Source organism: Dipodomys merriami, unplaced genomic scaffold, assembly GCF_024711535.1.
Source record: "Dipodomys merriami isolate MVZ:Mamm:240054 unplaced genomic scaffold, mDipMer1.0.p SCAF_323, whole genome shotgun sequence".
Classification (NCBI taxonomy): domain Eukaryota; kingdom Metazoa; phylum Chordata; class Mammalia; order Rodentia; family Heteromyidae; genus Dipodomys; species Dipodomys merriami.
The window spans coordinates 571,952-644,040 of record NW_027204749.1 but is presented as its reverse complement, the minus strand read 5'-3'; the positions used below and the strand labels follow the sequence as shown (position 1 = coordinate 644,040).

At 37.5% G+C, this 72,089-nt stretch overlaps 1 protein-coding gene across 1 annotated transcript; it reads right to left on the bottom strand.

The window, feature by feature from the left end:
* Positions 1-17,935: 17,935 nt before the first annotated feature.
* Positions 17,936-56,593, bottom strand: LOC138841619 (zinc finger protein 182-like). The gene is made up of 8 exons (XM_070042395.1): positions 56,444-56,593; positions 55,800-56,131; positions 55,490-55,670; positions 40,516-40,617; positions 34,620-34,802; positions 23,333-23,455; positions 22,228-22,282; positions 17,936-20,067 (listed from the first exon to the last, which is right to left on the bottom strand). Exons 1-8 carry the CDS (start codon positions 56,591-56,593, stop codon positions 17,936-17,938), a joined length of 3,258 nt encoding a protein of 1,085 aa, XP_069898496.1.
* Between the last annotated feature and the right edge of the window lie 15,496 nt (positions 56,594-72,089).

The following is a 72,089-nucleotide window of genomic DNA, read 5'->3' as shown; positions in this document are numbered from 1 at the left end:
GCAGTCTCTCATTTTAAGTGATGTAAAAGAGGAGAAATTATTCTAGTGGAGAAATTGTAACTTGTCAAGAAGAGATAAAGTGGAGAATATCGATGCTAGTAACATTTTAAACTAGGAAAATCAGTAGGAAGTGAAAGGGATAAAAGGGATCAATATGTTTCACTAAGATATTTTTGTTTTATTGTGAAAATATCCTATAGAGAGGTTACAATTACATGGGCAAGATAATGAGTACATTTCTTATCAAACATTGTTGCCTTCTCTTTGTTTCCCCTTCCCATCCCTGCCCATCTCCCTCCCCACCCGTCCACGCCCCCGCCAAAGTTGTAAAGTTCCTTTTTTGACAAAATGACTTGTACATATCATTGTTGCAATGGGTCCACCTGTATCCCTATTTAAATGATTTGTTTTTTCCCTTCCCCTCCACAAATTATACCAATATCAAATACTGTGAAAGCAGGAGTTATACCGTGGGGGAGGGACATAATCACTAAGATATTTTAAAGGAATGTTCAAGCTTCATTGACTTCAATTCCCACGAAGAATTTCTTAAGTAAAATAATACTTCTTTGACCAGATTGAGACAATATGTAGAACACTAACTAAAATTTCGTTATACATTACATCGAAAAAACATACCACTTTGAGCAAGACCCAGTACCTTAATTTCCTTCTGTAACACTCCTTGACCAACACATTCTGAACTGTAGGTAAAAACCAACGATGTCCTTTTCTGGTTGACTCAGACATATACTAGATATTGCAAAAAAGGGAAACCATGGGACCTATGTTAATTTGGGCCTTACTTCACTTAATATAATTTTTTCCAAGCCTTTCCATTTCCTAACAAATGGGGCAATGTCATTCTTTCTGATGGAGGCATAGAATTCCATTGTGTATATATATACCACATTCATCTGGGTTGGTTCCATATCTTAGCTATAGTAAATAATGCTGCAATAAACATAGTCGTGCTGGTAGCTTTAGTGTGGTCTTGTTTGTAAACATTTGGGTAATTGCCCAAAAGTGGGTCATAGAGGAGCTCTATGTGGAGTCTTTTGAGGAACCTCCATACTGCTTTCCAAAGTGGTTGAACAAGTTTACACTCCCACCAACAATGCAGTAAGGTTCCCTTCTCTCCACATCCCCCTAAGATATGTATTCAAAGATTTTTTTTTTCTTTCATGTGATTGGTTCTAACACATTTATAAGATTATTTCTTTGTTTCTATGTATGTCCTTCCCCCACAGTATAACCCCTGCTTTCATTGTATTTGATGTCAGTATAATTTGTGGAGGGGAAGGGGAAAAACAAATGGTTTAAATAGGGATACAGGTGGACCCATTGCAACAATGAAGTGTACAAGTTGTTATGTCGGAAACAAGCTTTACAACATTGGTACCGGGGAGGGTGGAGGGAGGGCGGGGAGGATTGGGTGGAGGGGCAGGGGGAGAATGGGAAGGGATGGGAAGGGAAAATAAAGAAGGCTACAATGCTTAATAAGAAATGTACTAACTACAATGAGAAGTACAAGGTCATGTCGAAAACGAGCTTTACAACGTTGGTGGGGGTGGTGGGGGTTGGGAGGGGGAAGGTTTGGGTGGGGGGGAGTAGGGGGGAGGTAGGGAAGGGATGTGAAGGGTAAACAAAGGAGGAGGCTGCAATGCTTGATAAGGAATGTACGCATTATCCTGCCCATGTAATTGTAAACCCTCTGTACAGTATGTTCACACACAAAAAAAATTAAATTAAAAAAAAGAAATGTACTATCTTGCCCATGTAATTGTAACCCCTCTGTACACTATTTTCACAATAAAATAAAATAAAATAAAAACCCAGAGCTGTAAGGCTACTATCAGTATGTCCATAGGTGAAACATTTGAGAGATCATGTATTAGAATTAATACAGTGAAGAGGCTGAATAAATTAGTAAGAACAGTGATAGATACTTTCAGTTGTGACAATAATTCCTAATCCACAAACCACAGCCCCATGTCCCTTCTGAGAACTATGCTCTGATTCCTCAGGCAAGTTCATTTCCCCTCCTAGTAGTTACCATTAACCTTCCAACAGCACCTAGTGATTGGGACTGTTTAGAGGAATGAGTACAACCAGAGTCTTGTGATCTAGGAAGTAGAACGAATCTTTGCTTAAGGCAAGGAAGCTGAAAACATGTTGTTCTTCTTTGCCTTTCTGCCTCTGCTCTGTAGGGCTTGTCAGAGTTGACAAGGTATCCTCCTTCAAGCATTGCTACCCTTCATTGCTTAACAGAAAGAAAAAAAAACAGGACCATCACACACTACTGTAATATCTCATGTAGACCTGTTCCTAGAAAGGTCGTGTACAAACACATGTGAAGTAAAGGCAGGAGTGCTAAGAAATCTAACAAGGGAGGAACAGAACAGAAACACTTCTAGGTAAACAACACAGAAACCCAAAATACAAGTGTAATATAAATGGAGTCAAAGCAGGCCCACACTTCACAATTTCACTATAATTGTTACCATGCTCATTTTACACCTGGGGAAAGTTTAATAAACTCACATGGGTTAAGAGCATTGTTTCTTAGTCATGGAAATATAAAGGCATAGTTCCCTGTTTTTCCTATTCGGGAGAAATACCCAACTTGCTGTCAGAGCTTTGTGAGCCAGTTTCTGGCACCTGGAGGCAAAAGTGCTTTGGAAGCACAAACTCTTGAACCCTGAATAAATCATCAGTCCAATACTGGAGTAACATGTGTAGGATAGACTCCTTCTTGGGTTCTGCATCCAGCTCGCAGTTCCTACCTGACATTGGTTCTGCAGCCTGAGATCCCTTCATGTTACACCTCCCAAGCTCCACTGAAGAGAAAATTTCCAGCAGCAAGGCAACTGGAAAGGAACTGGAACTTGCAGGCTGAAAATACCCACAGGGGGTGGGGAGGTACATGCTCAGAAGGATCTTTACCTTGCTTTTTAAACAGAAAAAAAGAAAAACTAAACAACAAACAAACAAACTAACTAACTCTTCACTTTCAAAGGATCTGTGCTGCAATGCAGTCTAAAATTTCCACAATGCACTGTGCCACTCTGGAAGAAGTGGGGTTCCACAAGTGCAAGACTCTAGGTCCCAGGATTGTGCTAATGCAAGGGGACTTTTCTCTCCCAACTGTGGGAACATAGGTGATGTTTTGTTTTGCTTTGTTTTGTTTTGTTTTTTTTTCATGAAAAGCACTGTGTGCCTCCTGAAACATTGTTAGACCACTCAAAAAATTGAAATATATTGGGAGCATGAGATAAGTTGGCTTTTTAATTCTTAGTTCTTTTAATATAATTGAGGGTTGTGAGATTTTCTTGTGTTAATTTTTAACAGATAAGTTCTGTTGAATATAAATTATGTCTGTTCTTTACATTTTGTAATGGCCCTCTAGTCATTATAAAAAAGTATTCACAGCCATTGAACGGATTCTTGAATAATTTTCCATACTCTAATATATACACAGCAATAAAGTTGCAGAGTTGCTTGATACATATACAGCATAATCCTTACACCAATTTAGATTTTTAAAAAATCTAAACATTTCCCAGAAATGCCCAAATCCCATCTCTGAAATCTTCAGGAGTTTTTGGCTATTTCCAAAGTTTTCCCTTTTAAAAAGTTTTTTCATTTCTTTTCGTTGTTGGTTGTGTGGCTTGAACTTGAGGTGTCAATATGACCTTTTCTCTAACAATATTTTCAGCTAAGTAGTGAACAGGATCCTTTGGGTGGGAGGAGGTCTTAGAGCATATTATATCACCATCATTGCTGTTCAAAGACATGGTGGTTTGGGGAGATCCAGGGGAATGTGGGTGGTGTGCAAGATTGAAGTGAAGAGTAGGTCTATGTGAAGCTTGATGGCTTGCCATCTGTTTTGCATGCCCTACTTTGGTTTGAATTCCTACCTCCTCTCTGATCTCAAGAGTTCCTTGCAGTAACTCTAAGTTACCTCAGAGTTGTCTGCCCATGGGGTTGGAAGGTGGCTCAGTGGTAGAGCGCTTGCCTTGCATCCCTGAGGCCCTGGGTTCGATTCCTCAGCACCACATAAGCAAAAAGAAAAAAAAAAAGAGTTGTGTGCCCAGATGTTACCCATTAGACTTTTGATTAAATCTTTATTATCTCAGGTCCTGCGTGTGGTAGCATTCAGGGGCCACTTCTAGAAATCAGGGTTGTGCCATGACCTTTGGCATTTGCCTCACAGTCAGGAATAGACAGGCATCATTGGGACAATAGTGTTCCTTTACTGATAATGCAGCTTCAACAGAGAATTCCTAAATTCCTCATGAAAAGTTCTCTCAAAATAAATGTGTAAGTTTAATCTATAAAGGCACAGTGGTACACCTATAATCCAGCAACATGTAAGGCTGAGCAGGGAGGATCATTTAAGCTCAGGAGATGAAGGCCATTCTGGGTAACAGGAAGATTGAGTCTCAAAGCAACACAAGTGCATTTCTTTATCAGAGGCTCCTGGTTTGATCCCCAGTACTAGAAAAAAAAACTAACCCAATGCATAGCATTTTTCACTAATAATACATCACTTTTAACAATGAGTGTACAATTGCTAATTTTTCTTTCTAATGATCAAATGTGAACCTTCAATTTCATGAAACTGCTAGATGAATGTAGAGGAAGTACATGCTTCATTTCGTAGCTTTGGGTAGAACCTTGGGAGGAGAAAACAATTTTCAGGCATTTCTTACCTCATTCCAATGACATCGAGGATATGTTGCCAATGTTCATTGATCTTGGTAAGCTTGTCATCATCTTGACAAGTCTCATATTGCTGCTGGCCATACCAACTGCTATCCCATTTACGTCAACTGGGACTGGATTGTACTGAGGAAGATTCTTTCCTTCATGCAGTCTTGCAAGAAAAAGTTAAATCAGGAAACACCATTATTATCCCATTTACTGTTTTCTTTTTTTTTTCAATTCCAGCCCCCAAAGGCATTTCTTCTTTACGAAAAATATATGCATGCCTCTTAATATTTTTTTGTAATTGAAAAATTCTCATCATATTGTGACTTATCTCAATTTTACAGGGAAAGGCTAAAAACTCAAGCAAGACCACCTAAGCATATTCACAAGTTTTGTTACTTGTCACTTTCTTAAGGCAACAGCCTCTCTAATTTCTCTACATTCTAACTTGAGATGCTACAGATGGATGGAATTCAGTTGGATCAACTATAGGAACAACAGTCTTGTTACTTACACCACATCTGGGGCCTAGTGACCACATAAAATTACCAAATTCCTTGAAGTTGACCTCTGCCCTTTGGTAGTAACTAGAATCCGTCACAGGTCTGAGACAGCAAGATACTTCAGGAGACACAATTCCCCTGCTCCTACCAGATTTCCCAACCCAGAGAAAACAACTGCTCTCACTATGTGAATACCTACAAGGAGTTCACACTTTTCACCTCTTTGGACTCTTTTCTTTTCCCTCAGATAGATGAAAAGTAGTTCTAAAAATTCCTCAGTTGTTATAGGAAATAGCTATGTAACTGATTCTCACCAGTGGGAAGAGGGTTCTAACTATGTCCACCTGAGAATGCCTGCTGGCTCACCTTCTGAAATGTCACAACCTCTTCTTCAATGCTGAGGTCTGTTGTCTGTAGAACTGATTTCCATCAGGTATTCACATAGCTCCTCGTTTTCATCATTTAATTGAATCCATATATTGAGTCTGTCTTCAATCTCTACTTCCCTGATAGTCATCTGCTTATAAAGATGTATTTGGCTGCTAAACATACTCAACATACCATTCCCTCCTAAGAAAGGGCTGTGAATTTCATTCATTTTAGTCAGCATCATTAAGGATTTAAATACCTGTTTTTTCTGTTATGAGCCTTGAGCATTCTCAAGGATTGGTGATGTGATACCAGTAGCAGTGCAACAAAACTAACTTTTACTCATGGCAGATCTATTACCATCACGTTATATCAAACATGACAAACAAGAAAGGCTGAATATATTAAATACCACATAAATTTCTTCTGTTTTCATTCCTTTGGATATTCAGTTATGAATGTTGATAATCTGCGAATTTAATTCTGACTCAAACCTTTCCCTTTTCCAAAACTATTCAAAAACTTACATTGTTAAAACCAATTTTCCTCTCATTTGATTTATGTATAATCCCCATCATGCTATATATAATCCATTTGTAATACAGTGCACCAGGAATAATAAAGCCATAGATAGAGCATTGAAAGAAAAGAATGAAAAAGCTAAACCAATGTCCACCAATCACTTGATCCCACACTTCACATGATACAGTATAGCTTTTGTTTGGAAATCATAGAAATGTCAACCTAATCTAGTCTACTCTACACAGGGAGATGCAAAATATCCTATGTGTCTTTGCTTACAAGCAATTCTAGCAAGCAGGCTTCAGCATAGAATCATTCTCCTCATAAGTTTAAATGGGTTACTGTAATAAATTTGAGAGTATATAATGCAAAGCACCCTAGATAAAGGTACAAAGGAATTCTGAGGTCCTAAAAACCTTGAAATACATTTTGTTAAAAAGGGGACACAGGAGGTCTCTCACAGGTAGTCACACTATATGTCTCTGACCAAAAGAATATCTAGGGGCACAGCCACACTTTACCTGAAGAGATCCACTCCAATAAAACCCTAAATATGTTGACTTTTCCTACTACAAGAGGACTATTATAGCAGGCAAATAAGGAAAGCAAAACAAGATACAGTGAAGCGGAACCCTGTCGAGTTCCTGCACCACAGGGCTCAGTGTGACATGCCAGGAATTCCTAGCTTCATACAGCCCGCCACAAGGCTGCCCACTGCCTCCCACTGTTTCTGCTGCAGACCAGCATGGACTACGCTGCCCACACCAGCCCACCAAAACAAGAGCCACCAATCCTCCCAACACCAGGACTTCCCATGCTGCAGAGGAGGCCCTTCAGCTGCTGCGGATACCACCCTCCAACCTGGACCTGCAAACACCCACACCCTCTGACAGAACCTGCCAATTCCATCCTGGCAGCCATAGCACAGGCTCTGTGGTCCAGTGCACTACCAGCTACAGACCTAGTGAGTTACCCAATTGGGTCCACTCCCTGGAGGTGGCAATTCTCTGTGGGATTCCAAAGGCCTCTGATTCAAGCCCCATTCCAAAATGGGGAATCACATCAGAGGCCAATATGGACATAGGGTCTGTTCCCAAGCCTCCCATGGCTACCTGGGAAAGCCTGAGAACATAGATACACACCTGTGATAGCAGTCTAAAACCCTGAAACCCCCAAACTCCCTGCCACCAGGCCTGAGAGTAGGACTCTAGACAGTAGGCACACTCCCTCATCAAAAGGCCATCTTTTCACAACCAATACCCAAGGAAAGTGGACTATTGAAGGCAGACAGGTTCTATCAGGAAACAGTTTTGAGGACTACGTGGAGACTCAAGCTCCCACAAACAACCTGAAAAACTAACTTTTTAGGATTTTTCTTTGTTTTGTTTTGTGTTTTGTTTTTATGTTTTCTCATTTGCTGTTTGTTTTTATTTCTGTGCATTACTTTTGTGTATTCTGTTTTAGGATTTGCAATTTCACTTAAATCTTAGATTTTTCATTAGTATTTTATGGTTTTTTTTTTCACTTTCCAATTTCCTAATTTGTATTTTTTCCTCTCACTCTCCTCTTTTTATTTCCCTCCAGATTATACTACTACTCCATCAGAACTACCCTGTTTAGTTCTATACACAAAGTAAGGTCTCCTTCTATGTGTGTAAACAATAATTAAAGGAGATATCTTAGAATAAGTGACTTTATAGTAATATCTAAATAAAACTTTTTCTAATGTCAGCAAATCTCTCAAATACACTTTTATGTAAGTTTTTTTCTTATCTTCATCTAGATCCCTAAGCTATTCTCTACATAACCTTTCTTTGAATTATTTGTTCCCTCTTACACTCGGAAACAAGGTCTCTATTCTCCTACTAATATAAATACCTCTCCTCCAAGCTGTTTTTACCCCACTACTATCATTATACTCAATTTCTCTTCTAAACTTAAATTTATATATCTCCAATCTTAGTCTTTCTCTTCTCCATGTGCTCCAGTCCATTGATCCCTGTTTAGATCTGATTCAACTTACAGTTGGTTCTTTTTAGACCATAAAACTGGTTCCAGTTGATTATTTTCAGTACAAGGGACCCATCTTGTTAACACTAAGGGCAAACCCAGATTGTCTCAAAAGTTACAATTAGGGCGCTGGGAAGGTGGCTCAGTGGTAGAGCGCTTGCTTTGCATGCATGAGGCCCTGGGTTCGATTCCTCAGCACCACATAAGGAAAAAAACAAAGCTGGAAGTGGCATTGTGCCTCAATGTTAGAGCACTAGCCTTGAACTGAAGAGCTTAGGGACAGCTCCCAGGCCTAGAGTTCAGGTCCCATGACCAGACCAAAAGAAAAAAGTTACAATTAAACATAATCTCAACCCCTGAGCCACAACAGCCTTCTCCAAGGACAGAAAGAGAACTATATAGGAAAAAAACCTACACATAACTCTGAAATTTAAGATTTATACATCTACATGACACAGACACACAGTTGGCTCCAGTCCTAAAAGACTGACATATTCTCTACCAGTGGGTCCTTGTCTCCAAATGGGTAGACCTAACTGCAGAAACAAAAGAAACATTGCCAATCAACTAACCCCTACAACATCTCCACATCAACAAGCTACAGAGTAGTCCCAGAACAACCTAGAGGATAATGCTCAAGATACTTTAAAAACATGGCTGGTCTATATGCTGAATGAAAAATCGAACACCTTTCATAGGGCTATAAGAGAACATGATGAGGCCAACCAGAAGCTAATAGATGACTTCATGGCCTCCACAAATAAAAGGATAAAGTAAGTCCAGAAGAGGGAAAAAATATAATGAAAAGATAGAAACCCAGATAAAGGAGTAGAAAGAGAAGTCTGAAAGCCAATTCCAGGAGGTAAGGCAATCTATCAAGAATTAAAAGAAAACAGTAAGAGCTAATCATCATTAAGAAATATCAGCAAGAAGGAAGGGAAATAAACAGTAAAATAAAAAGCCTTAAAAGCAGAATGGAAAAGGCAGAAGAAAGACTCTCAGAGGCAAAAGATAGTTTTGATTCCATAGAGAATGAGGACACAGATATTCATAACAAAACCAAGAATCATGACAGATTACTGCAGGAAATACAGGATAAATTCAGAAAGCCTAACTAGAGATAATTAGGTATACAAGTGGGCCTGGAGAAGGAAGCCAATGATCTAGGAAATATATTCAGCAGAATCTTAGCAGAGAACTTCCCAAATATACAAAAGAACAGGCCCATTCAGATACAAGAAGCTTTTAGGACCCCAAATAGAATAGACAAGAACAGGTCATCTCACCACCATATGATAATCCATACCAGATCAATATCAACTAAGGAAAGAATTCTTACAAATGCCAGAAAGAAAAGAATAATTACATATAAATGCAACTCAATCATAATTACCTCAGACTTCTCAGCAGACACCATAAAAGCAAGGATGGCCTGGAAAGAGGTATGCCATGCCCTAAAGACAAATAACTATCAACCAAGAATAATCTACATAACTAAGTTTTCATGCACAGCAGAAGGACAATAAAAACCTTCCAGAGCAAGGAAAATCTGAAGCAATATTTTGCTACCAAATCAGCTCTACAAAAAATCCTCAAAGATGTTCTACACAAAGAAAACAAACAAGAACAGAAAACAGGCAATGAATCAGTACACAAACAGAAAGCTATATAATAACAACAAGATAAGCCAAGGCACAGCTCCCCCCCCCAATATTAATGGAAATAAATCTCCAATTAAATGACATAGATTGTCCAATTGGATGAAAAATCAAGATCCTTCTATCTGCTGTCTTCAAGACACACACTTGTCCACAAAAATAAACATATTCTGAAAGTGAAAGGCTGAAAAAAAAATCTAACAAGCAAACAGCCCCTATAAACATGAGGGAGTTGCAATCCTAATATCAGATGAAATAGACTTCAAATTGAAATCAATGAGAAGAGAAAATAAAGTCACTACATACTAATTAATAGATCTTTCCTTCAGGAGGATATTACGATTCTAAATATCTACTCACCATATAACAGAGCACCCAAATTTACCCAAGAAACACTACTTTTCCTCAAATCAAACAGAGATCCAAAAACGATCACTGTTGTGGATTTAAACACACCACTATCCCACTAGATAGATCAACCCAGCAAAGCTCAACACAAAACCTCGGATCTTAACATCTGCATAAGTCAAATAGACAATATTCACCAAATATTTTACCCAGCAACATCATATTACACCTTCTTCTCAGCAGCACATGGAACTTTCTGCAAAATAGACCACATTCTAGGCCACAAAGCAAATTTGTCCAAATTCAGAAACATTGAAATTATGCCCTGCATTCTTTCAGACCACAGGGAATAAAATTAGAATTCAACACCAAAAGCCACCAAAGGAGATCCTTTCACACAAAGAGGCTGAATAACGCACTGTAGAACCACCAATGGGACATGGAAGAGATTAGAAAGAAAATTCAAATGTTCATGATACTTAACAAAAATGAACACACAAACTCTCAGCTCCTCTGGGAAACAAAAGAGCAGTACTCAGAGGCAAGTTTATAGCTCTGAGTTCCTACGTTAAGAAATTGGAGAGATCTTAAACCAACAATTTAATGAGGCAATTAAAGCTCCTTGAAAAAGAGCAACAAGCTAAACCCCAACACAGTAGATGGAAACAAAGAATTAAAATTTAATCAGAATTAAATGAATTAGAATCCAAAATTACTCTATAAAAAGAATCAATAAAACAAAGAGTTGGTTCTTTGAAAAACTTAATAAAATTGAGAGACCCTTAGCAAATCTTACCAGAAAAAAGAGAACACACCCAAATAAATAAACTAAGAGATGAAAATAGAAATATCACTAGAGAAAAAACCACTATTCAAAATATAATAAGGAGATACTTCTCATACTTTATGCTAAATGTTCAAGAATCTGAAAAATATGGACGATTTTTAGCATTTATTGACATGCCCAAATTAAACCAAGATGACTTAAACCAACTTAACAGACCCATATCAAGCATTGAAATAGAAACATCAATAAAACTCCTCCAACCCAAGAAAAGCCCAAGACCGGATGGATTTACAGTAGCATTCTACAAAGCCTTCAAAGCAGAGCTCACACAAATACCTTCAATTCAAAACATTATATCTCCCCCCCAAAAAAATAATCCTTAAAGAAAAACTGCCCAATTAATAAGAGGGCTAAAGACTTAAAGAGAAATTTTCTGAAGAGGAAATAAGAATGGCCAATAGACACATTAAGAAATGCACAACTTCTCTAGCCATAAAAGAAATGCAAATCTAAACAACATTGAGATTCCATCTCACCTCAGTTTGAATGGCTATAATCAAGAAATCTAGTCTGAGGATGTGCAGGACAACTATTAAGTCACATAAAGAAGAACGAAAGAGAGGAAAAGGTGAAAAGGATAAGAAAGAAAGAAAAAAGATCAGAAGTTCAATAGAGCTAAACAAAAAACAAAAAGATAATTAAAAAAGAAAAAAGAGAAAGAAAACAAAAAAAGAAAGAAAAACACACACTCACATATCACTAAAATAAAAATTATAAGAGGAAAAAAAGTTACTGGAAAACAATTTTTTTTCAAAAAAGGCAAAAATTAAAGATTAAAAAAAGGTTTAGAAAAGAAAAAAAAATTTATATAAGGTTCCAAAAAAAAAAAAAAAAAAAGAAGAAGAAGAAAAAAGTTCTTTGACTTTTTGGGAGGGGTGGGAAAAATCCTGTATCTCCCTTGTGTCCGCACCTGCCCAATAAATAAGTGGGCTAAAGACTTAAAGAGAAACTTCTCTGAAGAAGAAAGAAGGATGGTCAATAGACACATGAAGAAAGGCTCAACCTCTCTAGCCATAATAGAAATGCAAATCAAATCAACATTGAGATACCACCTCACTCCAGTTAGAATGGCAAAAATCAAGAACTCTAACAACAACAGATGCTGGAGGGGATGTGGACAGAAGGGAACCTTACTTCATTGTTGGTGGGAATGTAAACTTGTTCAACCACTTTGGAAAGCAATATGGAGGTTCCTCAAAAGACTTCACATAGAGCTCCCCTATGACCCAGCAATCCCACTTTTGGGCATTTACCCAAATGTTTACAAACAAGACCACACTAAAAGCTACCAGCACAACTATGTTTATTGCAGCATTATTTACCATAGTTAAGATATGGAACCAACCCAGATGACCCTCAGTAGATGAATGGATCAAGAAAATATTGTATATATACACAATGGAATTCTATGCCTCCATCAGAAAAAATGACATTGCCCCATTTGTTAGGAAATGAAAAACTTGGAAAAAAATCTATTAAGTGAAGTAAGCCAGGCCCAAAGAAACATAGGTACCATGGTTTCCCTTATTTGCAATATCTCGTATATGTATGAGTCAAGCAGAAAAGGTCAGATAATGTGATGTTAGGAAAATGAACACTTAGATATGTATTTTAATGTTTTTTTCTTTCATGCATTTGTTTCTAATGCATTTATAAGATTATTTTTTTGTTGCTTTGTATGTCCCTCCCCCACAGTATAACCCCTGCTTTCACTATAATTGATGTCAGTGTAACTTGTGGAAGAGATGGGGAAAAGCAAGTCATTTGAGGATACAGGTGGACCTGTTGCAACAATGAGAAGTACAAGTTGTCATGTTGAAAAACGAGCTTTACAACGTTGGTGCTGGGGGTGGGGCGGATTGAGTGGGGAGGGGAAGGCTGGGAAGGGATGTGAAGGGTAAAAAAAGGAGGAAGCTGCAATGCTTGATAAGAAATATATGCAGAAAGAGGGTGTCTAAGGTCTTTTGGGCAACCAGGTACCAGAGAACATAATGGACTGCTTGGAAGTACCAGTTAGAGGCTACTATAATATAAATACAAATAGCAGGGAACAAAGTAAGACTGGAACTTCTGTCCACGAACAAGTTAGACAGGTATGGACATTAGGTGGGCAAGCAACTATTTCTCTTGATCTCCCTGCTCTGATTAATTTTGAAAGGGCAAGCATAAAGTAACTCCATTTAGGAAGTAATCTCCTCTTACTACTCTCCATAGTTTTCCATTGTCTGGACTAAATTTGTCTTTGGGGGTCTCAATGTCTGTTGCTGGGATAGGTTGTCCTAGTTGACATTGACTGGGTTTGGACTCAAGGTCTGGGCACTTTTCCTGAGCACTTCTGCTCAAGGCTAATGCTCTACCACCTAAGAGTTCCTTGGAGGTGAGAGTCTCTTGAGTCATGTCTCCAGCCTGGCTCTTGGCTGATTAGCTGGGAAATGGAGTTTTAGACAGATCCTTTGTGCCCAGGATGGCTTTGAACTGTGGCAAAAAGAATCTTTGTCATAAAAGCCATTTATATTTCCAATTTAAGAAACAAGGAGATCAATGAGATAGAAGTTACCTATAACTTGTTAATAATTGACTAACAATTGCTTTACAGAATTTTGTAGTAAAACCCAGTAGATATTTTAAAGTACAACTGATTGACATTCTAAGTACTGCCCCTTGCCTCTGGGCAGCCTGTTTAAAGTCATACAACATTTAACCTTTAAGAAATGTCAGACCCTTTCTTAGGCTATAGCAGTATATCTTGTTTAACAGTTTGGTTTGTAAATGCATTTTTCTGGTTAACTGAGAAGCCTGATCTGTAGTGGTTCCAAAAATGCCTGTCCCTGTAGGCCTTTAGACAAATCTCACTCGGGACCTAATCTCAGGTCACAACCACTTTTCCTTAACGGATAAGTTAATGTGGCAGGGCCAGCTCAAAAGTCATTGCCATTTAAGACTTTGAGCAGATACAGAGCGTTTGGGATTTCAATTATCCCTCACATTTTACAACTTTAGCTTCTATAACCCAGTACCATAGATGACTGGCAAGTCCCTGCCAAGTCAGACAGACATGGGTATTAGTCATGCCTACAAATTATCTTCCCATGACTTCCGGACTCTGATCAAGCTTTGAAGGGCCAAGCAGAAGTGACTCCAGGATTGGGTACCATCTCTGCCATCCAAAAAGCAGTGGCTTACTGCCTCTGCATGTTCCAACATTCCTGGGGTTCCAGGAATGCCTTTCTCCATGGTAGGATAAATACTTTTTTAGTAGTTTCCTTCATTGCATGCTGGACTTGAACTCAGGGTTTGAGTATTGTCCCTCAACTCTCCAGATCAAGACAGCCCTCTGCCACTTGGAACTCCAAACCAACTATGCTTTTGAGCACTCTGCTGGCACATTAGAGATGACAATCTCACAGGACCTTTGTCTGCCCAACCTGTCTTCACACTACTTTTCAGCTTAATGAGTCTTTACTTATAGCCACATTTACTCCAAGTAAAAGCAACAACGATGGGCACTGGAAGGAGATTTAAAAGCATGGTTTTACCTTGAAATTATTCAGGGCCAACATTCCATCTGACAAACTTGTCATCTGTCCTTAATTGTGGGCCTTTAGGAAACTGTTATAAAGACCCTATAATGGCAAAGTAGGTTAAACAATCATTTTGGTAATCCTAATTTTTATTTTCCACGTTGAAATCAACCTTTAGGACAATTTTTCCTTTTAAACTTTCCTTTTTCTGGAAGGCCTGCCACTCCTAGAAACTTTACAAATTTCTGACATTGGAGAGGCCATTTTTAAATCTTTTTGAAAAGTCATTTTACTTTGCATTTAAATTCCTCATTGAAACACTGGGCAATACCCTTTACCTCTTGTCTGAAGGTTTAAACTGGCTATTTTTTCCTACAGTATGAGTTACATTTAGCAAATTAGCAGTTTATTTTAATGCAGTAGCTCTGTACCAAGAATCTAGACTTAGTATCTCTTGCCCTTTAGAGATAAGTCAACTTAGATTTTTTGCTCATACACCCCTTATGGTCTAACATGGTGGTGATTAACATTACAGAAACAAATATCTTTTTTTTTCAATCCAGAAACAAATATCTTAATTGGCTTGTTTTTTATTCTCTTTTTACCGCAAATTCGCAGGCTTTTCATCATGTGTGATTTAGCAAGGCTGGAGTCTAGGCAAGGATGTGGCATCTCCCAGTGTGTATGGACTGTCGCATCTCTTGCTGGTTACCTGCAAAATTCTATATGCACTAGTTAAAGACCACTGGTGAAAGACCACACTGGCTTTTGCAGGCTGGTGTCACTGGTTTAGGCAGCTGTGACAACTTTGTTCTGTTACATGGGTATTTCCCATGCCTAGGAGCAAACTGCATCTTGACACACTGTGGTCCCTTGATTATAAAGGGAGTTGATCAGTGCACAGCAGAGGAAACAGAGAATTAAAACCTTAGGCTTAGTTTACCTGTCATGGTCAGAGGTACAATATTTAATCTTAGCATAAATAGACATCAGAAATAACATAAATGACAGCCAACTTAATTACCAATTTCATTGACTTTGGAAAGGAAACCATCTTTTCTAAGTCCTTTCCCATGGCCTTTTAAAACTGCCTGTTTTTTTATTTGGCTTATAGTCAGGTCACAAAGCAATTCAGATTAAACGACAGCTTCCATTGACAAAGATTTTTAGCAAGCAGAATACTTGGTAACTTTGGAACCATTACTGTTTACATATATTACATATAGACAGACAGAGATGTTGGTGCACAGATTAGAGAGCACACTTGAATTCTAAAATTGGCCATTTAAAGTTTTTGGAATTTTAGCAGTAATACTTTGCCTAATCATGGTAGAACCACATAGTCAGTTCAAAACAAAAAACTGCCAACAACAAGAAACTTTTTAGTAAACAGGAGTCAAGACATGAACAGACATATAGCGTGACATAATGGCCCCTATCCTGGTCAGGTAAGGGGGGATGTTTATAGGACCCAAAAACATCCAAGGAAATTTATTGTGAAAGCCACCTTCACGCCCTCCCCCTCTTCACTGGGCTCCCCTCAGAGCACCTGGACCAGTTCCCTCCACCCAGGCACCCCTGTCATGTGACACCAGGCAGCCCACAAGGATCATTTTCACCTGTATTTTACCCTACCAAATATCTAGCACAGTCTTACCTCTTTCTGCTTATCTCTATAAACCCATGGCTATCTATAAGTATTCTAGCTAGCTTTTGTCCATAATTTTTTCCATGAGTCTAGATTTTTAAATTGCTACAGAATTAAATTTAGCAAAACAATAACTTATAATTTGTTATAGAACTAGAAATTTGGAACTGGAAAAAGCAATATTGTCCTCTTGAGAAATTCACTTTCACCCTCCATAACAGTGAGAAAACACAGACTCTCCACAATATCCACACTAGTGTTTTATTACTCTTAAGAACAATAGCATGGTCTACAAGTTAAAAATTCATAACAGACTCATGAGTAGTAAATAGAAAACAGCATGTAGTAAAATTATTTTGGCATTACTCATACAAATCCAAATGCTTAAGAATCATGTCTTAATTTTTTCACCAAAGAAACTAGAAATGGAGCTGTGATTCTAGTGCTAGAATTTAGCCTTGAGAAAAAGTAGTTAAGGAATGTGGCTAGGCTTTGAGTTCAATCTACAAGACTTGTACCCACACACAAAGAAAATGTATTCCCAAATATGTATTCTTTCAGGTTTTCTGAATGTTTCATGAACTTGGGGATGAAAGATGATGAGACAGATTTTATTCTTGTGTACATTTTGTAATAAACAAGGAGTATTATCTTCCAACAGACCTTCCATTAAAGAAATGAATTGGAATAGTAATAGTGTTATAATGTATACATAGACCACACATATAGTGGAAGACTTTTGGGGAGCAGTGGAGAAATTGATGCTCTCATGTCCTTGGATTAAATCATGATAGTCCTTCCCCATCTATCCCTACCAAACCAGCCTGGATGATTTGAGTTCAATCTCAAAGGTCCAGAGCTCCTATTCTGAGAAGTGTTTATTAAATTTCCTTGAACATCCATTCCTCAATATAAAAGACACAAATCAACGATTTCACTATCTTAATACTTTGTCAAGCCTGGAGGTAATTGATACCCATCCCTTTGGTCCAACCCCTGAATAATATGAAGGGGCATCATCCCTACTCTACACAATGAGAGGATGAGAAATGTTGACTCAGTGAGTGGTTTCCCCTTACACCTAGCTTAATTCTACCATGCAGGATTTCTCTATAATTTACAGAGGTTTCTGCCAAAGGTTTCCGTATATTGGGTTTCTTTTTTGTGTGAGTGCTCTAATGCTGGCTGAAGGTTCATTTCTGCTTGAAAGACGTCCTCTAATGTTCACTTCACATTTTGTCTTGTCTCTAGGTCTCTGAAATATGTAGAGAAACCTCTGAAACTTCTGGCTAAATATTGGTCTACATTTATTATACTCACATTTTCTCTCCTTTTTATGTTCTTGGATGTAATGAGGACTGACTTCTATTAAAAATTGCATATTTTTTAGACCTGTTAGTTTTCTTTTCTCCTATGTGATTCAGTTCTCTGATTAACACTGGGCTATGCTGTCGAAGTGGGATTTTCTACATTGGTATTATTCATACCTTGTCTTTCTTGTCTGTGCTCTATAAACATCCCTGCATGATTACTAAGTGAAGGACTTTTTTGATACTTGTTTCGTTTTCTCCTGAGTGTTTTCTGATGAAAATTTAACTATGACTTCTCGAAAACTTTCCACATTTTTTTCATTCATAAGATTTTTCTCCTGTGTGCATTCAATTTGGAACCATGAGGTATGCCTTCTGGCTAAAAGGCTCCACATTTGCAACATTCACAAGGCTTCTATCCAGTTTTGGTTCTATCATGCAAACTTATTTTTCTTCCAGGTGAAACTTTCCATAGTTATCACATTCCTAAGGTTTCTCATGTGTGTGGATTTTCTTATGCTTCCTGAGGTATGAACTCCGGATGAAGGACTTTCCACATTTGTTACATTCATAAGGTTTCTCTCCTGTGTGTGTTCTCTGATGAATAGTAAGTTTTGACTTATGGTTGAAAGACTTTTCACACACATTACATTCATAAGGTTTCTCTCCTGTGTGTGTTCTCTGATGGAGAATAAGGTGAAACTGCTGTCTGAAATACTTTCCACATTTGTTACATTCATAAGGTTTCTCCCCTGTATGTGTTCTCTGATGGACAATAAGGTGTGGTTTTAATCTGAAATACTTTCCACATTTGTTACATTCATAAGGTTTCTCTCCTGTGTGTGTTCTCTGATGAACAGTAAGGTATGACTTACGGGTGAAAGACTTTTCACACACATTACATTCATAAGGTTTCTCTCCTGTGTGTGTTCTCTGATGAACAGTAAGTTCTGACTTACGGATGAAAGACTTTTCACACACATTACATTCATAAGGTTTCTCTCCTGTATGAGTTCTCTGATGAACAGTAAGGTCTGACTTTTGTCTGAAAAAATTTCCACATTTGTCACATTCATAAGGTTTCTCCCCTGTATGTGTTCTCTGATGGACAGTAAGGTGTGATTTTAATCTGAAATACTTTCCACATTTGTTACATTCATAAGGTTTCTCTCCTGTGTGTGTTCTCTGATGAACAGTAAGTTCTGACTTACGGGTGAAAGACTTTTCACACACATTACATTCATAAGGTTTCTCTCCTGTGTGTGTTCTCTGATGAACAGTAAGTTCTGACTTACGGGTGAAAGACTTTTCACACACATTACATTCATAAGGTTTCTCTCCTGTGTGTGTTCTCTGATGAACAGTAAGTTCTGACTTACAGGTGAAAGACTTTTCACACACATTACATTCATAAGGTTTCTCTCCTGTGTGTGTTCTCTGATGGCGAATAAGGTGAACCTGCTGTCTGAAATACTTTCCACATTTGTTACATTCATAAGGTTTCTCCCCTGTATGTGTTCTCTGATGGACAGTAAGGTATGATTTTAATCTGAAATACTTTCCACATTTGTTACATTCATAAAGTTTCTCTCCTGTGTGTGTTCTCTGATGAACAGTAAGGTGTGACTTACAGGTGAAAGACTTTTCACACACATTACATTCATAAGGTTTTTCTCCTGTATGAGTTCTCTGATGAACAGTAAGGTCTGACTTCTGTCTGAAATAATTTCCACATTTGTCACATTCATAAGATTTCTCTTGTGTGTGTATTCTCTGAAACATATTGATGTATGACTTCATTCTACATGAATTTCCACATTTGTTACATTCATCAAACTTCTGTTCTTTGTCAGTTCTGTGATGCCTTCTGAGACCTGACTTTTGAGTGGAAAATTTCCTACATGCTTCATATTCATAGGGTTTCTCTTCTGGTGTTGTTTTAGGTTTGTCAGAACTTAGTTCTGACTTCTTAGAGATAGATTTTCCACATTGTTTAAACTCATCAGGCTTCTCTGGATATTTCCTCTCAGGTTTTGTAAGGTGTAAATCCTTACTGAATGATTTCTTACATTCACTACTTGTATAAGGATTCTCTCCTGTGTCTCTTTTCTGAGGCATAGTGACTGGAAACCTCCTTCCCTGACAAAGTTCTTGGGCAAGAAGAGCAGACTTATCATATTCTTCTCTATATTCATTATGGTTAGAGGTGGAATCTCTGATGCAAACCCAATTATGTGGAAAGAATATCATCTTTGAATTTAATATCTTCTCTCCTCCATATTCAAAATATGGACCATCATAATTTTGACTAAAAGCCTCTGAATATCTAAGCGATTGTTTAACTACAGGAGAAACACCAGGCATATATGCAGCCGGCATCTTATCAGGCTCACCGTAGGGGAGCATGTTCTGACACTGAATGAACTCATCCGTCATCATCCTTAAGGAGTTCTCATCAGTCCTATTCAGATCTGGCTTCTGTTTTGAGGTCAAGTTAGAAGTTGTCACTAATCTCACTCTTTGCTCTATTGTGTTAATATTTCTGACAGCTACGTCACACAGACATTCATCTGGACCTTCCTGGTAAGTCTTAATCACATGCTTCATTTTTTGAACATCTAAAATGAGTTATATAAAGAAGAAAAAATAAATAAATAAGATCCAAATACTCCTTAATATAAAGGTAAAGACATTTTTCCCATCTTAACTGTTACAAATTTTAAAATATTAAAGTAGGAATTGATTTATGAGAAATAAATTTCTTTCACCACAATGTATTGATTAAGAAAGTAATACTCTTCCTTACACCCTTTTTTGTCATGGGGCATGAACTCCAGGCCTGGTGTTGTCCTTCAGCTCTTCAGCTCAAAGCTAGCTCTCTACCATTTCAGCCACGGCAAGACTCCCAGGTTTTTCTGCTTATGTGGTGCTGAAGAATCGAACCCAGAGCCTTATGCATGCAAGGCAAGCACACTACCACTGAGCTACTATAATCAAGAACTCTGATAACAACAGATGCTGGAGGGGATATGGACAGAAGGGAACGGTACTGCATTTTTGTTGGCAGTGTAAACCTGTTCAACCACTTTGGAAAACAGAATGGAGACTCCTCAAAAGACTCCACATAGAGCTCCCTTATGAATCAGCAATCCCACTTATGGGCATTTACCCAAATGATTACAAACAAGACCATACTAAGGGTACCAGCACAACTATGCTTATTGCAGCATTGTTTACCATAGCTAAGATAAGGAACAAACACAAATGCCCCTCAGTAGATGAATGGTTCAAGAAAATGTGGTATATATGCATAATGGAATTTCATGCATTCATCGGAAAGAATGATATGGCTCCATTCGTTAGGAAATGGAAAGACTTGGAAAAATTATATTGAGTGAAGTATGCCAGGCCCAAAGAAACAGGTCCCATGGTTCCCCTTATTTCAATAACTAGTATATGTCTGAGACAAGCAGAAACGGTCAATAAGTTGATGTTAGGCCAAACGAACCCCAAGATAAGGACTCATATTTTTTTCTTTCTTGCTATTGTTTCTAACATATATATATATATATATATATATATATATATATATATATATGATATTTCTTTGTTGCTTTATATGTCCCTCCCCCATGGTATAAGCCCTGTTTTTACTGTGTTTGATGTAGGTATAATTTGTGGAGGGGAAGGTGGACCCATTCCAACAATGAGATGTACAAGACGTTATGTCAAAAAATGAACTTTACAACTTTGGCTGGGGCGGGGGGCTGGAGGGGAATGATGGGAAGGGATGGTAACGGAAATCAAAGGAGGGGGCAACAATGCTTGATAAGAAATGTACTCATTACCTTTCCCATGTACTTGTAACCCCTCTGTAAATAATTTTCACAATAAAAAAAGAGTAACACTGACAGTTTATGATGGAAAATGTTTTTCTGTGTTTCAGGTATTTCTTTTGTTTATGTCAGAGGAATTATTTATACAAATTACTAAACTATTTACTGCTAGCTTTTTAACCTGTATAATTTAATATGTATCATTCTTCATTTTTTCCCAAAAATTGATTTGTTTGATCTTAGGGGAATAGATGCTTTGTATTGTTTTATTTTCTTAAAATAATTTATATATTGTGCTACTTTACTTCTCAAACATTAGGAGAACAGTATTTTCTAACTTTGGAGATTGTACCATTTTTATACAAACCTTTGCTTTCACCTGAGAAATAAGTTTTATAACCACATTTCTTCAGTTATAAGTTCTCACTGTGAATTAAGTATCTTTAGAAATTTTAAATTTGTTTCCCTCCATCTTAGACAGAATCTCATCAGACTTTTAAACCCTCAGACTCATGAACTAAAGCCACATCAGCTCACCACCTAGTTAATCATTCTCTCTAGACTGAAAGCTTTGGTTCTGTATCCTGGCCTCTACCCTCCATACCCTTATCAAAGGATAGCAGCCTTGGCATAGTCATTTGCTATACCTGCCTAGTCCTAGTTTCAAAGAAAACTAAATCTCATTTTTCACATTTCTAATTTTCTTTTTTCAAAATAATTTCCACAAAGAGAAAGAGTTGCTAACTTTACCGTTACTGCCCTACACAGTTCAGTGTGCATCTACATGCATTTTTGATTCACAAGTCTAACACAAAGATCACCTAGTTCTCTGCTACACATGGGACGCAAGGGAATTTGGAATATTATTGGTCAGTACATAGCAAGACAAATTTACCAATTTGGTTCTGGATCCAAGATCATACGCAAGATGCTTTAACTCACCTGAGAAATTCTTGTCTGAGGCTTCTCTCATATATGACTCTTCATCTTGCTCCAGCTTGACAATCAATTGAGGTTTAGGACCAGTGTGCCCTGTTAATAAGAGTGAAGACCTATTGCTCATGCTGTGTCAAAATTGTTCTAAGTTTTCAGATATCCTGTTAACAAGGTTGCTCCCAAATCTTCTTTCATTTCCCACTGGCTCCATGGTTGAATCTCCCTTAGGTTTGAATTAATTTTGCAGGTTGTGTGACTTGAATGCAATTCGTTTTCTCAAGGTTAGCATTCTATTAGTTTGAGTCCTAGCTCCACTTCCAGTTTAAAAGTTATCTTGAGATAAGAGTCTCATGGAGACTTCACTGGCATTTTTTCTTCCAACTGAAAGCCTCAGATTTCAGACTCCTAAGAATTACAGGCATGAACCACTGCATCTAGTACTAGGTTTGGATTATAAATACTCCCTCTAATCTAGTGATTTCCAGTTCATACTTCCAATAATGTTAAATAGGTATATATGTATGTATGTATGTATGTATGTATGTATGTATGTATGTATGTATGTATGTATGTATGTATGTGTTTTCTAGATTGTATATCTACCCACAATAATCACCTCAAGTTTGGGAAGACAGTCTTCTCTTTACGGAAGACAGTTTGGAACTTTTGTCATACTGCTGATTTGGATTCTTGAACAATGAAAATAAAATTGCCTCTGAATGTATATAATTTACCTGTATATAATCTACCTTCATTCGAAACAAGTGACACTTCCCACAGACTGGAAACTTACATCCAAATAGCATTGAAAGTTCTATAAATATTCACATATCTACTAAAAACAAATCATTTTCCAGGCACCAGTGGTTCACACCTGTAATCCTAGTTACTCAGTAGGCTGAGATCTGAGGATTGCCATACAAAGCCAGCCCTAATAGGAAAGCTGTGAGATACTTATCTCCAATTTAACCATCAGAAAGCTTGAAGAGGCGCTGTTGCTCAAGTGATAGAGTGCTCACCTTGAACTGAAGAGCTGAGGCACTGTACCAATGCCCAGAGGTCAAGCCCCACTTAACTTTTCAAGTTAATGTGATATTTTTGGCTTACCTAAGGACACCAGCATGCTATAGGTTTCCAGCATCACATCTCTATACAGGGTCCTCTGAGAAATATCCAATTCCTGCCACTCCTCCCTGCTGAATTCCACAGCCACATCATCAAATGACACCAGCTTCTGTAAGGGCAGATTCCATCAATCCCTGAGTCATGAGAACACCAAAGCTAGAATTTCATTCTTCTACATGTCTGCTTTTGTATTTCAGAATGTGGTTGGAACTTTCTATGTTATTTATAAAATGAGAGAAAATATAATCAAAGTAGAAATATTTGCCTCTATAGTAACTTGGTAATTATGCATACAAAATTTTTCTAATACATCAGAACCCATTTCTGGTTCCAGCAATAAAGACAAGAAAACAGTTCTACGAAGCTAATAACCTAGCAAAACAACAATAAGTATAAGTAGGAGTCTGAAAGTGTGTGTTTAGCTTATTTTGGTAATATTTACTACATATCTGGGTAACAATGAAGTAAACAAATATTTTCTGCATTTTCATATTCTGCCTCACTGACAATACTATTTAGATTTTCTATTAAATAGTGCACTCATAAACAGTCACAACATAGTCATTACATCATATGGAATACATAACACATTTGTAGATCTAAGAAAAGCACAGCATCCAGTGAATGTTAAAAGGAGTAAAATTACTCAAAAAATAGTAAATGAATGATTTGGCTCTCATAAGATTTGACTTAGTTTTCACAATAAAACATACGATGTTAATCATTTTTGTTATTAAATTTCTAGATATAAAAGAATGGTCATAGATAGCCATATGTTTCCTTCATATGTAAAAACGAATTGCCAGCATGAATCTTTGTGAACATTGACTACTTCCTACCACACCGAATACTTACTTATTACCATAAAATGTTTCTTAATCAGCTTTGCATTTTAATAGGCTAAGGATGGATGTAAATGGATAGAGGTTTAAGGAATGCTCAAGATGATCTCCAAAAATGTGAAATATGACCACCACAAGAAGGATAGAGAATAAAAACTATGAATTGGGACATGATCTAAAAAATATAGTAGTTTTAAGAATTAGAATAAAATACAGCACTAATTTGTTGTACAGCATCTAAAAGGAATACAGTAATTCTTGACAATATCAGAGGTGAATGATAACTAACACACAAAAAGAAAATATATCTATAAAATGTTGAAAGAAAATAGACTTTAATACACAATCCATTGGGCAAAGGGCCTCTTCTAACAATATAGATGGAAGGTATTCCTAGGGAAAGATAATGCATTATTAACACATCTTCATTTTAACTGCTATAAAAATTATTCTGTGGGGCTCGGAAGGTGGCTGGCTCAGTGGTAGAGCACCATGCCCGAGGCCCAGGGTTCGATTTCTCAGCACCACATAAGCAAAAAAGAAAAAAAGCCAGAAGTGGCGCTGTGGCTCAAGTGGTAGAACCCTAGCCTTGAGCTGAAGAGCTGAGAGACAGGGCCTAGAGCCAGAGATCAGGCCTGACAACCAGACCAAAAAAAAATTATTCTGTATCAAGAGAAAAATAAAAATAGCTAACATAGATCTACACAAAGGACAAGATTATTAAAAAGGTAAATGTGTAGTTAAAGGAATGGTACATGTGTAGGTAAAAGAATGTATAGAAAACATTGTTTGCAATTTCTCTTGTGAAAAGAAAACTTACAGTACCATATTCATAATTCATAAGGAATTGAAATTCTATATACAAACACATAAGTGTTTTAAAAACAAAGATTGTGAAACCTGCACATGGATCAATTAATTTTGTACTTGCCTCGGAAATATGGGGGTCTGAGTTCAAAGAATTATTTCTACAAAAATGTAAAAGGAGAATAGAAAGGTTATAAATTCCATTCAATTCCATTGAAAAGTAACTATATTATGCTATATGCTACTACTATGATAATATTGTAAAGTTTAATGTTCCTAGTAAAAATGCATCCAGCAAGTTAATTTCCTTTGTGTTCCTACCAAAGAATCCCACAGGGTAGAAAGTTAATTTTCTTGCAGTACTATAGTATAACAATTTTCCTGCACATTTTACCTCTGCTGAAGCTCTATGCTTCAGCCTGAGAATGGCCTTTGTTCTTTACATGAAATGTCTGCTTATTTCTGTATAAAGAATATTAATAAGACCATTTTAAAAAAATCTTGCAGTCCTTGCATATTTTGAGTTGCACAAATTCAATGGAACATAGAAACAAATCTTTGAAAAAGTAGGGCACCTGTATTAAGCATACAGTCTTATTTTTATCCTATGAACAATGCAGTATAACAAGTATTTACATCAGATTTAATTTGTAATTGGTATCAGAGGTAATTCACAGTGTACAGGAGAATGCCTGCAGCTTATATGAGAGGTGATTTACAGTTAATTTGAGGTGTGTGCAGGTTACATAGAAGCAAAATAAGAATTAAATATGAGACAAACAAATATTAAATAGCAAAATGTTCATCGAAATAAGACCATATTTATATTGTAAAATATAGTAAATATATAAGGCACTGTCTGAAATGAACAGAAGAAAGAAAACGTAATGAGCAATCCAAAGTCATGGACTAGAGAGAAATAAAAATTTAAAAAAATATACAAAGATACCATGAGCAAAAGTTAATGATGAAAAATACAAATTGGGATAATATGTAGGAAATAAGCATCAGCCCCAAATGTATGACCACAGATACAGATAATTGCTAATAACAGACAGATTATACATTATGATAATAAAAATTTATGCTGAAAAGCAAAGTGTACAAAGACATGTTTAAAAGACCATGCAGTTTTAATACTTTAATGTACCATTACTATTGCAGAACTCATACTCCTCTTACTAACTGATATAACAACCAGAAAAAAAATCAGCACTAACATACACATGGATGCCATTTTCTTAAACTTAAAAAAAAACACTATGGTGTTACATTTATCAAGACACATATTCCAAGATTAAAAGTAAATCAGAAGACAAATGATGTAGAAACCAATATGAAAAATTAAAGTTATGTTATAAATACATGAAAATTAAAAAATATATTTGCAGTATACTATGAATGAAATAAACACAGGGAAATTACAATGGATCTCAAAGAAATGTATTCCTTCATTGTGATTTATAGAATATTAAATGTAGCCTCTTTCTTACTTCACCTTTGAAATAAAAACAAATAGTTTGGGGCTGGGAAGATGGCTAAGTATTAGAGTACTTGCCTGCCATGCATGAAGCTCTAGGTTCCATTCCTCAGCACTACATAAACAGAAAAATTAAGAAATGGCACTGTGGCTCAGGTGGTAGAGTTGTAGACTTGAGCAAATCAAGATCAGGAATGGTGCCCAGGAAGGCTCCAAATTCAAGCTCTAAGTTTGGCAAAAAAAAAAAAAAGGTTAAATATATATGGTGTATTCACATGGATATCTTCTGGAGAGTGGGGGAAAGCCAGAGAACTAGAAGGAAATGGGGTAAAAAGTGCATCTATGGAGGTCATTAGGCACTGATGAAAGTAAGCTATATAAATCATGAGTCAAGATGGAAGGGAAACATTGGGAGAGAGTGAGGGTATGGAAGACACAGCATGACAGGAAATGTACTCAATACCTGGCCCAAGAACTGGTAGTCTCTCCATACATCACCACTATAACAATAAATTCAATTTAAATTTGAAACAATTTCTTCATGGAGTTGTGTGAGCATAAAGTTAGTGAAGAAAATGTACCACAGTTAGAAGAACAGCTAAAATTATTAGAAATAAAATACATCACTTAATTGATACATGAAATACTGGAGCTTAGGTTGAATTTTAAATATGCTGTTAACAATAATCTAACTTCATTGTAGTATCCAATTAACTGTTAATGATAAATATTCAGGTAAGTAAAAACAAAACAAAACAAGTGCTTCTGGCTCAAGATGCTTATCCTACCCTAGCTACTAAGGATTCTGGAAGCCAGACAACTGGGTAGACAACTCAAATGAAGCAGCTAATCAATAGATTGGAGGAGGTGTGGCTCAAGAGATAGTACCAAAAAAGAAATTAAAGCACACCTTAGGAAGTGGAAATACCTACCATGCTCCCGGACTGGGAGAATCAACATTGTGAAAATGACAATACTTCCAAAGGCTATCCACAAATTCAATGCAATACGTATCAATAGTCCAACCTCATTCTTCAATGAAATAGAAAAAGCAAGCCATAAATTTATATGGAAAAATAAAAGACCCTAGATAGCAAAAACCATCCATACCAGAAAGAACAATGCTGGTAGAATATCACTACCAAATTTCAAACTGTACTACAAAGCCATAGTAATCAAAACAGCTTGGTAATTGCACAAGAACAAACTTGAGGATCAATGGAATACTGAAGTCCCAGAAATGAACACACAGACCTATATCCACCTAAACTTTGAGAAGGGAGCTAAAAAAATAGAATGGAGGAACGACAACTTCGTCAGTAAAAGGTGGTGGCAAAGTTGGTTCATTACAAGAAGAAAACTAAAGCTACATCTCTATATATCACCCTGCACCAGAATCAACTCCAAAAGTAACAAAAACCTCACATTCAAAGAAAACACCCTGAAAAACATTACAGAAAAGAATAGGAGAAACTCTAGTGGTACTTGGCACCAGCCAAAATTTTCTTAATAGAGACCCAGAAACACAACAAATCAAAGAAAGATTGGACAAATGGGATTGCATGAAACCACAGAGCTTCTGCATGCAAAGGACATTGCTAACAAGATCAATACAAAGCCCACAGATTGGGAAAAGATCTTCACTAGGCATAAAATGAACATGGGTCTCATAACTAAAATATACTTAGAACTCAAGAAATTAAATCCCCAACAACAAATCCTCAGAGAAACAACTGCCCAATAAATAAGTGGGCTAAAGACATAACAAGAATCTAATCTGAAGAGGAAAGAATGGCCAAAAGGTATCTTTAAAAAAAATGCTCAACTTATAAATATGTTAGAAACAATTACAAGAAAGAAAATACATTTGAATCCTTAACGGGGTTCATTTCGCCTAAAATCAACTTATCTGATCGTTTCTGCTTGTCTCAGACATATACTAGTTATTTCAAGTAAGGGAAATCATGAAACCTATGTTTGTTTGGGCCTTGCTTATTTCATGTAGTATAATTTTTTCCAAGTCTTTCCATTTCCTAACAAATGGAGCTATTTCATTCTTAAAAAAATACAAAAACAAAACAAGGCTCAATTCTCTAGTCAAAAAGAAATGCAAATTAAGACAACCTTGAAATTCCACCTCACCCCAGATAGATTGGCTATAATCAAGAACACTAATAACAACAGATGCTGGAGGGGATGCAGACAGAAAAGGGAACCCTACTGCATTGTTGGTGGGAGTGTAAACTTGTTCAATCACTTTGGAAAGTAGAATGGAGGTTCCTCAAAAGACTCTACATAGTGCTCCCCTATAACCCAGCAATCACACTTTAGGGTATTTACCCAAAGATCACAAACAAGGGTATACTAAAGCTACCAGCACACCTATGTTTATTGCAGCTTTATTTACCATAGCTAAGATATGGAACCAACCTCGATGCCCCTTAGTAGATGAGTGAATCAAGAAAATATGGTATATATATACATATATATATATATATATCCATATATACATAATATGCATTTATACATATATACGTGTGTGTATACACACACACACACACACACACACACACACACACACACACACACAATGCTTTTCTATGCCTCCATTAGAAAAATGGTATCACACCATTTATTAGGAAATGGAAAGACTTGGAAAAACTTGTATTAAGTGATGTAAGCCAGGCCCAAAGTAACATAGGTCCCATGGTCTCCCTTATTTGAAATAACTAGTACATGTCTAGGACAAGCAGAAACGGTCAAAAGCTATGTACATATGACCATATAAGATGATATGAAGCGAAATGAGCCCTAAGACAGGAACCCAAGTGGTTTTTCTCTTTCTTGCCATTGTTTTTAATGCACTTTTATAATGTACTATGTGATTTTTTTTGTTCCTTTGGTATGTTCTTCCCCCAAGGTATAACCCCTGTTTTCACTGTATTTGTTTGCGGTACCCTGCATCTTGTATATACATTTTTCTAATTTGGGGATAGGAAAGGAAAAACCAAAAGGCTTAAACAGGGATACAAGCTGACCCATTGTAACAATGAGATGTACAAGGCACTAGGTTGAAAACCAGCTTTGCCATTTGTGTGAGGGAGGGTGAGAGGGGTTGCAGATGTTAGGAGGAAAGAAATGGTAGGGAAAAAACAAAGGAGCAGGTAACAATGCTCCATAGGAAATATAATCACATAACTGTAACCCCTCTCTAAACTATTTTACAATGCAAAAAGATTAAAAAAAAACAAGTAGTGCCAACACTGAAGGAGGAAGCTGACAGAATGTGAGGACTGTGAGTTCCTGTTCCAACACTAGCACAAGAAAGGCACAGTGGAGAATGAGGTAGGTGTATCCCATCAGTTTTGAATTTAGACACCAAGCATGCAACACAACAAACCTTCATCTCAGACATAAAGATAAAAGGGGTAAGAATAATTTCAATTCAAAGAACCATGTCAGCAAAGGAAAATTGATCAGTAAAACAAACAAGTTCCCAGATACAGCATTTGAAAAATGGTGAGAGACAGATGGAGAGAGGGGGACTGAAAGAAAAGAAGACACAAGGAGGAAAATATATAAAAAGTGAGAGAAAGAGAGAAATGATGAAAGCTTATGAGTAGGAAACAGAATGAAGAGAGTAAATAGAGAAAAAAAATCTTGTGAGGACACCTTAGAAAAAATACAGAGGGCTTTCTAGGAAATATTATCAGGTTTTATGTAATCAAAGACCAGGAAGACCAGAAGTATGTATGGAGAGTAATTTAATTACATATATCTTACTAAATAATCTCTAACATTTGAAGTTGTGTGTATGACCACACTATTTCAGAAACTCCAGTAAAACCTCTTTAACATAATTCAACATTACTAATAAGGAGGTGATCTCTGACAAGTTGTCAGCAAATGTCCACTTTACATGACAAGTGACCCCCTCAATGGCATTGAATCACAAAACAAGTGTGACTACTTTATCTCATATCAGAAAACTCCAAGCAAGTCTGCCCTCAATAAGACAGATTGTAACATTTTATAATCTACTCATTCTAAAAACCATCTTTACCTGATTTAGGAGCAAGTTCTTGAAGCTGAATCTTTTTTTTGTTGTTGTTGTTTTTAAATCTTGGATAAACTTAGCTTCCTAAAATGGAATGTAAAAAATGAGATATAAAAAGCAACTCACCAGAGATCCTCTCATTCTTTCTTGCTGTTGACAATGAAGAGAAGATTCTGGAAGCATGGCTTGGAGAAAAGGCAATTGACATAGTCAGGAAAGAACCTGTGTGATTATGCCCAGATTTTCCTGCTCAAAACATTATACATGGAGTGAAAAAGCACAAAGCCTTCTTATGGGCGAAGAATATTGGATGTCTCAAGTAGAGTATTAAATGCTCCACTGAAGATGACTCCACAGTCCATTAGTAGGTAGACAAACAGTATTCTAGGTTAATATACATACAGAATTCATAAAAACTCAGGTTCCTAAAAATAATTGAATAATTAAAACAAAAATCCACACCTTTAATACTACTAGTTATTAAGGAAATATATTTAGGGTTGTATGAATTATTTTTCTATTCATTAAAATGGATCCTAGGACTCCATTGAACTTTTTTAAAAAAATTATTGTGAACATACTGTACAGAGGAGTTACAATTACATGGGCAAGATAATGACTACACTTCTTATCCAGCATTGTAGCCTCCTCCTTTGTTTCCCCTTCCCAACACCTCCTCCCCCGGCCCCCTCCCACATCCTTTCCCCCCCACCAAAGTTGTAAAGTTCATTTTCGACATTACAACTGTACGTCTCATTGTTGCAATGGGTCCAACTGTATCCCTCTTTAAAGGATTTGTTTTTTCCCTTCCCCTCCACAAATTATGGCAACATCAAATACAATGAAAGCAGGTGGGGGAGGGACATACAAAACAACAAGGAAATAATCTCATAAATGTGTTAGAAACAATTGCATGAAAGAAAAAAAAACATTTGAATACATATCTTAGGATTCATTTCCCTAACATCAACTTTACTGACCTTTTCTGCTTGACTCAGTCACATACTAGTTATTTCAAATGAGGGAAACCATGGGACCTATGTTTCTTTGGGCCTGGCTTACTTCACTTAATATAATTTTTTCCAAGCCTTTCCATTTTGTAACAAATGGAGCAATGTCATTCTTTCTGATGGAGGCATAGAATTCCATTGTGTATATATACCACATTTTCTTGATCCATTCATCTACTGAGGTGCATCTGGGTTGGTTCCATATCTTCGCTATGGTAAATAATGCTGCAATAATCATAGTCATGCAGGTAGCTTTAGTGTGGTCTTGTTTGTGAACATTTGGGTAAATGCCCAAAAGTAGGATTGCTGAGTCATAGGGGAGCTCTATGTGGAGTCTTTTGAAGAGCCTCCATACTACTTTTCAAAGTGGTTGAACAAGTTTACACTCCCACCAACAATGCAGTAGGGTTCCCTTCTGTCCGTATCCCCTCCAGCATCTGTTATTAGACTTCTTGATTATAGCCATTCTAACTGGAGTGAGGTGGTATCTTTTGCACTCTGTCTTATTAATTTATATATTTAAACTCCATGGAGAGAATATACATTATAACTCAATATTAACTCACGCAAAATTGTACAGGAAAATGTATAATACATATTACTTGTATTATAATATTTCAATAATGGTTTTCAAATGGCGTAGTTCTCTGCATCCAAATTCTTGGAGCACCCTTGAGCAATAACTTGAAATTTGTCATTTAGCCTACTTTATGTAATCAGTAAAGGTTATGTAAATGCAGGTTTGAGAAGTCCCTAATGGTCACTTTCCTAAACAATTCTGTGAAGAATTTTGGCCATTCTCTGGGAGATAAAGGGCTTAATAAAGATGAAACATGAAATATTAGTCATAGGAGTGACAGAACACCAACCACCCAATCACAGAAAGAACCAGAAGATTAAAATCTTATGTTGCACAAATAATACTAACACAAAATTCTAAGCTGAGGACACCCCAAAATACAGATTTATAAAACTAAAAAATGATTTAAATACCTATATGCTTTTTCTTATATTTATTGTTTGGCTTCTACACAGGAAATGCTACTATCCAGAGGATTTTTTTTTACACAACTATATGAAAGAGAAACTCTTTATATAAAATAACAAACTTTACAGTGACATATGAAATCTGAAATCTACTCTGTAAACTTCAGTTAGGTCGTTTGTGCTAAGAAACAGTATGAATCACTAAAAAACAACATTTGTACATTCATTTTGGATTGTTCCACGTCACAAGAATGGTTTCTTACTTTTAAAAAGTTACAAGAATTTTCTGTAGGCTAATTATCCATATTCCATTACTCAAAACCACAAGTGTTGTAGATTTCAGGGTGGGATATTTTCTTTTTGTTTTGGGATTTAGAGTATCCTCCTTAAATTTAAAGTCTGCTATTTCATATTATTTCATTACAAACATAATCTATGTTTAAAAGAGTTTATTTTGTAACTGGGCTCTGGTGGCTCATGGTTGTAATCCTAGCTACTCAGAAGTTTGAGATCTGAGCACCACAGATTGAAGCCAGCTGGGGCAGGAAAGTCTAAGAGACTCTGATCTCCAATAAACTACTAAAATACCTAGAAGTGGAAATGTGGCTTAAGTGGTAGAACATTATGCTGGAACAAAAGGAGCTCAGGGTCAATGTCCAGTGCTTGAGTCCAAGAACCAGGTCTAGCACACAAAAAGAGCATTTTATTGTATTGTATTTAAATTCTATTGAACAATTGTTTTGGAATACATATTTAGGCAGTCTCTCATTTTAAATGATGTAAATTAGGCTTAATAATCTAGTGGAGAAATTGTAACTTGTCAAGGACAGATAAAGTGGAGAATATCCATGCCAGTAACATTTTAAGCTAGGAAAATCCATAGGAAGTGCAAAGCATAAAAGGGATCAACATGTTTCACTAACATATTTTAAAGGAATGTTCAAGCTTCATTGACTTCAATTTCCATGAAGAATTTCTTAAGTGAAATAATACGTCTTCGAGCAGATTGAGACAAAATAGAGAACACTACCTAAAACCTCATTATACGTTACATCTAAAAAACACACCACTTTGAGCAAGAAACAGTACTTTAATTTCCTTCTGTAACACTTCATGACAAACACATTCTCAACTGCAGGTAAAAACCAACGCTATAACGCTACTATCATTATATCCACAGGTGAGACATTTGAGAGATCATATACAAGAATTGATAGTGTGAACAGGCTGAATAAATTAGTAAGAACAGAGATAGATAGTTTCACTTGTGACAATAATTCCTCCACCACAAACCACAGCCCCATGTCCCTTCTGAGCACTAGGTTCTGACTGATTCCTCAGGCAAGTTCATTTCCCCTCCTACTAGTTAGTGTAAACCTTCCAACAGCATCAAGTGATTGGGAGAGTTAGAGGAAAGAGTACCACCTGAGTCTTGTGTTCTAGGAAGTAGAACCAATCTTTGCTAAGGCAAGGAACCTGAAAACATGTTGTCCTTCCTTTGCCTTTCTGCCTCTGCTCTGTAGGGCTTGTCAGAGTTGACAAGGTATCCTCCTTCAAACATTGCTAGTATTCATTGCTTAACTAAAAGAAAAAAAAACAGGACCATCACACACTACTGTAATATCTCATGTAGACCTGTTGCTTGAAAGGTCGTGTACAAACACGTGTGAACTAAAGCCAGCAGTACTAAGAGAGCTAACAATGCAGGAGAAGAGCGGAGACACCTCTAGGAGAAACAACACAGAAACCCAAAATACAACTGCAGTATAAATGGAGTCAAATCAGGCACACCCCTCACAATTTTACTGCAATTGTTACCATGCTCATCTTACACCTGGGCAAAGATAATAAAGTCACGTGTTAACAGCAGAATTTCACCGTCATGGAAATCTAAATGCACACTTTCTCCTATTCTGAAGAACCTCCCAACTAGCTGTCAGAATGTTGCAAGCCAGTTTCTGACACCTGGAGTCACAAGAGTTGTGGCAGCACAAACTCTTGAACCCTGAAGAAATCATTAGCCCCATGCTGGATGAACACATGGAGGATCAATTTCACCTTGTGTTTTGTATCCAGCTCGCAGTTCCTACCTGATATTGGTCTGCAGCCTGAGATCCCTTCAAGTTACACCTCCCAAGCTCCACTGAAGAGAAACCTTCTCCACTGAAGAGAAACCTTCTAGCAGCAAGCCAACTGGAAAGGAACTGGAATTTGCAGGCTGGAAACACCCACAGTGGGTGGGGAGGCACATGCGCAGAAGGATCTTTGTCCTGCTTTAAAAAAAAATAGAGAATACAAACCCTGCACTTTCAAAGGATCTGTGCTGCAACATAGACTACAATTCCCACAATGCATGGTGCCACTCTGAGAGGAAGTATTTTCCATCAATGCTAGGCCCTTTGTCTTAGGACTGCAGGGATGCATGGGAAGGTTTTCTACTGCTTGCACGAGCATAGATGAGTTTTTTTTGTTGTTTTTAAATGAAAATCACTATGTGTCTCCTGAAACACTGTTAGAATATCCGAGAAATGGACAAGTATTGGAAGCATGAAATAAGTTGGCTTTTTAATTCTTAGATCTACTAATGTAATTGAGGTTATGAGAGGTTAGCTTTTGAGTTCTGTTGAATGTAAATTACACCTGATTTCTTTACATTTTGGAATAGCTCCCTGTTCAATATAAATAGGTATTCGCAGGCACTAAACTGATTCTTGGTCATTTTTCATGCTCTAATGTATACACTGCAATAAACTAGCAGAATTGCTAGATTTACAGCATAATCCTTGCACCATTTAAATTTTTTAAAAAAAATCTAATAATTTCCCAGAAATAACCAAATTTCATTTTTGAAATCTTAAGTCGTTTCTGGCTCTTTCCAAATTTTTCCGTTATTTTAAGATTCTTTTCTTTTCTTTTCTTTTAATTTCTTTTCTTTTCTTTGATGTTCATTGTTGCTCTTGTGGCTTGAACTATGGTGTTCCCATTACCATTTCTTAAACAATTTGTTCAGCTAAATAGTGAAACGCATCCTGTGGGTGGGAGGAATGCTCTTAGAGCATGCACCTCACCACCATTGCTGTTCAAACAGATGGTGGTTTGGGGAGATCGGTGGAATGTGGGTGAGGTGCAAGTGTGAAGTGAAGGGTAGGCCTCTGTGATGCTTGATTGCTTGCCCCAAACCAGTGTGTTTTTGTCTTTGTTTGCATGCCCTATTTCAGTGTGAATTCCTCCCTCTTCTATGATCCTGAAAGTTCCTCTCAGTCACTCTAAGCTATCTCATATTGTCTTCCCAGGTGTTACCCATTAGACTTTGGAATAAATCTTTGTTATCCCAGATCCTGAGTGTGGGAAGAGTCAGGGGCCACTTCTAGAAACCAGGCTTGTGTCCTGACCTCTGACATTTGCCACACAGTCAGGAATAATCAGGCATCATTTGGGACAACACAGTTCCTTTACTGATAATGCAGCATCACCAGAGAATTCCTAACTTCCTGGTGAAAGCTCCCTAGGAACTTGTCTCAAAATAAATGTGTAGGCCTAATCGTTCCAGGCCCAGTGATACACCTATAGTCCAAGAACTTCTAAGGCTGAACAGGGAGAATCATTCAAGCTCAGGAGAAGAAGGCCATTCTAGGTAACATAGGAAGACTGAATCTCAAAGAAACACAAGTATAGCAGTTCTTTCCCAGAGACTCTGGGTTTGATTCCCAGTACTAGAAAAACAAAACTAGCCTAATGCACACCATTTTAAACTAATAATACATCTCTTTTATTGCTGAGCGCACAATTTCCAATTTTTCTTTCTAATCACCAAGCATGAAACTGTAATTTTATAAAACTGCTAGATGACTGTCGAGGAAGAACATGCTTAGTTTCCTAGCTCTGTGAAGATCCATGAGAGTAGAAAGCAATATTCGGGCATTTCTTACCTCATTCCAATGACATCAAAGACATGTTGCTAGTGTTCATTGATTTGCTAAGCTGGTCATCCATCTTGACAGTGGTCACATTGCTGCTGGCCTTAGCAAGTGCTACCCCATTTTCTTCAAGTGGGACTTGATTGCACTGAGCAGGATTCTTTCCTTCATGCAGTCCTGCATGAGGAATTAAAAACAGAAAGCTCCATTATTACCCCAATTCCTTTTAATTATTTTTTCAATTCCAGTCCTGCAAATGCATTTTGTCTTTACCAATAAATAGGTCCATGCCTTTTAATGATTTTTGTAATTAAAAAATTTTCATTGTCCTATGACAACACAATTTTCTAGGGAAAGGCTAAAAATTGAAGAAAGACCCTATAAGCATATTTGCAATGTGTTAATTGTTACTTTCTTAATGCAACAGCCTCTCTAATTTCTTTCCATCCTAACTTACTTGAGAACCTACAAATGGATGGAACTCAGTTTAATTAACTATAAGAACATGAGTCTTGTTATTTATATTACATCTGGGGCCTAGTGACCACAAAAGGTCCTTTGGTAAACTATTAACACTCATTGCATAAATAGTGAAGCAAAAGAGATTTTTTTTGTTACATGAAAAACCTCCCCAAGTTTTTCAGAGAGAAGCAAAAGTACCAAATGTAGAACCAGGAATAATTACTGATGGTGCTGATATGTCAGAGAAACTATTCACATCAAGGTGAACTGTGTTTTTAGTTTATGACTGAACTAAATTCCTTTCGTTTTGGTCCCCTTCTTTGTAGAGATCTTGATTTCTTTGGTTTTCAATCCCAAATAATTTAATAATTTTACTGATATCCCATCTTTGAAAATGGATCTCACCTCTTTTGTGTGCCTGTTAAAGGCCCAGATATTGGTCTTGGGTTCTTTTCCATCATGGCTTCTTTTGAGATGAGATTAGTCAGAAGGGCTAACACTTGTGCAAAAGAGCTGAAAAGTTTACAGGTTTTATGAAGGAATCTGGGTGGATTCAATTGACTGGGTGAGTTTGTACTGATTTATATATAGCATTGATTTTATATTTTATGTTAGGCAAATGTAATCTTACTGCTTACACCAAAGCAATATATGTGTGTTTATATACATAAATGTATGTCTATATGTCTGACTGTCTTCGACATAACTGCAAACTTTTATTTTAAAACTATATCGAACTCAAGTAATTGGTATAGCTGGTATTTCAAATAAAGAAGGCAGATATTTTTTGCCTCAGACCATCAGTATTTATTGAGCATTTACAGTGTACTAGGCACAATAGAACATACAGAAAATATTGCCTGCTCTAGAGGATCTTACATTCTGTAAGAAAAAACAAATGCACCTTTTCAAATGGCATTTTTGTTTGCTGTTTTCTGTTATGTACCAAGGAAATATTCTGTAGGATGAGATTTAGGTATAACAGCCTCATCATTATTGCGAGAAGAAAGATTTAATGGCAAAAATGACAGACAGACCATTTGGGATAGAGTTTATAAGAGATACACAATGTCATCAACTAAGGTAAGATGTGCTGCAGTAGAGGATGTTGGAAATAGAGTATGGGATGCAAGCAAAGGAACAAGGGATCTTACAGAGTATGTAGAGCCAGAAAGATCATGTGGCCATTTCCCAAGTACACAGCCACTAAGACAAGTGACAAGGTAGAAGGCTTAAGAAAAGAAGGAAGTCCTATGCACCTGATAAACAGAATGACCAAAATCGAAGGCAAACTGTACCAAGAAATTCTGAAAAACCAAAACGGATTAGGAAGCATAGAATTTACAGTTAATGCTATCCAATGTCATATGGGCCAATTTTTCACTCCTCAAGGGAGAAAAAAACACTTTTGCTTTTGAGGTGAGGGGAGAATGGGGAATATGGGAGGTATTTGGTAGTTACATTAGTATTTTTGTTGTTATGATAAACTTTGCACTTTAACTCAGTAAAAGCCTATTACTTGCCAAAAGGGACTAAGAAACAATTTTCTAATAATGTACAATTTCCTTAGAGGAGATTCAAACTCAAAAGAAAGATTTACATGACAAATAATAGAGAAAGTAGTTGAAAAGTCCATTCAAAAATGTTTTATTCCACTTAAATGAACTTAATACATGTGTTCTTAACAATTATGCTTGATTGTTCATGAAAATTTCAAAAGACATTCAACAAAGCAGGCCATCATCTTATTTCCCCGTTAATTAGTTTTATTTTACAACACATGTGTTTGAGGCACATAGCAAAAATGAAAAAAAATCACAGAAGGAAAATTAATCTAAAAATAAGTTAAATACATAGGGTTTTTTTTATTGTGAAAATACTGTACAAAGGGGTTCAATAACATGGACAAGATAATGAGTACATTTCTTATCAAGCATTGTAGCCTCCTCCTTTGTTTCCCCTTCCAATCCCTTCCCATCCTCCCCCCATCCCCCAACCCAATCCTGCTTCCCCCCCACCAAAGTTGTAAAGTTCATTTTTCCACATAACATCTTCCACATATCATCTCATTGTTGCGATGGATCCACCTGTATCCCTATTTAGGCAATTTTTTTCCCTTCCCCTCCACAAATTATACCAACCTCAAATACAGTGAAAGCAGATGGTATACCATGGGGGAGGGACATACAAAGCAACAAAGAAATAATCTTATAAATTTGTTAGAAACAATCACCTGAAAGAAAAAAGCATTTGAATACATATCTTAGGGTTCATTTCCCTAACATCAACTTATCTGGCCTTTTCTGCTTGACTCAGTCATATACTAGTTATTGCAAATAAGGGAAACCATGGGACCTACGTTTCTTTGGGCCTGGCTTACTTCACTTAATATAATTTTTTCCAAGTCTTTCCATTTCCTAAACATAGGGTTTTTTGTTTATAGCTTTGCTGAATATACATGAATAGTCAATACCAAGCAGTTCATTTTTACTACACCTTTACTTTTACATCAGTTCTTAGGTTTTCTAAAACAATGAAATACAAATAAAATGTGTAGCAAAAATAATTTTTGAGCAAACAGCAGGTAACTTCACAAATATTGGAATGTGAACTGTTTCTGCCCTTATCCAGAGTTAATTGGGTCACAACTTTGTCTGAAAGCACACTTCTGGTACTGTAGTCAAAGGTGTGCTCACTGAAATAGACTCTTCCACAGAAATACATGATTCCCACTTGGAATAGCCATGGAATATTGTTTGAGCCACAGACATACAAGGGCTCCAAAACTTTATAATACCCACAATAACTACAACTGTGACTGGAAACAATTTCCCTCTTATTTCCCACCAGTACAAACCAATATGTAGGAAGATTTCTTTGCTTAGACATGGAATCAGTTTCAACACTGGCCCTTGTGAAGTCACCATGAACCAAAGCACATGCCAAACATTTATAACATTTAAAAATTCCACATCATCATACTGGCCATCTCATGATGAAAACCGATAACAGGCTCTACTCTCCTAATATGAAACAAACAAACAAAAAACACATGGTAATACAGAAATTAAAATAGAAGTAACATAACCCACATAAAGTATAAAGTTCAGCAATGACTTCATCAAAAGCTGTGTTTTCAAGAAAGGAAACTTCCTCTGGGGAGTTCAGAATCTCATAATAGAACACTGAGAAGTGAAGGGCCAGACACAATCTGATAGGATGCACTGGTTGAATTTCCTTTTTGCTGATCTCAAAAACTTCTTGGTATGCTTGGTGTGACTGATTCACAATTCCTTTCTTGTCATCACCAGCAGCAACCTCAGTCTTGGTAGCAGTCTTTCTTCATTCTCAAATAGGAGACTTTGCTCTCTGCTTGTGGAGCGTTAGGGATCAAAAACTTTCCCAAAAGAGACAGTATATCATTGCAGATCTCTTAGCTTGTTCTCAATTCTTTCTGTGTTCTCAAACAATCTTCTGATTTTTCTCAGCACCTTCTGCCTTTTGCTCAATACTTGAAACTACCCTCCAAGAGGACCTATGGGCTCCAATAAGCAGCTGAGAGAAGATTCCTTTCCTCATTAGGTAATTCAGCTTCTTGCTCACTTACAGACTTGATGCAGGCTGCCATGTCAGCATTTCGCTCAGCCTGCTTGGCCATTTCGGCCTTCTGCACCATGTCATTTCTTTCCATGACTGGATGTTCTGTGTCCTGAAGGTGGAGGAAAGACAAGGGGTCATTGGTCTCTGGATGGTGGCATAAGCAGAGGTGAGGCTGAGACTCTGTTCCTAGATCTCACAGCTCACAGGCTCCAGCAACTCTGCAGACATGGGGCTTCTTCAAATCCAATTTTATTGTTTTTCCATGTCACCAATATCCTTAATTCACCCTGAAAATTTCACAACAGTTAAAGTCCATTTTGCTTGCTGCTCATTTTTTGTCATTTTAAAATGGTTTCATATCCAGGCCTAGTAGTAGCGTGTGAATGTGGGATTTATTTTTTGAAACAATAAGGCCTATGGCAGTGTGTATGGTGCCAGGTGTTCATTCGAGGATGACCTCACACCATGATGATATGATGAATGAAATCTTGCCTTCTACACCAAGTGTCACTCAGAGCCAAGAAGTTCACAATTGTGAAGAGTTGGGACATGCTCAAGTTCCTGTCTAAAGTCCCAAGAAATGGGAAATCTGAACTATTTATATGGATCTAACTTCATACAGAGTTTCTGAACACTACTTTTACACATGAGATGCTCAATGTTAGTTAATCTATATTCCTCATCTTTTAAAAACATTCTGCAATATTTTTCTGTTGTTTAAATGTGCAAGAAAATTCCATTAAATTACTAAGTTTTTATTTAATGTTCTGTGATGAATCCACTTTTTAAAACATTTTTCTAGGGCTTGGAATGTGGTTCAGTGGTAGAGTGCTTGTCTCGCATGCATGAGGCCATGGGTTTGATTCCTCAACATCACATGAACAGAAAAAGCCAGAAGCAGTGCTGTGGATCAAATAGTAGAGCCCTAGACTTGAGCTGAACAGCTGAAGGACAGCACCCAGGCCCAGAGTTCATGCCCCATGATCTACAAAAATATATATACATATTTTTTATTTAAAATGTCATAGTTTTCCAATGTAGTTTTAATAAACATCTTGGAAGAGAAAATATAACAGGGGGCACCACTTTATTACCATTATCAGATGAGAGGACTCATGATACAAAATAAAACAATGTCAGAATCTGAAGTGTGGCATAAGGAGTAGATCGTGAACATAAAAGCCAAGAATTAAAGCATCATGAGTTTAAAGCTAATTACCAACATAAACAAAAGCAAAGGTAAATATAGTAATAGAATTTCATGACACAGAAATAATGCATCATATTTTTGTGTTGAGGTCCACATAGAGAATGTTAGACATGGAAATCCAGAAATTTTAGATGGGTTTTCAGAGTATAATGAGAGAGAAAGAGAGTACTGATAACTTTGTCCCTGTGATTTGGAGGATCCTGGGGAAGTGATCACAAGCAGTGTCATCAGGAGAGTGCAGTGGATAGTCGATGATGAAGGGAAAATAGCTTGTGTGGTTCTCAGTGAGTTAGGGACTATGGCAGAGACTGGGTATCTACAAGGTGAAAGGATCCTTCACATTCATCCCAGGGGACCACACATAGGAAGGCAGGCACAGGAGAAAGATTATTATAAGGTTTATTAAAGAGGCCATAATGTCCTGGTAGAGGGAGCACATGGTGTTTTTCCCTATGCAGATAGCAGGAGGGTCTGTGGCAGGAAGTGAGATAGGTGGGTATTCAGGTGGTTCTGGGAAGAGAGAAGAAGGGAGCAGCTGTATGGCTGGAAGCTCAGAGCTGGAAGGAGCCCAGGTCTGGGTGGAGCTGAAGACCAATGGCGGGCATAATGCTTACATTCCCCAATTTGCTGATTAATATACATAGGGGAACCAGGCCGGGGGATATGGAGGTTATTTCTTCTTGAGCAACTTCTTCTGTAAAGGGGCAAAGTAGTCAGGGGCTCCTTCTTTATTGCCCGCACAGTTACCATCCAAGAAGTGTCTGCTTGACTGGTTGGTAAAGGTCTTTTTTTCCATGAAAATAGTTATCTAAAATTCAAGACACATTGAATAAAAAGCAAAGTTGCTGTTCAGGCAAAAATTGCTCTTAGCAGCCCAAGAAAGAAACAAGCCAGGAAGGCTTGATTACCAGAAGACACAAAGTATGGTACCTGACTCCTGGGATCCTGGAGGGGGGAGGTAAGACTTTTTCCACTTTAGGATTATAGTAGCCTGAGGAGGGAGGTAGCAGAGATATTTAAAGGTACCAGAGTCAACAGGTGTCATGGGCTCTTTCGGCTACTTCCTGCTGGAGAAGTGAAGGAGTCACTGGAGCTGGGGTCATTAGAGTCCAGCAGGGCAATGTAAATGATGTCTCCAGTTGCCTGTAGTAACAGTATAGCCATGATTTGCTCCTAGGTGTTGCCCTGGGTGGGGGCTGTTATCCTGTTAAAGGAGACTTTTGGATACATCAGGCCAAAAGATGACAAGGTAACAAGGTCAATTAACATGAATGGCAAAGAAGAACACATATTTGCCATGAAAAGTTATATTTGAAGCATTAGCCCATACTCAGGGCAGTAGGGAGAAAGGGGATGTCTAGTGTCTTTTGCACAACTAGGTAGGGGAGAAGATAATGGACTAGTTGGGAATACCAGTCAGAGGCTACTATAAATACAAATAGCAAGTAGCAAAAGCAAGACTGGAACTTTCTGTCCAGTTAGAAGATAGACAGGTATGGACATTAGGTGGGCAAGCAACTATTTCTCTTGTTCATCCAGCTCTGATTAATTTTGAAATGGAAAGCCTAAAGTGACTCCATTTAGGATGTTATCTCCTCTTACTGCTCTCCATGGTTTTCCATTTTCAGGGCTAATTTTGTCCTAGATGGTGTGGGGGAGGGAGGAGGGAGGGGAAGGGAAGGGAGTGCAGTGTCTCAGTGTCTGTTGCTGGGAGAGCTTGTCCTAGTTGACATTGACTGGGTTTGAACTCAAGGTCTGGGTAGTCTCTCTGAGCACTTCTGCAAGGCTAGTGCTCTACCACCTAAGAGAGTTCCTTGGAGGTGAGATTCCTTGAGCCATGCCTCCAGACTGGTGCTTGGCTGATTAGCTGGGATACTGAGTTTTAGAGAGATTCTTTGTGCTCAGGATGGCTTTGAACTGTGGCAAAAGGAGTCTTTGTCACAAAAGCCCTTTTTATGTCCAATTAAAGCAACAAGGAAATCAATGAGATTGAGGTTACCTATAACTTGTAAACAATTAAGTAACAATTACTTACCAGAGTTTTGTAGTAAATCTCAGTAGATGTTTTTAAACTGCATCTGATTGGCATTCTAAGTACCTCCACTTGCCTCTGGAAAGCATGTTTAAAGTCACTTATATACAACATTTAACCTTTAACAGATGTACAGACCCTTTCTTGCCTACAGCAGCACAGCTTGTTTAACATTTTGGGTTATAAAATCATTTTTCTGGCTGGCTCAGTAGCCTGATCTGTAGTGGTTGCAACAATGCCTGCCTCTGTAGGCAGTCAGATCTCAATAGGGACCTAATCTCAAGTCCACAACTCTCTTTTCTTAACAGATGAGATAATATGGCTGGGCCAGCTCAAAACTCACTGCCAACTGGAACTTTGAACAGATACAGGGGGATTGGGATTTAAATTATCCCTCATATTTTACAACTTTACCTTTTACTACACACTATCTTAGATGACTGGGAAGTCCATGCTGTGTTAGACCGACATGGGCATTAAGCATGCCTACAAACTATCTTCCCATGACCTCCAGGCTCTGATCAAGCTTTGAAGAGACAAGCACAAGTGACTCCAGGATCTGATATCATCTCTGCCATCCAAGGAGCAGTGTCTTACTGCCTCTGCATGTACCAACATTTTCAGGGTTCCAGGAATGCCTTTGTCTATGCTGGGATAAGTGCATCCTTGGCATGGTTGGTGGACTTGAACTCAGGGTTAGAGCATTGTCCCTCAGCTCTCCAGATCAAGGCTAGTACTTTGCCACTTTGAACTCCAAACCAACTCTGCTTTTGAACACTCTGCTGGCAGATTAGAGATGACAATCTCACAGGGACCTTTCTTTGCCAAGCCTGGCTTGACACCAGTTTTCAGATCAATGAATCTTTACTTGTGGGCATATTTACTCCAACTAAAGGCAAATGATGGTCATTGGAAGTGGATTTATAACCATGGTCTTACCTGGAACTTATTAAGGGGCAAAATTACGTGTGTCAAACTTGTCCTCTGTTCTTTATTGTGGGCCTTTTGGAAACTGTTATAAAAAAACCTATAATGGCAAACTAGGTTAAGCAATCATTTTGGTGATCCTAATTTATCTTTTCTACTTTGAAATAAACGTTAGGATAATTTTCCCTTTTAAACTTTTCTTTGTCTGGGAGGCCTGCAACTATCCACAACTTCCCAAATTTTTACAAAGTGTAGGCCATTTTTAATCCCTTTTTAAAAGTTAGTTTAATTTGCATTTAAATGCTTCATTGAAACACTGGGCAACACCCTTTACCTCTTGGCTGAAAGTTTAAACTCTATGTATCTACCTATGCATTAGAAAGCCACAAGGATCATTTTTACCTGTATTTTACCCTGCAAAATATCTAGCAGAGTCCTATTTTTTCTTATCTCTATAATCCCATGGATATCTGTAAGTATTCTGCTAGCTCTTGTTCCTCATTTTTTTGAAAGTCTAGCTTTTTTAAATTGCTACAGAATTAAATTTAGCAAAACCATAACATAATTGTGATTTGTTACAGCCATCTTCATGGAACTGGAAAAAGCAATATTAATGAGGGTAGAGAGATATTCATACTCTTGAGAAATTCACTTTCAGCCTCCATAACAGTGAGAAAACACAGGCACTCCACATTATCTACACTAGTGTTTTATTATAACTCACTCAGAACAACATCATAATGAACTAAAAGTGAATTAGTCACAATTGACGTGTACGCAGTAATTAATTAAATATAAAAAAAGTACTAAAGTCATTTTGGGGTTACTCATCCAAAGCCAAATGTTTCTGAATCATGTTTTCATTTACCCACCAAAGAAACTAGAAATAGAGATGTGATTCAAGTGGTACAATTTAGCCTTGAGCAAAAGTACTTAAGGAAAGTGCCTAGGCTTTGAGTTCACACTACAAGACTTCTACCCACCCACAAAGAAAATGTATTCCCAAATATGGGTTCTTTCATGTTTTCTTTCTTTTTTGGGGGCGGGGTCCGGTCGCGGGGCCTGAACTCTAGGCCTGGGCGCTGTCCCTCAGCTCTTCAGCTCAAGGCTAGTGCTCTACCACTTGAGCCACAGCACCACTTCTGTTTTTTTTTCTTTTTGCTTATGTGGTGCTGAGGAATCAAACCCAGGGCCTCATGCATGCAAGGCAAGCACTCTACCACTGAGCCACGTTCCCAGCCCCTCTTTCATGTTCTCTGAATGTTTCATAAACTTGTGGATGAAAGATGATGAGACAGATTTTACTCCTGTACACATTTTGTAATAAACAAGGAGTGTTATCTTTCAACATATATTTCATTCAGAAACTCAACTGGAATAGTAATAGTGTTATAATGCATGGACCACACATATAGTGGAAGAGCAGTAGAGAAGTCAGTGCTCTCATGTCCTTGGCTTCAAGCATGATAGCCTTTCCCCATCTATCACTACCAAACCACTTTGGATGATCTCAGTCAAATCTCAAAGGTCCAGAGCTCTTATTTCTGAGAAGAGTTTGTTCAATTTCCTCCAACAACCATTCCTTAGTGTAAATGATACAAGTCAACAACTTCAGTATCTTAATTATTTCTCAAGCCTGGAAGTAATTGATACCTATCACTTTTGTCCAACCTTTCAATATGAAGGTACATCATCCCTACTCAATACAATGAGAGGATGAGAAATGCTGGCTCAGTGGGTGGTTTTCCATTACACCTAGTTTAATTCTGCCATAAAGGGTTGCTCTATAAATCACAGAGGTTTCTGCCTAAAGTTTTCCTACGTTGGGTTTCATTTTGTGTGAGTGCTCCAATGCTGACTGAAGGGTGATTTCTACTTGAAAGACCTCCTCTAATGTTCACTAGACATTCTGTCATGTCTCCAGGTCTCTGAAACCTGTAGAGACATGACTTCTGGCTAAATATTTGTCTACATTTATTATATTTACTTTTTCTTTCCTGTTTATATTCTTGGATGCACTGAGGACTGACTTCACAATAAAAGTCATTGCATATTTGTTATATTTGTTAGTTTTCTTTTCTCTTATGGGACTCATTTCTCTGATGAACACTGAGGTATGACTTCGAAGTAAGATTTTCTACATTGGTATTATCCATAAGTTTTCATTCTTGTTTGTGCTCTATAAATACTCATCCATTCATGTCTTCTTAGTGAAGGACTTTTTGAATACTTGTTACATTCATAAGGTTTCTCTCCTGTGTATTTGCTGATGAAAATTTAAGTATGATTTCTTCTCAAAAAAATTCCACATATTTTATTCATAAGATTTTTCTCTGTGTGCATTCAATGTTGAACACTGAGGTATGCCTTCTGTGAGAAAGACTGCACATTTGCTATAATCACAAGTCATATATCCTGTTTGGGTTCTCTGATAAAAAGCTGATTTTTCTTCCAGGTGAAATATTTTCCATATTTATCAAATTCCTAAGGTTTCTCATCTGTGTGGATTCTTTTATGCCTGATGATCTGTGAACTCCATGTGAAGGACTTGCCACATTTCTTACATTCATATGTTTTCTCTCCTGTGTGTGTTCTCTGATGGACAGAAAGGTGTGTCTTACATAGGAAATACTTTCCACATTTGGTACATTCATAAGATTTCTCTCCTGTGTGTATTCCCTGATGGACATTAAGATGTGCCTTCTGGATGAAAGACTTTCCACATGCATTATATCCATAAGGTTTCTCCCCTGTGTGTGTACTCTGATGAACAGTAAGGTCTGATTTCTGGGTGAAAGTCTTTGCACACACATTTCATTTTTAACATTTCTCTCCTGTGTGTGTTCTCTGATGATAACAAAGGTGTGTCCTCTGAGTAAAACACTTTCCACATTTGTTACATTCATTAGGGTTTTCTCCTGTGTGTATTCTTTGATGGGCAGTAAGTTATAACTTATGTCTGAAATACTTTCCACATTTTTTACATTCATATAGTTTCTCTCCTGTGTGTGTTCTCCGATGAACTGTAAGGTCTGAATTTTGGGTGGAAGACTTTGAACACGCATTACATTCATAAGTTTTCTCTTCTGTATGTGTTCTCTGATGGAGAGTTAGGTGTGACTTACATATGAAATACTTTCCACATTCATTACATTCATAAGGTTTCTGTTCTGTGTCAGTTATCTGATGCTTTTTGGGACCTAACTTCAGAGTGGAAATTTTCCTACATTCTTCATATTCATAGAGTTTCTCTTCTCATGGTGTTTTAGGTTGACAAGTCAGTTCTGACTTCTTAGAGATAGATTTTGCACATTGCTTACACTCATCAGGCTTCTCTGGATATTTCCTCTGAGGTTTTGTAAGGTGTAAATCCTTACTGATTGAATTCTTAATTCACTACCTGTATAAGAATTCTCTCCTGTGTGTCTTTTCTGATTCATAGTGTCTGTACACCTTAAGTGGAATGTTTTTCCACATATAGTGCTTTCAGGTCTTTTGCTCCCTCCCTGACAAATTTCTTGGGCAAGAAGAGCAGACTTATCATATTCTTCTCTATATTCATTATGGTTATAAGCAGGATCTCTGACACAAACCCAATTATGTGGAAAGAATATGGTCTCTGAGTTTAAAATCTTCCCTCCTCCATATTCAAAATACTGAAGCTCATTTGTACTCTCATAATTTTGACTAAAAGGCTCCAAATGTGTAATGAATTGTTTATCTATAGGAGACAGACCAGGCATATATGTAGCAGGCATCTCACCAGGCTCGCAATAAGGGAACATGTTCTGATGCTGAATGAACTCTACCTTCCTCACCCTTAAGGAGTTCTCGTCATTCCTATTCAGCTCTGGCTTCTGTTTTGAGGCCAAGTTAGAAGTTGTTAGTAATCTCACTCTTTGCTCCACTCTGTTACTATTCATGACAGCCACTTCACACAGACATTCATCTGAACCTTCCTGGTACATTGTAATCACATCCTCCATTACTTGAACATTTAAAATGAGTCATGAAACAAAAAAAAAACAAAAACATAAATGAGATCCTTATTGTAAAGGTAAAGATACTTTCCCATACTGTTAGTGATTTTAAAGTACTAAAATAGGTATTGATTTATGAGAGATATATTTCTTTCTCCATAATGTATTGATTAAGAAACTAATACTAATATTTTATGATGGAATTTTTTTTTCTGCTTCAGTTCTCTTGTCTTTTTTATATCAGAGGAATTATTTACACAAATTACTAAAGTATTTACTGCTAGCATTTTAGGCTGCATATGGTCATATGTAGTATTCTTGGCTTTTTTCTGAAGTATTGCTTTGCTTGATCTTAGGGGACTAGCTGCTTTATGTTTTTTTCCTTAAAATAATATATATTATGCTACTCTACATCTTAAATATTAGGAGAAGAGTATTTTCTAATTTTGGAGATCATACCTTTTTTTTATACAAGCCTTTTGCCTGTCACCTGAGGGTAAGGTTTTATACACACATCTCTTCGGTTCTAACTTCCCACAATGAATTATTTTAAGTATCTTAGTAATTTTAAAATTTGTTTCTCTACTTTTTAGACCAAGTTTCATCAAAATTTACTCCTGCCCCTCAAACCCATGGAAGCTCAAAGATTCTCCAGCTCACCACCTAGTTAATCATTCTCTCTAGACTAAAACTTTGATTCTGTATCCTGGCGACTCCCCACCTTATCATTATCAGAGGATAGAAGTCCTGATATATTCATATCGTATACCTGCCTTGTCCTAGTTTCAAAGAAAATGAAATCTCATTTTCGACATTTCTAATTTTCTTTTTTGTCAGAACAATTTCCACACCGAGAAAGAATTGCTAACTTTAACTTTATTGCCATTCACAGTTCAGTATGTATCTACATGCATTTTTGATTCACAAATCTAACACAAAGAATCACCTAGTTCTCTGCAACACATGGGACTCAGGGGAATTAGGAATATTATTGGTCAGTACAGAGCATGATGAACTTACCAACTCAGTTCTGGATCCAAGATCGCTATGGAACTTGCCTTGACTCACCTGTGAAATTCTTTTTTTTTTATTGTGAAAATACTGTACAGAGGGATTACCATTACATGGGCAAGATAATGAGTACATTTCTTATCAAGCATTGTTGCCTCCTCCATTGTTTCCCATTCCCGTCCCTTCCCATCCCTACCACCGGCCATCCTACCCAACCCTCTCCCCTCCCAGTCTCCCCAACCAAAGTTGTAAAGTTCATTTTTAGACATAACAACTTGTACATCTCATTGTTGCAATGGGTACAACTGTATCCTTATTTAAATGAGTTGTTTTCTCCCTTCCACTCCACAAATTATACCAACATCAAATACAGTGTAGGCAGGGTTTATACCATGGGGGAGGGGCATACAAAGGAACAAAGAAATAATCTTATAAATATGTTAGGAAACAATCACATGAAAGAAAAAATATTGAATACTTATCTTGGGTTTCATTTCCCTAACATCAACTTATCTGACTTTTTCTGCTTGACTCACACATAGTTATTGCAAATAAGGGAAACCATTGGGCCTATATTTCTTTGGGCCTGGCTTACTTCACTTAATATAATTTTTTCTAAGTCTTTCCATTTCCTAAGAAATGGGGCAATGTCATTCTTTCTGATAAAGGCATAGAATTCCATTGTGCATATATACCACATTTTCTTGAGCCATTCGTCTACTGAGGGGCATGTGGGTTGGTTCCATATCTTAGCTATGGTAAATAATGCAACAATAAGGGAAGGGGGTATAATTGGGTGGGGGGAGGGGGGAGGCTGGGAAGGGAGGTGAAGGGTAAACAAAGGAGGAGGCTGCAATGCTTGGTAAGAAATGTATGCATTATCCTGCCCATGTAATTGTAGCCCCTCTGTACAGTATGTTCTCAAATAAAATAAAATTAAATTAAAAAAAATAATGCAGCAATAAATATACTGGTGCTGGGAACTTTAGTGTGTTCTTGTTTGTGATCATTTGGGTAAATGCCCAAAAGTGGGTTTGCTCGGTCATAGGCGAACACTATGTGGAATCTTTTGAGGAACCTCCATACTGCTTTCCAAAGTGGTTGAACAAGTTTACACTCCCACTAACAATGCAGTAAGGTTCCCTACTGTCCACACCCCTCCAGTATCTGTTATTATTAGACCTGTGAAATTCTAGTCTGAGGCTTCTCCCATATATGGCTTTTCATCTTGCTCCAGCTTGACAATTAAATGAAGTTTAGAAACACAGTGCCCTGTTAATAAGAAAGAGTGGGGACCTATTGCTCATGTTGTGTCAAACTATTTAATGCTAGCATTTTAGGCTGCGTATTGTCGTATTTAGTATTCTTGGTTTTTTTCTGAAATATTGTTTTGCTTAATCTTAAGGGAATAGCTGCTTTGTGTTGTTTTTTTCCCCTTAAAATAATACATATTATGCTACTCTACTTCTCAAACATTACGAGAAGAGTATTTTCTAATTTTGGAGATCGTACCTTTTTTTAATACAAGCCTTTGCCTGTCACCTTAGGGTAAGGTTTTATACCCACATCTCTTCAGTTCTAACATCCCACTATATATATATACCCACTATATATATATATATATATATATGTGTGTGTGTGTGTGTGTGTGTGTGTGTGTAGTGTGTGTATGTATATGTATATATATGTATGTATATATATATATGTGTGTGTGTGTGTTTGTGTGTGTGTGTGTGCGTGCAGTGGTTCATGCCTGTAGTACAGGCTGCTTCAAAGTCTGATGCCTGAGGCTTTCATTTTGAAGCCAGTAATGCCAGTAAAGTCTCCATGAGACACTTATTCAAATTAAGCACTCATAAACTGGAAGTGCAGCTAGGCTCAAACTAATAGAATGTTAGCCTGGAGAAAAAGAACTGAGTTCAAGCCACACAACCTTCAATGTTTAAACCAATGCTGAGGGAAAGTCAATCATCAAGCCAGTGAGAAATGAGAAAGATTTGGAGCAACCTGGTAAACAGAATATCTGAGATCTTACAGCTATTTTGACCTAGTTCTCATAAGATAACATCCTATGTTAATCATTTTTGTTTTTAAATTTCTAGATATAAAAGTGTGGTCATAGATAGCCAGATGCTTCCTTCATAAGTAAAAAAGAACTGCTAGCATGAACTTTCATGAACATCGCCTACTTCCTATAATACCAATTATATATTTATTAGTATAAAATATTTCTTAACCAGCTTTGCATTTTAATAGGCCTTAAGGTTAGGATGAATGTAAATAGATAGAGGCTTGAGGAACTTTCAAGAAAAACCCCCAAAAATGTGAAACATGACCACCACAAGAAGGATAGAGTAAAAAATATGAAGAGGGACATGATCTAAAAAAAAATAGAAGAAAAGTTTTAACAATTGCAATAAAATATGGCACTAATTTCTTGTTCAGTGCTTAAAAGGAAAGATTTTTTATTCCCAAAATGAAATCCATTACAAATGAACAATGGCCAACAATCCCTCCAATACAGTCATGCTTGAAAATATCAGAGGTGAATGATGCATAACACACAAAAATGAAAATATATCTGTAAAGTGTTGAAAGAAAATAGACTTCAATATACAATCCAGTGGGGAAAGGGCCTCTTCTAACAAAATACATTGAAGGTATTTCTAGGGAAAGAGAATGCTTCATCAATACATCTTCATTTTAAGTGTTACAATAAATTATCCTGCTTCAAGTGAAAAAAATTGACAACTTATATCTACATAGAGGACAAGATTATTAAAATGGTAAATGTGTAGGTAAAAGAATGTATAGAATACATATTGTATATAATTCCTCTTGTGGAAGGAAAACATAGCACAATATTCATGATTCATAAGCATGAAACTTCAATATGCAAACATATAAGTGTATTAAAAACAAAATACATTAACTGGGCATATAGATCAATTAATATTGTACTTGCCTGGCAAATATGAAGGCTTGAGTTCAAAGAATTAATTCTACAAAAACACTTAAAAGGGGAATAGATTTAGGTTATAAATATGATTATTCTATTGAAAAGTAACTATATTATGCCAGATAGAGCTACTGTGAGAATACTGTAAAATTTTAATGTTCTTAGTAAAAGTACAGCGAAGTACCTCCAGCAAGTTAATTTACTATGTGTACCTAGCAAAGAATGTGAAAGGGTAGGAAATTTGTGTGCTTGAAGTTCAATAGTATAACCATTTTCCTGCACATGGTACTTCTTCTGAAGCTCTATGCTTCAGCCTGAGAATGGCCTTTGTTTTTTACATAAAAATCTCTGGTTATTTCTTTATAAAGTAAATTTTCAATCAAATTACCAACTAGATTATAACGACTTTATAATATCCTTTCCAAAAAAATCTTGCAGGCCTTCCATATTTTGAGTTGCACAAATTCAATGGAACATAGAAACAAATGTTTGAAAAAGTATAGCACCTGTATTGAGCATGCAGTCTTATTTTTATCCTATGAACAATCCAGTATAACAACTATATACATCAGATTTAATTTGTAATAGAGGTGGTTCACATTGTATAGGAGAATACCTGCATGTTATATGAGAGGTGATTTACAGTGAAATGGAGGTTTGCAGATTACACAGAAGCAAAATAAGAAATAAATATGAGACGAGGAAGCAGATAATAAATTATACTAACATCAAATACAGTGAAAAGAGAGGTTATAATATGGGGGAGGGACATACAAAGCAACAAAAAAGTCACATGATACCTTGTAAATACATTAGAAACAATAGCAATGAAGAAAAACCACTTGTGTCCCTATTTTGGGGTTCATTTTGCTTAACATCATCTTATCTATGTCCTCTTTAGAGAAGTTTCTCTTTAAGTCTTTAGCCCACTTATTTATCGGGCAGTTGTTTCTTTGAGGATTTGCTGTTGAGGGATTTAACTTTTTTGAGTTCTAAGTATATTTTAGATATGAGACCCTTGTCTACTGTATGACTAGTGAAGATCTTATCCCAATCCATGGGCTTTCTATTCATCTTGCTGCATGTAGAAGCTCCGTAGTCTCATGTAATCCCATTTGTCCAACCTTTCTTTGATTTATTGTTTTTCTGGGTCTCTATTAAGAAAATTTCAGCCTGTGCTTAGAAGCCCTAGATTTTCTCCTGTTCCTTCCTGTAATGTTTTCAGGGTGTGTGCTTTCATTTCCAGGTCTTTTATTCCTATAGAGTTGATTCTGTTGCAGGGTGATATATACAGTTCTATCTTAAGTTTTCTACAGGTGATTATTCAATTTTGTTAGCACCATTTACTGAAATGGCTGTCTTTCTTCCATTGTAGTTCTTTAGCTCCCTCCTCAAAGATTAGGTGGCTATAGATCTGTGGGTTCATTTCTGGTCCTCAGGTCTATTCTTGTGCCAGTATCAAGCAGATTTGATCACTATGGTTTGTAGTAAAGTTCGAAAGTTGGAATTGATATTCCTCCAGTGCTCTTCTTTCTGCTAAGGATTCTGTTTGTTTTTTGGGGTCTTTTATTATTTCATATGAATTTTTGGATTGCTTCTTCTATTTGATTGAAGAATGAGATTAGGTATTGAGAGCTATATCACTTTGAATTTGTAGATAGCCTTTGGCAGTATTGCCATTTTCAAGATGATAGTTCTCCCAATCCAAGAACAGGGGAGTTTTTCCACTTGCTTAGTTCTGCTTTAATTTACTTCATGTTTTTAAAGTTTTTTTCATAGAGGTCCTTCACCTCTTTTGTTATGTTAACTCCTAAGTATTGCATTGGGGGGGGGCTATTACAAAACAGCTTGCTTTCCTAATTTCAGCCGCATCTTCTCTTTATTGGCATACAGGAAAGCCATTGATTTCTAAGGGTTAATTTTATACCCTATTACTTTGGCAAGGTTTCCGGTGAGCTCAAGTAACTTGGGAGTGGAGTCCATGGGGTACTTTAAATGCAACATAATGTCATTTGCAAAGAGGGAGAGTATTACTTCATCTTTCCCAATTTGGATCCTTTTATTATTACATCTTGTCTTACTGCCCTAGCTAGGCATTCTAATACTACGTTGAAGAAGGGTAAGAGTGAGTAAACACCCTTGCCTCCTTCCTGAATTTAGAGGAAATGGCTTTAACTTTCTCCCAGTAAGTATATTGCTGATTGTAGTTTTGTCATAAACTGTCTTTATTATATTGAGGAATGTTCCATGGATTCCAAGTTTTTCAAGAGCTTTCATCATAAAGGGAGAAGCATATGCAGTAAGAGGAGAATAGAGACCTTGTTTCCAAGTGTAAGAGAGAGAAAATAATTCAAAGAAAGGTTATGTAGGGAATAGCTTAGAGACCTAGATGAAGATAGAAAAGAAGTTTGTATACAAGTGTATTGGAGAGACTTGCTGAGATTTGAAAAAGTTTTATTCAAATAGTATTGGAAAAAACACTTCATCTATCACTGGTAATTATTGTTTACACACTTAGGATGAGATCTTACTTTGTGTATATAAGTAGAAATGGTATCCCTAATGCAGTAGTATAATGTGGAGAGAAATGAAAAGGAGAGAGGAAAAAAAATATAAATTAAAAGATGAAAAGTCAGAGAAAATACTAAATAATAATGAAAAATAGAAGATTTAAGTGAAATAGCAAATCCTAAAACACAATACACAAATAAAAACAAACAACAAACAATCATACATAGATACAAACAAAACAAAACAAATACAAAAACAGACCTAAAGAGAGGTTTTTTCAGGCTGTTTGTAGGAGCTTGAGTCTTTACAAAATCCTCAAAGTCAATTCTTGATTGAACTTGTATGCTTTACAGTAGTCCACTTGCCTTGTGGCTTGGTTGGGAACAGATGGCCTTTTGACAAGGGAGGATGCCTGCTGTCTAGAGTCCCACTCTCAGTCCTGGTGGCAGGGAGTTTTGGAGTTTCAGGCTTGTAGACTGCTATCACAGGCCTGGAGCTGTGTTCCCAGGATGTCCCAGGTAGCCAGAGGAGCCTTAAAAACAGAGTATGTCTATGTTCTGCTCTCATGTGATCCCTCCCTTTATAAAGGGCACTTGGGTCAGAGGGCTTTGGGGTCCCACAGAAATTTGCCACACCAAGGGAGTGGACCCAGTTGGGTTACTCACAACGTCTATAGCTGGTGGTGCACTGGAGCACAGAGTCTGGGTCTGTGCTCTGGTTTCCAGAACAGAGTTGGCAGGTTCTCAGTTGGAGGGTCTGGGTGTTGGCAAGTCCAGGTGGGGGTGGCATCTGCTGCAGCTGAAGGGTCTCATGTGTGGCGTGCAGAGTCCTGGTGGTGTGAGGACTTGGTGGAGCTTGGTTTGGTGGCCTGGTGTGGGCAACAGGGGCCATGCTGGTCTGCAACAGAGGCTGTGTCATGTGGGGGTGCAGCCTTGGGGGTGGCTGCCTGTTGCCGTGATCCATGTCAGCAGCAGTACCCACAGCAGCATGATGCTGCAGTGGCAGTCAGAGCCAGGATTCAGCACCTTTTGGTGGCAGGGAGGAAGCAGGTCCCAGCAGAGCGTCCAGTTGGCAGGTCGGTCCACCCAAGGAGCAAGGGATTTATGGGGCTTTGGTTTCCTGGGGGCCATGTGAGGGGTTAGTGGGTGTCCACAGGGATGCTGCAGGTGCTGCAAGTATGGGCTGAATTTAGGGGCTTACCCGGTGGTGCCAATTTCTGGCAATTGTATTGGTGGGATTACTGAATTCCCTCCTTCCCTGTAGTAGTTCTGAGAGGGCATGTTGGAGTGGGGGCCAATTGCCTACCTGGAAGTCTTCACCAGATTCCTTCTTACTTTCTGCAGGTCTGGTGTTGAGGGCTTTCAGTGTTTGGGTGCTCTTCTTCAAGTGCATAGACAGTTCCAGATTAGCTTGAGGAGCTCCATGGTGCAGCTGCTCCACAGGGGTCCCATTCATTCTTTCTCTTTTTGCTTTCCTTATTTTCCTGCTGGGATAGTCCTCTTGTAGTAGGAAAAGTGTCCACATATTTAGAGTTTGATTGGAGTAGATCTCTTGAAGTGAAGTGTGGCTGGCCCCTAGATCTTCTTTTAGTCAGACACACATAGTTGGACTACATGTGTGAGTGCTGCCATCTTCTTCAACTCTTCTTCCTAAACCCCCGTTCTTGTGTTCAAGGAAATACAGAAGTTATTGTTTCACTGGACTCTGAATTTGAAAGAACTTCAAACTGTGAAGAACAACCTGAGCAGCACATTCTAGAGGAATAGTGGCAAAGGAACAGATAGCACATTTGAACAGAACATGGGAGGGCCTCTCCTGTGAGGAAATCAGTCACCTGCCCACAGGAGGCTGCAATGTCCCAAATGCCAGTGTTGGAAAGGAGTTTAATTTTCTTGAGGCACTTTTCAGTGGAATCCTTGCGCTTCCATTGTTCCTTTACATTCTGAAGTTTGGTAAGCAGCAACATGCTTAACAGAAACATGCCTTGTTTCCCACAACACTGGCTGCTGCAACTTTGCACACTCTTAAGGAACTTATTGAAAATCACCTTTAGCAGGTACAGTAATTACAGGGATGGGCTGTTGTAGAGCTCAGCGTTTGCTACATTGATGGTGACAAGTGTTATCTGTCAGTTGTAGGAAGCTTCTGGACTTGCTTGACCAACAGCCAATGTGAGTCTAACAGCAGGAATCTTACTGGGCAACTCTAAGTGGGGGAGCTCTTACATTAGTATATATGTTCAAATACAATGAGATTTTTACTTAGAAGAGCTGGAGATTTTTAACTTTTTTAGAGTGATCCAATCAGCTCCTTGAACACAGATGGCAGGAGTATTCAGCTGCTAACTGCTACCAAGGATAGAATCCTGATTAGAATGATAGGCAGTTTAAGTCAGTGATGAGATGAAGAAAATTGAAGGCTTCAAGTAGTCTTAAAGATTTTAAAGAACACACCATTCAATGGAAGTGGCACTGTGGTTGAAAATGCTAGAGCTCTAGCCTGAGAAGAAAATGCTCATGGACATCTCCCAGGCACCGATTCCAAGGCCTAAAGCCAATCTTAACCTAAAAAAACATCCTAAAATTCAAATGACAATGCACTTCATCATCTTATTATGAAAAGTCCTCTGAAGTTCTTTATTCAAGTTTTATACAAAAGAAAATGTTTGGAATACTTGGAACATTCTGTAAAAGTTTAGGTAAAGGAGTCTGTAAGGCATTGTGAGGTTAATTGGGAAACTGGGTCCTGAAAGGCCATAGTGGTCAAGGCTAAAATGTGTGTTAGAGGAATGGAAACAAAAAGCTTGATTTTCTATGGATAGACATTCTACCAAACCTTTTAAACAGGTTTGGCTGTGTCGCTGGTGCTACATTTGGTACTTTTGCTTCTCTCTGTAAAACTTGGAGACGTTTTTATGTAATAAAAAAATCGCTTTTGCTTCACTATCTATGCAGTGTTAATACTTTACCAAAAGATCTTCTGTGGTCACTAGGCCCCAGATGTAGTATAAATAATAAGACTCATGTTCTTATAGTTAATTAAACTGGGTTCCATCCATTTGTAGGTTCTCAAGTAAGTTAGGATGGAGAGAAATTAGAGAGGCTGTTGCATTAAGAAAGTAACAACTAACACACATTGCAAATATGTTTAAAGGGTCTTTCTTCAGTTTTTAGCCTTTCCCTATAAAATTGTGTTAAGTCATAGGACGATGAGAATTTTTCAATTACAAAAATCATTAAGAGGCATGGACCCATTTGTTGGTAAAGAAAAAATGCATTTGTGGGGCTGGAATTGAAAAATTGAAAAAAAGAATTGAGGAAATAATGCATCTTCCTGTTTTTAATTCCTCTTGCAGGACTGCATGAAGGAAACAATCCTGCTCAGTGCAATCAAGTCCCAGTTGAAGAAAATGGGATATCAATTGCTAAGGCCAGTAGCAATATTACCACTCTCAAGGTGAATGACCAGCTTAGCAAATCAATGAACACTAGCGACATGTCTTTGATGTCATTGGAATGAGGTAAGAAATACCCTAAAATTGCTTTCTACACTCACAAATCTTCACAGAGCTCGGAAACTAAGCATACTCTTCCTCTACAGTAATTTAGCAGTTTTATAAAATTGCAGATTCATATTTGGTGATTAGAAAGAAAAATTGGAAATTGGGTTCTCTGCATTAAAAGAGATGTATCATTAGTTTAAAAATGGTATGCATTAGATTAGTTTTGGTTTTTTAGTACTGGGAATCACATCCAGAGCCTCTGGTAAAGAACTGCTACATTGCTACTTGTGTTTCTTTGAGACTCAGTCTTCCTATGTTACCTAGAATGGCCTTTATCTCCTGAGCTTGAATGATCCTTCCTGCTCAGCCTGAGAAGTTGCCGGACTATAGTTGAACCAATGAGCCTGGAAAGATTAGGCCTACACATTCAATTTGAGAAGAGTTCCTGCAGAGATTTTTGTCAATGTCTAGTGCATTGGGGTCCCTGGGTAAGGGTCACAAAATCACCAGGACACAGGGGATACAGCATGTAAACAGCAATTGCCATTGCATGCTGTGCTTTATTGTTAGTGGGTATTAAAAGACAAGCAAGCATAATCTTTGCCAAGATTTGGTCAGAAGACATTCACACAAAAATTTCAACAGATACATTTTTACTTGACCTATGAGGCAATGTCTAGGTATATTATTATCTAAATTATTTTAGAGCAAGCTCAAACCACTTCTCCAATCTCAGGAAAATGCTTGACCAGCTGTTCATCTATGCTTAAGCAAGCAGAAGAGCCACTTCCTCAGCTTTCAGGAGTCTGTGAGGTGTCTGGAGATAGGGAGAGAGAACGTTTTCCCTCTCTAGCTTTCCTAATCCCAAACACAGTCCTCAGATAATCCTGAGGCTGGAGCCTGCATCATTCTGCTCCTTCAACACAGACCCTGAGTCTTCACAATTTCCTTCTTTTTTCTTTTGTTTTAAAAGTAAAGCTTTCCACAGGGTTATCATAGAAGCTTGCATTGGTTTCATAAAAATCAAATATAACAGCACAAGGGCAAACAGAATAATAACATAATTCCCATACCATTAGCAGTATGTGAAATGCTTTGTAGTATTCCTTTCGGATCCAATCCTTCCAACTGTTTAATGAATGTATCAGCAATATTAGAAGCATCATCATTTGCAAATTGTTTACCAACAATATCATGTATATTAAATTGTAACTGAGCGATCAATTGAGCAGCAGTAGAATTTCCAGATAAATACTGCTGTATTACATTCCAATCATGTATAGATTCATTATATTTTACATTAGTAATGCAAAAGGTAGTCGAATTTCAATCACATTTTAACAATAACTGTTTTTTCACAACCAATAATTTTTTTCCTAACCATCCCACTGTCTGTTTAAGAATATTAATCTGTGTTTGTCATTGAGCATCAATTTCTACCTGTGAGACCCACAATTCATGTGAATCCCATTGCCATTCTTCCACAAAATGTTTAGTTTGTAAGGAAGTGTGCAGGGCAATTCCAGACACTGCAGCAACAGTGGTAATAACAATTAAGCTTAAAATCACAGCCACAATGGCTCCAATCATACGTTTTGTACATTTTAGTAGTTTGGTAAAAAATTAAATAACAACACTATCCAAAGGATTTTAGGACCATTCTCTTCCTAATTTAACAGGTAGCCAAATATAAGTTCTTTGTTGTAAAATCATAATACTATCACTGCATTAAAATTAAGAGAGGAATTAACACAAGAATATAGGCGACAATTGAAACAAGAAATAGTAGGAGAAAATGTAAAGTTTCCCACCAAAAATACATAAGGAAGGGGTACACAAGCAGTTACATTATAAGATTTATACAAAGTAAAATTATAAGTGGACGCAGAGTTCGCTGTCCTCGAAAACGATCAATTTGATAGCATCATGGGTCAGCGCCTCTGCGACCTTCCAAAGATGAGTCTGAGCAGCAGTGGGTGCAGCCATGAAAGTCCATCGAACATCTGCAATGCCTCCATCTCCCCAGGCCATCAATTGAGCTCCAGTAAGCGATCCATTAATGGCATCTGGCATCCTAGTAACATTTGATAAATCACATCTGGTAATATTCCATTCTGAACATGTGTTAATAAACTGTCCAAAAGGTCCCCAATCAATGAAATTATTGAACATTTTTCCAAATGTTCCTCTGCACTCTTGCCACACAAAAGGCTGATGTTTCAAATCAATATAAGTAAAATCAGGGCACATAGGTAAGGATAATTCACCATCAAAGGTGACACTTTCCCAGCTACTATTAATGGACCAAGTAGTTAATCACTGTAGCTGTGTTCTAGAATTGGAAGTGTGTTTCCCAGGTAAAACCCAATGTTGCCAATTCATAACTAAACATGGAGGAGGCCCCAAACAAACAGGCAAGGAATAAGTATAGTAAGTAAAATTTAAAAAGCTACCATCATCCTCATTGTAAAATGTCAAATTATTCCATGGAGAAGATAAAATAGCAGGAACAGAATAGACAGTTATATCCATGTCTCCCCAAACAACAGGTTCCAATAAAGGAGGGTTAGGAACAAAGGCCCAATAACTTACATTAGCATTAGCATGGACAGAGTTTACAGTAAGCATGGCACACATGGCCAGGAACAAGTTCTCAGCCATGACAGGTTTACCAGTACATTGTAACATCTTTTGTCCTTCTCCAGTCAACTTTTTAACCTGCCCCCAGGTGGGCAGCGGGACTGCCAACTGACGCTGATGGCGACGTCGTCCCACAGCCAAGTGAGCCATGGCCTGCACAGGGATTTCTTCTTCCGGAACGGGTGGCTGATTCTTTGCAGGATACGGGGCTGTCCTCACTGGGTCGCGTCTGTATCCATTGTGCAGGAAGCCAGTATTGTTTGCCATCCTGTGTAGACACAAAACCATACCCTCGCCCCTTATGTAATAATGTGCCTGGTTGCCATTCTGCATCCAATGCAATCTAAATCCATACGGGAGCATTTAAATAAGGTTTTTCAGAAATTTGTTCAAAATGGCGCTCAGCTCTACTTAAAATATCTCCTTGTGGTAAGTTTAAAAAATTAAGAACAAAAAGAGCTTGATGTAAAATTGTTTTAGGATTTTGCATGGAAAACCACAAAATACCCATACCTTCATCCAACCTTTTCCTCCTTTTTCATTTTTTAATTTGTTGTTTTAGTGTGCCATGAACTCGTTCAATAATGGCTTGTCCTTGGGGGTTATATTCTATTCCTGTAATATGTACCACATCATAAAGTTTACAAAATCTTTTAAATTTAATACTTTTATAGGCTGGTCCATTATTAGTCTTTATTTTGGCAGGCACTCCCATAATAGCAAAAGCCTCCAATAAGTGTTCTATTACATGGTTAACAGTTTTTCCCGTCAGGGCAGAAGCCCAAACAAATTTAGAATAAGTATCTATTGTAACATGTACAAAGGAAAAACGGCCAAAGGCTTGTACATGGGTTATATCCATTTGTCAGAGCTCATTAGGTTATAATCCTCGAGGATTTACTCCAGCAGGTACAACTCTCAAATGCATTGGTCTGCAGATAGGACACCTTTTTATAATTTGTTTAGCTTGAGAATAAGGTATTTTATAATGCATATGTAAATGGCCAGCATTTGTATGTAAATGAGCATGATCCTGTTCAGCAGAAGCAAAACTAACTAATTTATCAACCTGATTATTGCCATATACAAGGTAACCAGGTAACGAAGAGTGAGCCCTAATTTGAGTTCCAAACACTTTGGAATTACATTGTTATAGTAATGCTTGTAATTGTTCAAATAATTGGTTTAGCGAGGTTTAGATGACTAAGTAACAGCAGTGACTATATTAGTCACAACTCCTACAGCATAGGCAGAATCAGTAACAATATTAATATCTCCCACAAAATCTTGTAACACCTTAATAATAGCAAAAGTTCATTTTGTTGAACTGATGTTAAAGTAGTTGTTTGTACTCAATATTTATTTGTTGTCCAATAAGCATGTTTTGTTTTGGAGCCATCTGTAAAAACAGTAAGAGCAGTGGGAATAGGGGCCTTGGTAATTATATCATTAATGACAATTTGTTGTTTAAGCAAGCAATCCCACAATCTACCTTTGGGAAAATGATAGGAAAATTGCCCAGTAAAATTTACTAATGCTATTTGTAGCATTTTAGACATGTTTAACAAATATTTTACTTGGTCTTTTGGCAAAAGAAAAATAATTTTAAATAAATCATACTCCGATAGGGTAAATACCCATTGCCTGGCCTGTTGAATAATAATTGCCAACTGTTGTTCATAAGGCATAATATTTTTTGTAAATCTATGCCATGTATAAATCCATTCTAATGGTAGCTCATCTTGTCCTATAATTTTTGCTGGTTATTTTTATGTATCCAAAATATATAAATTTATGGGTTGATTTATCATTACTCAATGTAAAAACATTTTTTTATTCTCTGTTCTACAAATTGTAATTTTTTTTCAGCTTCCTTAGTTAAAGTTCTTTTGCTATGTAAATCAGACTCCCCTTGTAACAAAGAAAACAAATTATGTAACTGATAAGTCGGAATTCCTAAGGTGGTCACATCCAATTAATATCTCCTAATAGCTTTTGAAAATCATTTAACGTATGTAATTGATCATGTCATAAAGACATTTTTTGAGATGCTACTGTTTGTCTAAAAACAACATATCCTAAATATTTTACCACTGTATCTTTTTGTATTTTTTCAGGTGCTATTATTAATCCAAAATTTTTAAATATAGAGGGAAAGCATCTTTTATAGGAATTTTTTATTGTTTATTTTTGATCTATACTCCCTTGCCCAGTGCTCCCCTTTTTTACATTTAGGGCAAATTTTCGGTCCTCTCTTGTTAACATCAGTAGCCTTTTTACACTTTTTTTTATATGTCCCATTTGACTATATCCAAAACACTTTAGATTAGAGGGTTTTGTTTGTGAAGCATGCCAGGTAGTGGCCATAGTCTCAGCAAACACCTGCATAGCCTGGATTCAGATGTAATGTCTTTGCAGGCCCTCAAATATGTATTCACATCCCCAGATTCTTTAATAGGCAATAGGGCTCATCTACAGTCCTCATTAGCATTCTCATAAGCCAACATGCGCAGCAGTTGTTGCCTTGCAGCCTCTCCCACAACAGTAAATTCCAAGGTCTATTTCAATTGTGATAAAAATTCAACATAGGTTTCATTAGGTTTTTGAATTACTTTAGTCCAAGAGCCATAATGCTCTCCTACCGGTCGAATCCTTTCCCATGCCTCAATACCTATGTCTCTTAACTGCTCGTGGATCTCTTCAGGAGAGTTCACTTGCATATGAGCATCTGCATATAGTTCTGTTCCACTCAACATGGGAAAGGTTATGACTTGTAGGCGTGGGTTACTGCTCTGTGCATTTTGTCTAGCCCTTTCTGTACATAACTCAGTAAACCACATTTGCCATTGTAGGTATTCAGGTTCCTTAAGCAAGGCTCTACAAAGCATCTTCCAATCCTCAGGAGCAAAATTATTGTAATGTCGAGCAAGCCCATTAAGCAATTCCTTAACATAATGAGGCTGAGGACCGTACAACATCACTGCCTACATAAGTTTACCAAAATCATCAACAGCAACACCTTCATATCTGGCTGGTTGAGCTATACCATTCATAGGGGGTGGTCGAATTACAGGATAAGAAAAAATAGGCATTTCATCATTAAACTCACTGTCTGAGCCCTCTGTTTTGTGAGGGAGTGATGCTGTAAAAATTGCATCGGCCAGAGGAGGAGCCGAAGGCTGCTTTACTTTCACTTTCTCAGGTTCTCCTTTCACTCTGTTAATTTCCAACTCCATATGTCATAATTTTGATAAAATCAATTCCATTTGCTCATTTTATTTACACTTTCAGTTTGTTCCTTTTCAGCCTTTTTACCTCTTGTTTTTTTTCTGTTAATTGCAATGAATCCTTATCTATTGCGTCCTTAACCTCAGAGTCCAATTGTAAATCTACAATAGAAGGAGTGGCCTCTTTAAGTCCACTATTAATCTTTCCTCATTCAAGGCTTTAAAAAGGGTATGTGAAATAGCCCAAATGGACCAAAATCTAATAGGAATCTTTTCCCCTTCTCGAACAGCTCTTTCTACATTATTCTTTACTCGTTTCCAATTATCAACATCTACTGTTCTTTCATCGGGGAACCAAGGATTCTATTCCCTAACTACATTAATACACATTTCTATGTCAGAAGAAGAAATATTTACATCATAAGCAGCAACTAAATGTTTAAGCATATGTAAGTATGGAGTAGACCTAACTTGTCCCATCACCCTGTAATTAAAAGTACTTATCTGAATATCCCTTCCTGAATTCAACAATGCAGGGTCCCTGTTCGGGTGCCAGTTGTCAACATCTAGTGCATTGGGGTCCCTGGGTAAGGGTCACAAAATCACCAGGACACAGGGGATGCAGCATGTAAACAGCAATTGCCACTGCATGCTGTGCTTTATTGTTAGTGGGTACTTAAAGACAAGCAAGCATAATCTTTGTCAAGATTTGGTCAGAAGACATTCACACAAAAATTTCAACAGATACATTTTTACTTGACCTATGAGACAATGTCTAGGTATATTATTATCTAAACTATTTTAGAGCAAGCTCAAACCACTTCTCCAATCTCAGGAAAATGCTTGACCAGCTGTTCATCTATGCTTAAGCAAGCAGAAGAGCCACTTCCTCAGCTCTCAGGAGTCTGTGACATGTGTCTAGAGATAGGGAGAGAGAATGTTTTCCCTCTCTACCCTGGTGTTCCAAGAGCTTTCCTAATCCCAAACACAGTCCTCAGATAATCCCGAGGCTGGAGTCTGCATCATTCTGCCCCTTCAACACAGACCCTGAGTCTTCACAGCTTTTCTTGAGGAATTTAGGGATTCTCTGGTAATGCTGCATTATCAGTAAAGGAACACTGTTGTCCTAAATGATGCCTGACTATTCCTGACTGTGTGGCAATTGCCAGAGCTCAGGGCACAAGCCTGATTTCTAGAAGTGGCCACTGACTGTTCCCACAGATAAGACCTGGGATAACAAAGATTTAATCCAAAGTATAATTGGTAACATCTGGGCAGACAAGTCTGAGGTAACCTAGAGTGACTTAGAGGGACTTTTAGGATCAGAGAAGAGGCAGGAATTCACACCAAAGTAGGGCATGCAAACAGAAAGAGGAAAACACACTAGTTTGGTCCAAGCCATCAAGCATCACACCTCACCCACATTCCCCCTGACCTCCCCATACCACCATCTGTTGGAACAGCAATAGTAGTGAGGTGTCATGCTCTAAGACCACTTCTCCCACCCTCATTATGCTATCCACTATTTAAATGAAGAAATTATTAAAGAAAAGATAATGCCAACACCATGAGTTCAAGCCACAAGAGCAACAATCAACATCAAAAAAAAAAAAGAAGAGAAAAGAAAAGAAAGAAATGGAAAAGAAAAAGACTTAAAAGAAAGGAAAAATTTGGAAATAGACAAGAACTCAGATGTAATTTACATTCAACCGAACTTATCTGTTAAACGAAAACAAAAGTCTCATAACCTCAATTACATTAGTAGATCTAGGAATTAAAAAGCTAACTTATCTCATGCTTCCAATACATGTCATTTCTCGGATAGTCTAACAATGTTCCAGGAGACACACAGTGATTTTCAAAACAAAAAAACTCACCTATGCTCCCACAAGTAGGAAAAAAAGGTCCCCATGCATCCATGCAGTCCTAGACCAAGGGTGTAGCACTGGTGGAAACCTAGTTACTTTCAGAGTGGCACCATGCATTGTGGGAATTGTAGTCTCCGTTGCAGCACAGATCCTTTGAAAGTGCAGGGTTTGTATTCTTGTTTTTTAAAGCAGGGCAAAGATCCTTCTGCTCATGCGCCTCCCCACCCACTATGGGTGTTTCCAACCTGCCAATTCCAGTTCCTTTCTCTGCAGTTTCCTCTGCAGGTTTCTCTTCAGTGGAGCTTGGGAGGTGTACCTTGAAGGGATCTCAGGCTGCAGAACCAATTTTAGGTAGGAACTGTGAGCTGGATGCAGAACCCATGAAGGAGTCCTAAACATATTCCTCCAGCATGGGGCTGATTATTTGTTCAGGGTTCAAGAGTTTGTACTGTCAAAGCCCTTATGTCTCCAAGTGCCAGAAACTGGCTCCCAAAGCTCTGACAGCAAGTTGGGTGGTTCTCCAGAATAGGAGAGCCAGGAAACTGTGCATTTATATTTCCATGACTATGAGAAACACTGCTGTTAACACATGTGACTTTATTATCTTTGCCCAGGTGTAAGATGACCATGGTAACATTTGTAGTGAAATTGTGAAGTGTGTGCCTGCTTTGACTCCATTTATATTGCAGTTGTATTTTGGGATTCTGTGGTGTTTCTCCTAGAGGTGTCTCTGCTCTTCTCCTGCATTGTTAGCTTTCTTAGTACTCCTGACTTTAGTTCACAAGTGTTTGTACAAGAACTTTTTTCTAGGAACAGGTCTACATGAGATATTATAGTAGTGTGTGATGGTCCTGTTTTTTTTTTCTTTCTGTTAAGCAATGAAGCCTAGCAATGTTTGAAGGAGGATACCTTGTCAACTCTGACAAGCCCTACATAGCAAAGGCAGAAAGGCAAAGGAAGGGCAAAATGTTTTCAGCTTTCTTGCCTTAACCAAAGATTTGTTCTACTTCCTAGAGCACAAGACTCAGGTGGTACTCTTTCCTCTAACACTCCCAATCATTTGGTGCTGTTGGAAAGTTAACAGTAACTTCTACGAGGGTAAATGAACTTGCCTGAGGAATTAAACAGAGCCTCGTTCTCAGTAGGGACATGGGGCTGTGGTTTGTGGTGGAGGAATAATTGTCAAAACTGAAAGTATATACCTTTGTTCTTACTAATTTATTCAGCCTCTTCACAGTATCTATTCTATTACAGGATCTCTCCAATGTCTCACCTATGGATATACTGATAATAGCGTTAACTCTTTGGTTTTGACCTGCAGTTGAGAAAGTGTTGGTCATGACATGTTACAGAAAAAAATTAAGGTACATTGTCTTACTCAAAGTGGTATGTTTTTTAAATGTCATCCAAATCCCAGAAAATATCCCACCCTGAAATCTACAATATTCCTGTTCTTGAGTGTTTGAATATAGATAATTATTCTATTAAAAATTTAATCTTTTAAAGTAAGAAAACATTCTTGTGATGTGGAAAAATCCAATATGAATGTGCAAGTGCTGCTTTTAAATTATTCATGTTGTGTTTTTTAGCACAAACCACCTAACTGAAGTTTATAGAGTAGGTTTTCATTTTTCAAACATATCACTGTAAATTTTGTTATTTTCTATTAAGAGTTTCCATTCCACATAGTTGTGTAAAAGAAAAGCTCTTGATTATAGCATTTCCTGTGTAATAAGTGAACCAATAAATACAAGAAGAAACATATTGGTATTTAATTTATTTTTGTTTATGTTTATAGGTCTGCATTTTGGGGTGTCCTAAACTTTGAATTTTGTGTTAGTATTATTTGTGAAACATAAGATTTTAATCTTCTGGTTCTTTGGCTTTGATTGATTGGTTGGGATTGTGTCACTCTTATGACTAGTATTTCATGTTACATCTTTATTAGGCACTTTATCTCCATCAGGATGGCCACAAATCTTCATATGATTGTTTTGGAAAGTGAGTATTAGGGACTTCTCAATCATGTATTTAGATAACTTTTACTGATTATGTAAAGCAAGTTAAAGCCAGCAGGGCCTGAGAGCAAACTGTGCAGGACTCATTGGTCTAGTAAAATTTCAACATTCCTTGTGGCCTTGGGACTCAGTGTGAAACAATTTGAGGTGTGCTCTGACAGAAATGTGAGTGCTCTATGATATCCTACATATAATTAGAGACAAAAAATTTATGACTCTTGATTCAGTCTCTTGGGTTGAAATTCCTCCAAAACAGAATCCTCAGACATTCCAGCTGATACCTAAGAAGAAATCCCTTACAGGAGCAGCACAGATCCTATTGAAAGGGGAAGAAAAACTGATTAAATCAGTTACCAAAAACCAGGAGCACAAGCTACCAAGAGAATTCAACTCTGAGCTCTTGAGATTAAGGCAACACTGGAAACTTAAAATAGTTGAGATAAAATTCTCAGAGAGCTGAGCTACAGAAGTGCAAGATCTCTCCCCATCATGTACATTTGAAGTAATAAAGACCACAGATATGGATCTGGATGAGAAGATATCTGAAGACTACTGTCCCTGGATGTCAAAACTCTCAGTGAATACATAGGTGATCTTGGCACAGTTCATCTCTTCAAGTATTTCTGCCCAAATCCAAACCAGGCTGCCCACATTGGCAGAGAAAATTAGGAGCAGCAGGAAAGAGAAAATGAAGAGATGGAAGTCATGGAGGTGGAAGATGAAGGGCATTCTGGCGAGGAGTCAGAATGTGAAAAGTATTAGACAGTGAAGATGCAAAAGAGCCTTGCCTTAACCCATTCTTTATTTGAAAGGACCCAGGAATAGCTCAAGAGCATCAGGCCAAAGCACTAAACAAGAAAGAATTTGAGCAGGAAGCTAAATGCTCATCTGAGGAGAGACACAAGTACACACTCAAGATTTTAGAGGAGAAGACCAAGAAAGAGCTGGAGAACAAGTAGCCCCTGGCTGCACTGGATACTCTCAATACTGATGAGGAAAAGGATGAAGATGAATATGAGGCATGGGAAACTCAAGAGCTCAAAAGAATCAGTTTTTCTCACACGTGTATATATGTCTAAGGGAGGTTGTGTAGAATGTCTACATGTTTCATCTTTACACGTTATAGTTACCTTCCAAAGCAGGAAAGCAAGGGTACAGCCCACTTTCCTAATTTTCCTCCTGAGAATAATGTGTAAGTAGAAAGAATGCATGTAATATATGTATATATATATGTATATGTATATTACAAATATATAATACTATATATATCAATCATATATTCAATAGTAGTGTGATTTTCATGTATGTCTTAGGATAGGAAAAGGTTTCTCTGAATTTGGAAAAGGTGTTTTCATTGCATGTATTTTTGTAATAAAATTTGTAAATGTAGGCCCTCACCCAAAATTAGCTGCCTGTTCTCAATAGGAATAGATCAAGAACCACCATCATTTACCCTTTTATCTGAATTCATCCATCTCCATATTCAAATTTAGAATCCCCTTTCAAACCACTATTTTGAAAACAAAGAAGAAAAAAACAATACTTCTGTCTGTGTACAGAAACCTTTAGGCACAAGCACCCTGAACTAGGCACCTAACCTAGAACTAGGCTCCGTTCTAAGTTGCACAGAGACAGAGCAGTATCCCATAGAGGGTTTACCACCATCCCCCGGCCACACAGTACGGCACCAGTCCCTCCACAGGCCAAGAGCAGAGAAAATGCCAAGTAAATGCAAATGAAGCTATTTTACAGGTTGCCATTTACTTTAAGCTATTGTGTTTGAGCATTGTAGGCATGTTCAAATTGCCACTGTGGGTGCTGAACAATTCTTTTTCCCTCTGAAGTCAGGAACTGTGATGTAGTGCTGTGCTACAATGGCACATTTAGTGAACCTTTGGCCCAATTCATACAGCATACGCTCCCACTTGTTGATATGAAATATGTTAGCATCCCCACCCATAGGGAATAGGCATGTCTGAATCCCTAGAGGCCCAAACCAATTTCAGCCACCATTGTTCCATGCCTTGGTTTTGCCTGACTCTCCTCTGGTCACCATGGTATCCCTTCTCAATTCTCCATTAGAGTTGATCTGGTTTGTTGAGATTGTTTGTCTGCTCTTTCTTTCCTATCCTCATAGCCCAGTTTCTTAACAGTATGCAGTACATTGAAGATGCAAGTTTTCTGGAGACATGTGCCTGCTTACAGTGGCTAGCTTTCTATAAAGACTCCCGATTTGACCTCTCAAAATGTGGCTTCTCAGTATCTCATGATTGAATTCCCATACGACAATCTCATTGTACTCTTATATGAGGGTACCTGAGGATAGGTGCACCAACAATAGCAAAGCTTTTATGACAAGTGGTACTTGTCATAAAAGGAGGCTGAGATCCGGAGGATCATGTTCAAAGCCAGCCCCAGGGCCAAGGAAGTTTTTATATTTCCATAGAAAATTTTACAAAAATCAGTGAAGGGGGGGGGAGCCCCAACCCATCTTGCTCTCTACAATAAATAGCTCCCACTCCCACAAATAGAACAAAAAAAAAGGAAAACCCCAAGACTGAATGCCAATTCTATGTTATTAAGGAAACAAAAAACACAAAAATACCAAACATGCTTTTGTTAATGCAATCATATCAAGATTCTCTTTTGTACCCAGGAAAGTCAGAATCAGAATAAATTCTGCATGAATCAGTGACCTGCAAATTACCTTATATTCTGCTAGTTTCAATCCTGCCTGGTGCGAAGATTTCCCAGGCTCTCTGACTTCCTCTGATTAATTTGATATTTCACACCTAAAATTAGTCCAATCAGACAGCGCTTCTGTAAGTAAGTATAAATTACTTACTCCTTCCTCCCCTTTTTTCTTTTTTTTAATACCTTGGCATCACCCTGGTAGGAAGTTAATCTAAGAAAAGTGCCATAGTTGGCATTCCCTATGAATATTAACAGGATTTTTTGTTTTCCAGAAATAATATTTCATGAATATTGCAACTTGCTCTCCACATTTAGAGTGACTTGGCTTTTTATGAGTAGATTGCATTAAAAAACAAAATAAACAATATTTGGTGTTTGTTATTTTGTATTATTATTATTATTATTATTATTATTATTATTATTATTATTATTATTATTATATCTTTAAGTAGTTTTGGAAAGGACCGGCCATACAAAAAAAAGCTTATGAATAAAATGAGGTTAATATCATTTTTTAAAAAAATAACATTTGTGCAACATGGAATCACATTAGCGGGCTAATTTGTAAATGCATACATCTATACATATAATATGATGCTCTGGTTTTGAAACACATCAGCTTTCTTTGACACCAAAATCAGATCTGAGGGATAGGGAAGGTGACTCAGTGGTCCAGTGCTTGCCTAGCCTGCAGGAAGCTCCAGGTTCGATTCCTCAGTCTACCACCTACCCAGGAAAAAAGGCAGCAGTGGTACTGTGACTCAAGTGGTAGAGCACCCAGCCTGGGGCAAACAAAACAGGGACAGAGCCCAGGCCTGGAGTTTAAGTCCCAGGACCAACAGGAAGAGAACAGAACTGGTGGAAGTCAAGATTGCAGCTCAGTGGTGGAGAATTGGTCCAGTGAGGCCCAGACCAAGGACATGCTAAAGGCTAGGTTGGATCCCAGTGATCCCACACAGGTCTAGAATGTTTGTGAAGCTTGGTCGGTCCGTCTGTCCTACA

Coding starts and splice junctions, on each gene's coding strand:
- LOC138841619 (XM_070042395.1), bottom strand. CDS start 56,593: ATGAATGGGACCCCTGTGGAGCAGCTGCACCATGGAGCTCCTCAAGCT. Junction 40,618..55,489: donor CACAAGGCAAGTGGACTACT/GTAAAGCATACA, acceptor CTCCACCTTCAG/GACACAGAACATCCAGTCAT. Junction 34,803..40,515: donor TGGCAGCCTGCATCAAGTCT/GTAAGTGAGCAA, acceptor TTTTTTTTAAAG/CAGGACAAAGATCCTTCTGC.